Source organism: Cyclopterus lumpus, chromosome 13, assembly GCF_009769545.1.
Source record: "Cyclopterus lumpus isolate fCycLum1 chromosome 13, fCycLum1.pri, whole genome shotgun sequence".
Classification (NCBI taxonomy): domain Eukaryota; kingdom Metazoa; phylum Chordata; class Actinopteri; order Perciformes; family Cyclopteridae; genus Cyclopterus; species Cyclopterus lumpus.
In genome coordinates, this window is record NC_046978.1 from 1,456,166 (window position 1) to 1,528,254 (window position 72,089).

The 72,089-nt window shown below is 40.2% G+C and overlaps 1 protein-coding gene across 1 annotated transcript; it reads right to left on the minus strand.

The window, feature by feature from the left end:
- Nucleotides 1–3,824: 3,824 nt before the first annotated feature.
- pdgfd (platelet derived growth factor d) lies at nucleotides 3,825–49,365 on the minus strand. The gene is made up of 7 exons (XM_034548755.1): nucleotides 48,932–49,365; nucleotides 21,790–21,979; nucleotides 20,391–20,568; nucleotides 15,017–15,076; nucleotides 12,699–12,912; nucleotides 6,162–6,379; nucleotides 3,825–4,175 (listed from the first exon to the last, which is right to left on the minus strand). Exons 1-7 carry the CDS (start codon nucleotides 49,038–49,040, stop codon nucleotides 4,041–4,043), a joined length of 1,104 nt encoding a protein of 367 aa, XP_034404646.1. The 5' UTR covers nucleotides 49,041–49,365; the 3' UTR covers nucleotides 3,825–4,040.
- Nucleotides 49,366–72,089: the final 22,724 nt, after the last annotated feature.

Below are 72,089 nucleotides of genomic sequence, written 5' to 3' on the forward strand. Positions count from 1 at the left end.
TCTGCATGTACTGTATGTCTTTTGTTGTTGTTTAGCTGTGTCTGACTGATTTATATATTTCATTTACTCTGCATGCTTTTATGTTCTGTGCCTCTGACATGGATGTTTTTATTCTGTCCATGTTATCATTGTTCTCCCTTATTTTATTTGCTTTGTGTGTTTTGAATGTGTGAGCCTGTGTGTTGCATGTCTTGTTAGTACTTGACAATGTCGAAGAGTCTCCTGAATGAGGATACTCACTATTAATTGTTCGTGCACCCATTGAAAAGCGTGAATATTGTATAAACCTTGTATATGTAATCTTATGTTTTTAGGTTTGTTTTGTGACATCTGCCTCTCGGGACTACAAATTAAAAATAGCGTCTTGGCTAACTCTGGCACATTTACAGAAATGTTTTTATTAATGTGCAAGATATCCATGGTGCTCGTTAGATAGATCATAAACACTTTGGTGCTCCCTTAAATTTTCATGTGGAACCATCATCAGGTCAAAGTTTGACCTTTTACTTTGTTTTTTGACCAACTTCCTGCAACTGTGCTTTGTATTTAGTGCTACATATAGCATGATAAACTGAAATCCGGAACTTAGTTAACATTATACCCACTTAACATTGTATGCTTATTAGCATGCTGGCGGAGTAGAGCCTCCCATAGCATGACTACGGTTTCACACAACACATTCTGCAATCATACAACCGTGTTCAGTTGTCGTCTTGATGCTTGCGCGTCGTCAACATGGGACGTTTCTAATCTCCATGATCTGGCTAATATGATGTGAGTGCAACATAAAGCAGATGAATCACTACACACATCTCTGATTTGTCAACAGTAAAAAGTAAAGTGACAATTTAGCCTAATTGTTGGGTAATTTAACTTTTCAGATGTGGCTGGAAAGCTGGTGACTCAAAGAATCAGAGTAATTGGGAGACATTTGCCTGGCACACTTGTTTGTCCTCTCCTTAACATGCCACTGATCGTTTAGTTTTTTAAAGCACATCTCTGGTTTCCATGGTGACCTGTGTACGAGGACATATCTGACAGCAAAGCAATGCAACAACCTTATTGTTGCCTTCTGTACTTGTGTTCATACCCAGTTACTTCTGTCTCTCTTTCCAGTGTGAAGTATCCACCGAACGTTGACACATTTCCTTTTACGCTCTACACATGATGAAACAGGCAATCGCCTATATTATATAAAAACATCTGATCAAAGCAGTTTTTGTTGAGGAAAAAAGTCAAAACACTGGAGGCAGTAATGCTAGAGACACCTTATGTATCATGACCAACCAGCTGATATTTTATTCAAACAATAGAGAAACAAACAATAAATTATTTAAGTCAAGCATACAGCTTCATCATGAATATTTTTCTGAATACAGCAAAGCAGGTTTTTGCTTAAACTAACAACTTTTCTCTGAGTATGACAATACAATCCCCACAATCCTCAGAAGGGAAGCTGAAACTCTGGACCAAAGCAAATTGCATAAAAATCTGAAATGTGTCCAATATGTGGTTTTGACACTATTAGTTAATGTAAATAAACCAAAACAAAAATCGACTCAATTACACAACCAGGCTTAAATGTCTGAACTTGAAATACATGTGGCTTTGATGTAAAGAACTGGAAGAGAAAACAAGCCAGTTATGAGCAAAATCAGGAATGTCACTTTGGAGCACGCAACAATGGAATGTGCTGATAAGGCCAGCAAACTGGCAGACACAGGAAGCACACACACACACACACACACACACACACACACACTTTAAAATACATGAATTTGGAGCAGATTTCGTACAAGCTCTTGCTGGAGAAACTATACTTTTTTACAACAAAGCATCTTGTAAAATGACTCGTTATCTGGCTCCTCAGCTACTGAAATTATAACGGGGTAATTTACCTGCCAACTGTCTTCTGTGAAATTTGAACAAATCACCGAGCAGTGTATGAGCTTTGAGTTTATGCGTTTAAAAAATGCATCACACTTGAATTAATAGCAACTTTCACAAGAGAACAGAATAAAGATATTTTAAAGCAAAGTGAGGCTGCTCTCTAAGATGAGCTACAGCTAAAGACAACTGTGTGCGGTTGTGTGTATCTGGAGTAAATTACTTGCAATGTGAACACCACACACACCTCACACAGTGTTTTGTATCCCACCACCTGTGACATAAAAGCGCTGCCTGCACACAGCTAATCGTGTTTCACTGTCGCTGAGGAATCGTTATTCTTTTCTTATTCTTTTGAACAAAAGCAATGTGTTAAATCCCAGTTAAGTCCGGTCTGTGAGCGGGCCTGATCACGGGACACATGGGAGGGGATGATGGAGAGATGACAGATTTTTCTTTTACTTCTCAGAGCTGGGTCAAAAAAGATTTGGAAAAGATAAGCAGTTACTTTGAATTTTTGCTCTATTGCTTTGATACTCTCACTACCTAGGCACACACACACAAACACCCGCAGACACACACACGCTTGCACGCACAGTCACATGCCGACCATTCCCATGCTTGTATCCGCTGCCAGCTCTCACAGACTGTTGGTAACCCTCAACCCCTTAAACAAAAGGACCTCTTCCTGAGCTGTTACTGGCAGACACACACACACACACACACACACACGCACACACACACGCACACACACACACACGCACACACACACACGCACACGCACACGCACACACACGCACACGCACGCACACACACACACACACACACGCACACACGCACACACACACACACGCACACACACACACGCGTAAGTATCAGTTGTATTTTCAGCAGAGACCTAGAACATTACTCTAATTCCCACAGATCTTTTTTACACTGTGGCACCCTGCAGACGTGTAAAGCAGTGGGTCAGATTGTGATACATTTGAGCATCTTCGTGAGGAAAAAAGCAGCGTGACAAAAAAAAAACCCAGGGGAGCCAAATATATGAACACGCCGATTGGAACCGCTAAAGTGGCTTCAATCTTTTATGTTGTATCTTGAAAGTGGCTCCTATCTCATCTCTCATCCAGAAGTGCTGGTAATCTACAAATAGGCGGCTTAATTGTCCCTTTTCTGCCACCCGCCTGTTCTTTTAAAATCTCTCTCTCCTCTCCGTGTTGAGGGTCTGAGGATCACATTTGTATCCGTGTTAGCAGACTTCAAGTTAGCAGTTGGAATGCCAACCATGCTCAGAAAACTGGGCAGAACGCAGCTTCCCAATCTGACATCTCCTTTGATGTGTTAAGCGAGGGACTGATGAAGGGAGAGAAAGTGTGTGTGTGTGTGTGTGCTTTAGAAAGAGAGAGGCGGAGTCAGTGACAAAGAAAAAGAAGGAGCGGGAGGTTTATGGGATGGAAGGACAGACAGAAGCAGGACTATATTATATTATGTTAGTGTGCATTTCAGATCTGTTTGTGGTTAACTTAATTTCACGTCGAGATTTTGGTTTACACTTTGTCAAAACCCTCTTCCTCCTTCCTGCTGTCTCGCGCTCACTCATCTCAGCATGCTCCTGGCACAATAAGGGCCTTAAGTTCCTACAAACACTCTTTTTATAATATAAAGGAACGCAACTACATACACATGAGATAGGAATAAAATAACACAGGGGTTGGAGTCAATTCACTTTGAATTGGTATTTAAATCCTGAAATAAAAATGTATGCATATTTGATACAATATTAATGCAATTTTGTATTTTGATTTTTAGTGTGGTATGGAATTTTTTATTTGTTTTTTTGTCCAAAATATCTTCAGATTTTGGTTATTGGAGGAGAACACTTTGATTGAAACAGCAACAACTGTGTTAAATAGCAAACCATGTTTGGCTGGAAATATTTATGCGTTTACAAGTTTGGCCTGATGAAGGTTTACTTGCAAGAACGTGAGTCATATGTGTATAATGCAAGCAGCGGGTTTTTACAGTCCAATCGGTGCCTTCTTCTTTTCTGCGTGTGTCTGCGTTGCTGTAATTATATGGAGTCAATTGCAAAATAGATAAAAAGAAGAAATTGTCCAACAATTCCAGATGCATGTGCCAGTTTGGATGTGTCAACGGGGGGGCTGGGAGGGACACACACACTCGCACTTTTCATGGTGCGTGAGGAAGATCTCATCTATGACCCAGCGCACCCGCGGCCTCTGATGGCGCTGATACAGGCTGACATCTGGGGTGTACTTCAGCACCTAAAGGAGTCAGCAGGAAAGAAGAGAGATGGTGAGAAAATGCCTGGATTGTTGGTCGGTGTTGAAAATACTTTATCAACTCATTGCAGTTGATGGCTCTCAATAAATGCAATTTGACAGACTTGAGAAATGAGGAGAAAGTAATGAGAAGCTGATGTAAAAATACTGTACATTAGATAGAAAGCAAAGTTCCTAAGAATACAATGGTGTACTGTAAGACTATTGGGGCCCTGAGACAACAATTACAGGTCCACAGTTTATCTCGTAATCAAAGCCGACCACACTGGAATTCCTCTATTATCTGAACATTCATTCACTCTTATTTGTTTTCATGATAACTGGAGCTTGTTGCCAACTGATTCACTGTTGACTGTGCAAAAAACTAAACAGGATACAATATCGTAGATAACACACTGTATCAAACAACAGTACAGTGTACACATAGACTGATATCTACAATATGTCAAAAAGTTAGCATATTATGGTTTCATATACAACTTAGACTATTATTTATGTGTAGTCAAAAAAGAGATTACAAGGCCCAGTTTTCATTGAGTCTAAAAAAGTGGAATAAAAGGTATTGTATAGAATCGGTCAGTGTTTCACTCTAACTGACTGTGTTGCAGTTGCCAATTGTTTCGCATGTGATATTCAATGTGAAAATGGAGTAGAAGTACAACTGATGCAGTCAATTTGTTCTCCAAAACTCAGCAAAAGCAAGGCTGCCCATGATTTATGTCAGGGCTCTCAGGCACTGAAACAATACTGGGAGTAATAATGTGTTTATTTTGAAGTTAAGTTAGAGATGGAGGCAGTGACTGTATATAAAGACACAAACACGCCTATTTCATGCTTACACATACACAGAGCACAATTACAACCCAAATCCTACTTTTGTCACAATTTCTATTGTATGACTTTTAAACGGGGAGAGAGAGAGAGAGAGAGAGAGAGAGAGAGAGAGAGAGAGAGAGAGAGAGAGAGAGAGAGAGAGAGAGAGAGAGAGAGAGAGAGAGAGAGAGAGAGCCCTATGGACCATGTTTCAATAATGAAGCTATACAAGAACAAAGACATGGAGGGAAGAGAGAGAAAGGAATGAATGACAGGCTTAAAGAACAAGGATGGTGCATTGCAAAGGGATACATTTAAAATGAGAATTGGGGAGGATGATGGAAGCCCAGAGAGAGAGCGATGGAATGCTAACAATGCACCGAGACAGATATGGAGAGATTAGAGAGGGACAGACGAAGGCAGACATAGAAACAAATGGAGGAGAGGAACTGGGAGAAATTGTGAGGCTGATGATGCATTGTGTTGCTGCTTCATTGTTGATGCAGCGTCTGCTTCTGCACGCCCAATATCCTTTTCCTGCTTACTCACTCACTCACTTACTCACTTACTCACACCTCTTTCAGCCAAGCACCTAAAATGTCCTGGAAATGTGAGATGTCAGTCTCATGCTTAAATAAAGCCAAGTCTAAATTGAATGCCGTCAAGTTAACTGAAAGGCCAACGCATGCACAAGCATTCAGCATGCAGAGGTATTACATGTACATCATTTTGTTCACCTTCTTAAAAGCACTCACGCTTGTTGTTTTATTTATAACCCATCGAAATAAAATAAGTATAAAACTGAATATACTAAGATTGTTTTCATGGCAGAATAATCTACAAAAAGGTTAATTGTGATGGTGCAGGACAAGGGGGAAAAAGATCAGACCAAAAACACAATAATCATCGTTCAACCTAAACCTCCATTAATGAATATCTACAAATGATTTACATACTGACTGTCAATAGGAATGAGCCTTTTTAATTGTTAACTATACTTCGGCACAGTCGCAGGTCCTCTTCTACTGTGCTCACAGTGTTTATTGTTTAGACATCCTTTTTAAAATCACGTATAACCTTTTCTCAGTCATATACATACATGTGTTATTGAAGTGATGCTTTGATAGATGTGTGTCTTCATTTCATACGACCTACCTCGTGTAGTTTGAGTGTCTTCTTGGAGGCCTCACAGGTGCAGCCGTTGTTCCAGTTCTCGGTTCCGCAGCCACAGTTGCCTCCACATTTTTTAACTAGCAGACATCGAGGGAAGAAGACGGCGTTGGTGGCCTTCAGCTCCTCACGCAGGTTCACAGAGTAGTTGCGAGGCGTACAGCTGTACCGCTTGACGTCGTCATAGAGACGGTTCAGATCAACTGGAAAGTGAGTGAGAAAAAGACAGAAGATAACTCTTTGGTTACATTTTTGTTGGATGTGACTTTCCAATAGAGAAAAGCCTTCTCTGATGTCTTATTGCTCGTCTATTGCTTCATATCATCATTAATAGAAATGGGGGACAAGTTGGTGACAATGACAGAAGAATGAAACCGGGGCGAAGCAAAGGAGCTGTAATTCACACAACAAAATATGCTCAATATTGATTGAATGGTAGGAGTCGATAGGAGTACAATTCAACAACACTTGACTGTAGAGGAACAGATGGGAAGAATATATAAGCCGAGATGCAACAAGAGAGAACACAGGCCAGAAGAGGAAGCAAGGGCTATTATTAATTGATTGTAGATTGAATGCATCGACTGCAGTCTTTCTTCATGTCATCACTTTGGAAAAATTCACCTCACACATAAGACCTTTGTTCATTGGCCTCCTGCAATGGTTCAAAACTAATTTCAAAAGAACTAAAGGGATTATGGGACAAGCTGATGGGGTGGGGGATGAATTAAAGGGCCAAAACCAGGAGCTCCATAACCATAAGCCTGATACAAAAATGTGTGTGTATTTCTGTATGTTTCACAAGGATTAGCATTAGAGACCACTGATTGAATGACAGAAGTGCACATTGTTGCTCAGCACAAGGAGCACCAGAGGCAAAACTGTAGCAGGGGAGCATTTATTCTGATATACATTTATTTATGTGTAATGTACTTCAGGAGGGGAGCATCTCAAACATGTGTTTGAATGTGATTGAAGGAGACCAAGGATGTGTCTTTTATGGTGGAACACTTTTATTTCTCTTATTCAGGGTTGGTAGGGTTGAGTGAGATATTCTGATACAATTAATAATTACCTGTTGGAAAAAATGTATTCAGCAATCTCATCCAATTATCACAATACAAACGTGCTAACTTAAATTAATTAGTTTCTGTAATTTTTAGATAATACAAATACCAAAAATGCGGAAATTTCACTCTTACTTTCTTTGTAAAGCAGAAAAGTAGAACAACATTCTGCATTCCAGCTGTGAAAATACAGTCATCATCAGAGGACTTGAATCATTTGGCATATTAGTGGAGCAGCAGTAAGTACCCATAGAAATAAAATTGCCTTGTCTACATGCAAATTTAGCTGGAACTGACATTTTAAACTGTTGACTAATTACCTAGAAACTGTGTTTTCACGCTGGGAATCTTCTCAGCAACAGGAATAATCTTGATGAACCTTACACTGTGCAAAGCACCTGCTTTGTGGAAATTTAAAAATGTATTTTACGACTTGCTAATAAGACCCATTTTTACTGAACAAAATAACAAAATACAGTACCCCATTTAGATAACGCTGTTCAAAGTATAACATATTATTACTTAAGTCTGGTCAAATTCTGCAGGCAATCCAGAGTGGTTTGAAGGACAGACAAGACAGAAAATAAAATAATTAAAGAGTTGAGACAGAGAATTGGAAAGAAAGAAGAGCAACAATCAGCTGCCGATGGACTGCGTTCTCCACTGAGGTCATCAGCAGGATAATCATCCCCACACTGTCCATACCAAGCCTGGTGATTACACAAGGCCAATGTAGCAATGGTTTTGCTTTACTTTAACTTTACACTTAACAAAAGATGAAAACAAATTAAAATCCTTCCATATAATTTTCTTTTGTAGCAAAATGGGACTACAAACTGCATTTCTTACACAACCCTGTTGTACCAGGACAATAAATGAAAGAGGCTTAAAATTGTGATATTCAATCAAAAAAAACTTTATTCTACCACTCATTTAAAATGTAGCCGCAAAGACACCCTTTGCATGAACCAAATCCTTTAAAACACATTCAATTCTGTGCTTCTTTGTGCAACTCGGAAGCCATAATTGAGTGGGCTAAGACCAACAGTTACATGACAAAAATAAGCGAAAGGAGAGGATGTAACAAATTAATATTTGATATTGGTAACACTTGTGGGCACTTGGAAAAATGTTAAATATATAAATTATTAGTATTATTTTGTGTGTTTTATCTATTTTTCTCTGTACATTCATCATACTAGTTCAAAGTACTGTTGGATGATGTTATTTGTTTGGAAAAAAAAAACCAAAAACATGGAGATTGTACCATTAATGCCTCCCAATCTACTTCCTGTATACCACCAATTTCCATCAATAAATACATTTGTAAAAAAAATAAAAATAAAAATATATATATATATATAGATTCCATTGTTTTCTAAATTTTGTAAAATAAATTCTCTCTACTTTGATGCTGATTTCCTAGAGGTGCAGGACTTGTGTATTGCAGTGAAAAAACAAGGCCACAGTGAATACAATATGACAGGAGCATAACGCCCCAAAACTTCTCAGGGTTCAGTGGGTTAATGTTGCCCCGAAGGTTCAGAAGTGACTGCCCTGAGCTCCATGGGAGGCAAAAAACTCCCAAGTTCAACATGGACACAGTCTGACGCTTCACTACCTGAAGAAACCTCTTTCAGGGACGGTGACTGAACAACTTCTCAGCAGAAGCAACATGACAAGAAGCTTGCTCGTGGAATGTGACTGTCCAACAAAAAGTCTCATCCGCCTGCTCTGGGTCCCCACACAACTAAGGTCAAAGTGGCAGCATCGCCAGTTGCTTTTGTTCTGTAACCGTGGCGCCGCTGTCAGAATTAGTGTGTGACTCGTACGCTGACTGTACCCAAGTCCTGTACACCCTTTGCTCCCAAAGGAGAAGAGGACAGAGCAAGCGGTGTGGAGACCTTCCATAATTATCGAACTGAAAGAAAAAAGAATCATGGTTTTGGATACGAGGGACATTTCTGCAGTCAGTCCAGAGTGGGGTTGTTTTCTTTAATTATTGTTAAAGCACATGGATCCAAATAGAGGCTTGAAACAAATGCACTATTCAAATATATTTGCAGGGAAGATTAATAAAAGGTTCTTAGACCATTACTAGATTATTTCACTTCATAAAGTGCAATGGGCTTTTATGACCCAATGCAAGAATAAATAACTTTACATGATGGATGATTTACGGTGAACTACAGCTACAGTATTACTTGGTGAGATTGGCTTGCATTGGCTTGTGTTTGAGCGTTGCTGCAACAACAGAGGTCCGTTAGAGAGAAACTGCCTCGAAATAGCATGTCCTTCTTATTAGTATAACAATAAGAAATGTGCTTGGTGTGAATGAGTGAGATACACCAACATGCTGGGGTCAAGGGATTGATAATATATAAGCAATTGTGGACACAAAACATGTGGGAAGCCCAACAAACAACAATCATGTTTGCAGCACGTGTTTTATGTTGGGCCTTTTCACTTGCATGGCAAAAAAACAAAACAAGGTTAGATACAATAGCCATATAGAAAGTAAATGGTACTGTATGTCCATGCTTATGTGTGAGAGGTGTTGTGTTAGTGTCTGCATGTTGAAATCCCAGCATTCTGTTTAAGAGCCAGTTGCTGTGTGCACATCCGCTATGCAGACGGCTCAATGAAAGTTGGATTATGTCTGGCTTTGTGTGAGCATTACCAGGTTAAATGTGGACAACTGATTCAAACAGTGCATCTGTGTCACGTTCAAACAAAATCAGGGTCATTTATTGGTGTGTATTTTGGATAAGTGGAGACATAACAATTGGGTTGACACCAATGTGCACATTTGCATAAAGATAGTGATCATTTGCTACTATATTTGGAAAAAAAATGAAACTCTGCTGTAGAACTTGATTTGAAACTGATGAAATATCATATGTCATTTGACCACAATAATAACTGCCTTACCTAACTTATGATGTGACGTGGAAAAATGAATCTCATCATCTAGGACCAAACACATTCTGCTACACATTTACTTTTGTTGTGAAAGGTACAGGTGACAGACAACCAATCATATCTTCTTTTGGGATTGTACTGAAGAGCAGATTTTCAACAAGTGATGGCTACACAGTTAATGACAGACTTGCAAGGACATCAAGTGTCGTGACAGGTGTCTGACATTTGAAATCCTTGTTACACAAGGCGATGGTACAAAAGCACAGTGAGTTACCTGCTAATGTTTCAGTTATACCGTACGAGTGAAGATGGAGGCAAAGGTCACGTGGGAGTGTGTAGGCGTGTGCACTGTATGTGCTCGCAGGGTCGAGCTTGTGTCTCTTTAAAGGGAACGACTGTAATCTCAGAGAAGCGGGGAGACTGTCACTCACAAGAGCCACCGACATTGTGTGTTGTTTCTGTGCGTGTTTGTGACAATGATCGAATATATTCTGCCCTAAAAATCTATTATAATGTTTTTGTGAACATTATTTTTTACTATGTGTGTTAGTTACTTGGTCTTAAAAGTTTCCCAATTAATATTCCATTTTGACTTGCTGTCCTTCTTGGGATCAAAGGTGGGTGTGAGCTTCTAAGTATGTGTCTTAATGAAAACAAAGCTATGCTGCTGACTGTGGCAGTTTTCTGCTCCGCTGCACTGGTTACATTTCCAATTAGAGAGAGATACGCATGTACAGGGTATCAAAGACCTGCAGCACCTATGCACCTTCCTGTAGGGCTGTAACACACACACACACTCCCCATGTATGGAGCCTTCTAAGGCCAGCCCAACACACACATGCACTGATAAATAGACATGGATTTGCTGTCAAGCACAACTGTTTACTAGGGAACAGGAGAGCCCTGGGTAGAAAGACAGGGGGGGGTGCAGGAGAGAGATACCGAGGCACAGGTGAGAGAGACGGGTCGAGAGCACTCGGATCTGTAGACACAAACAGGCTCCCATGATCGCCTGACGTGTGTGTGTGTGTGTGTGTTTACACATATTCATGCCAATACATACACTATCTCTGTGCATTTTAAGGACACAATCTATTGCCTCAGTGACCCCAGGTCGTTGGTGCTGACTTAACGGTAAATAATTGCCTTGAACGCTGGTCTTGTGTCACATTAAATCTGTCACTGACTCACTTTTAGAGCCACTCGAGGGCCAAATGCTCATTTGATGATGCAACAGCTTAGTAAGGCTACAGTATGTTGTGGCATGATAATATGATGATCTGTTATATTAAAAGAAAGCTTTTCTAAGCCTATTTCTTTTCCTTTTCAGCTCAGGAAAGTAAAACACACAGATGTTTCTTCTACCGTTATTTAACCCTTCAGCCATAGTAAATTAAGTGGCGTACGAGATACACTCAACCACTGCATAGGAAACCCTTCATTCACACATGTTCACCATTGCAGTCATTACAGCCCTCACTAACAATTTCGTTAAATTACAGAGCCATAGACTGTCCACTGTAATGCTGTACCATTGAGTTTTATGTATGGCGTAATATGTAAGAATGGGCCACCTGCTGTGGGGGTCTTTCTTGGTCAGCAAAAGGCGGCATGCTCTCCCCTCCCCTCTATTACACCAGCTAGCAACGACTGCAGCAGTCTGCAGCGAAATAGTGTGAACGCAGCAGAGTGTTGAGGCTCACCATCTGCAGCACATTAAAATGAGATGACAACATCACCGTTCTCATCTTCCTGTATCAGCTTTACAACTGTGACTTAACATGTCACCTCCAGTCCGCTGGTCTCATTATACAAGTTGCTTGTATACTTCAACATAAATCTCAGATCTTTTGCCAATCTCACATTTTTATACATGTTAATAGTTCATATTTCTGTTAAATGTCCCTTTATACCTTTCTATCCATACAGCAAGACAACACAGTACAAAAGCTATAAGATATCTGTTTGATCCATATGATCCTACGCCAAGTGAAATATTAAAAACAAAGATTTTTTAATTAAGCCTGATATAAAATATACGTATGTATTTCAGGAAATATAGGGATCTCCACTAGAATTCTTTAAAGCCCCATTTAGCATTATTTTCTATATTATTCATTCAACAAACTCATTCTCAAGGGGCTTCAAGTACTTTGCAGCTCTACACAGATTTTTGACACTGACCATTTTTCCATTTACCCATTCAGGAGCCTAGTTTTTAGTTTTTGTCGTTTATATGCATTTCTTGCTACACCAAATTGTGGGACTACTTTGTACAATTGTGACTATTTAAATGCTGCAAAACTGGCGCTTCACTCTGTTATTTTTTTTTTAATAGTTTGATACCATCCAATGAATAACAATTACTGTCTCTTCTCTTCATTATTGGCAGCTTACTAAAAGGACGTGGAGACATGTACGTTTTGGGTTTAGTTGTCTGCTAAACTGAATTTGTTTAAGATGATGTACATATGTTTGTGGGACAGTTTCATGTATGGCTTATAAAACAGAGGGTTTTTTAAGTCCATCTTACCTTTATTATGTCTGCTTGCCAGATGATAGGCCCTGGATCTATAATGTATGTGTGTTTGAGTATAGATACTGTCCAGGTCCTGTTTCCAGGTGTCTGGGCTCAGGGATCTGAAAAGCTGTTCTACAGTGTCAAAGGCAGCTATGGTCCGGTCCAAATCCTCCAATGAGAAAGGAACCTCTGTGACTGCCGCTGGCATCCGCCCTCCTGCCCTGTCCTGCAAAGAGCAGATGATAAAGACAACGTTAGGATTTCTATTACTCATTTGAGCCTATTCTAATTTTGGCCATCGTACATTAAAACAGTATTATGTCCAGCACTTTAGGAAAACCGTGTGTAGCCATGTGCCAAAACCTTCTAGGATACGTGTGAATTAGTCTATTATTTCCTTCACCAATTATTATCTTGTGCAATATATGCCCTTTGAAATGGTTGCTGGAGAGCCAGGGGAAAAGTCACTGTGATGTTTTGCATTGTGTGGTAGGCAATCAGGTGGCGATGCAGAATTTAATTTATTTTTAATGAAATTGGGAAAACATAACCCTTCTTCTGCGACTAAGAAAACATTGGATTTCTTTGCAAGCACTGGAAAGGTATCCGAGGATTCATTGGAAGATGTGGAAGGACCAACAGATAACCGGCCACAGTCACTTTTGGTCATTCAACTCCTCCAACACTCGTGGTCATTAAGGAGATCCAAACCAAACTTCGACATGCTTTGCATGCTTGAAAAAATGTGCTTTACTTTAATCTAAATGTGTTTTCTTAACCTGCTATCAAGTCATCCTGAATGGGTAACCATTTCCTATTTATATATATATTATTGGTGCCATTCATTTTGCAATACTTTTGAATACTAATACAACACAGTCCTTCACCTTGTTTGTAGACGTCAACATGTGGTCTGAGATGCAGTTTAGAAACAGCGGCACATTGTTAAGAGACAATAAAGACAAACAAGAATGTTAAACAGGGAATTTCTTATGTTTTAAAACTTAATTAAGCTTATATGATGCATTTGCTTCTGAATGTGAGTTTCCTTTTATATGTTACTTTTTCACCACAATGGACATTTACAAAAGTAAAGGCATATTGCACAAGATGATTCCTAGTGAACTTCTGCTCCTTGCTGCAGGCTATTTATCTAGCTAGGAGGCAATTGCAATCAAACGCTTCTGAATATTACACCTGTGACATTGCCTGCCATACATACAGATCATAAGGCACACGGGTTGATGAGGACAACATGTCAGGGGACTTGGATTCATTAAAGCTAATAGAAGTAAACCTTAAGATATGTGAATATTCATTGTAAGAGCTTCAATACAAGGACTTCAGTGTGACTTATGAATGATCATTTTAGTATCAAAGCATGCTCTAAAAAACGTGGCTCATTTAATACAAAAGCTCCATTAGATTACTTTTATAATAACAATTTATTGTCATCTGATGGAATTTGTATTTACTTTCACTAAGAATTGAAGAGGAAATGAGAGGCTGAGATCTAAACAATGATCAGGATTATAATGAATGAATTACACTCTGTATTTTCTCAGTAACGTGAAACAGTTGTAAACATGAACTTAATGTAAAATGGCAATTTGAATATAAAGAGCGGCACATGCACGGTACATCCCATCTGCACTGGCAGTGACATATCCATACATAGGAAAAAAAACATACACCCACACAAATGTAACCCTTATCAATCCATGCATAAAAACTGCCATGCAGCCTAACGCACACAAATGATTCTGGTCACATATGTCACTGAACCCCACTGCTCGTCCACACCGACGCACACAAATTACACTGATGTACGTAATAAAAACATTAGTCTATGGAATCATGTCATTTCACATCTCAGGCAACATGCATATTACAGTACATACATGGATACATTTATTCTGTGTGTGGTGTGCGTGTGTATGCAACAGGGCCATATGTATGTATTTAATAGTCTAGCCATTGTTCCCTGTTGTGTTTAAGAAGACATGTGTGGGATGACAAGGTTGGAAGGGCAGGTAGGTTGTGGTTGTATGTGTGGAAATACCATATTTTCTGTGCTATAAACAGTATTGTCATGAAGTTATCAACATATTAATCTGGAACAAGGGAACTGATGTTGTTGTTTTTTACAATTGAATAACAAAATTTCTTTTTATGTTGTGCCAAACTATTAAATATACACATTTATGTATACCATTTATTGGTGAATGTGTGAGCTCTGTTTCTGCCACATCTATAAAGTGTTGTCAAGCGTGCCTGCTTATTTATTTTTTTAACAATTCATATAGTCTGTATGTGTGTGCATGACTTACCGACATGGGCATAGTGACAGCCTCCCAGTTGGTGTTGGATGCAGGCAGAGGAGAGTCATACTGCAGACATTACCAATCATCAGTTGATCAATTGTGGGCGAGAACCATACCAAAGAACAGAAAAGGAAAGATGATTATCAAATGAATACAAATTATGTCTGGTGTTATTCATTCTTTTCACTTAGTGGTAAAATCAGATGGACTATGACTGATTGAGGCCTTGAGGTAAAATATAACTGATGCAAATAGTTCCCAAAGCAACTGAACATGTGATTTAGGTAAGACCGAACAAATCATGGGAGTTTTTCAATTTCTCAAACATGACAGCCATATATTGTATATATATTTCTACACCTGCTCACAGTCACTGTAAGTGATGGTTGAGGTGAGGCAACTGCGGTAAAATGCGATATTCATGTGTCTCCCTGTCGAACTGTTGGACTGTCAGCGTGTCAGGGAAATCTGAATTTCCATAGAAGCTGGTCACAGCATGCTTTTCTGTGGAAGTATTAAGATTCTGGTCAAAGCACGTTAAGATGATTAAAACTCATCACACTGACATATTTGGCACTCATGCATACCTTCTTTGTCTTTTTCCTTTTCTTTCTTTCTCTCTCTCTCTCACACACACACATTACATTTACATTACATGTCATTTAGCTGACGCTTTTATCCAAAGCGACTTACAGTGCATTAAACCATGAGTCCAAACTCAGAACAACAAGAATCAAGCAAGTACAATTTCTTCAATAACGTTAAACTACAGAGTACTATCAGTAAGAGCCATTTAACACACACACACACACACACACACACACACACACACACACACACGCACACATAAGATCTCACTGGTAATCAAATCCCTCTCCTTGAAGAGTCTTAAATACCATCTCCAGTCAATATGGAACAATACATTTGTCTCAACCACACTTTAAAGACACTGTGTCCTCACTTTGGCTCTGAATGTGTCTAAGTGTGTGTGTAAGTGTGTGTCTGCTAATGTAATAAGTTGAGATCAAAGCTGGTCAGTATGTAAGCGTTTCTGTTGAACATTCTCTTGCATGTGGCCTTTATATAAATGTACTCATACAAACCAGCTAGGATTGAGGTCAGAAGGGTGTGTGTGTGTGTGTGTGTGTGTGCATGCGAGTAAATGCATGTTTACAGAATCCTCGACTCATTTCCTTTTAAGGTTGAGTGCCTCATCAAGCACATCTGGGCCACTTTATAGGGTTAGAACAAAGTTTAGGAGACAAGGAAGTAGAGGAAGGACTGATAGCCTCTGAGTTTACAGGCTGTGGTCACCTGACTACTACAGCACCAAATTAGAGTCTACCCTCTTACAATCTTATCTCATGCTTTCTTTTAAACGTTGTATTGTTGCTTGCCAACTGCAAATGCACCTACTTGTTGAAACTCAGTAGAAAGATTTTGGATGTTTTACACCGATACACTGAGGTCGCTTTTCCAACTGTAGTTTGGTTTACCAATTCTGGACAAAAAAATATTTTAGTTCCGATGTGTCTGATGTTCACACTGAACTATAACAATTAAATCAAGAGCAGTGTCTCATATTGACTGGCTGGCACTACCTTTGTGTCCTGCTTTTCGACAGTAAGTTGTTGGTGAATCTTTTTTTGAGAACAATTTATGAAGCAATATTTGTTATAGAGGCAAAAAGTAGTATTTCAGGCAATATCACCATATTCACTGGTGGTGTGGGAACACATTCTTATTGACAGTGGCAGTCTAGTGGAGGGGACACCAGGGAGCTACCCTTTTGAACCTCCATTTTGTACATTTGGACACTCGAGTGTCTGAGGATTAAGTGTGTGGTGGATGCGGATGAAGGCAAGAGCTTTTCCCTATCGACTTGTACTCCGCTTGACCGGTTATCTCGCTTAAAGCCAGAGGACATTCAAGTTAGCAGATACATCACACCGGCCACATTTATGCCGTCTCATCTTGGTCTGAGTCTGAGCTAATTTCTGAGCTAAGTTGATGCCAGGAAAATGCTCTTCAAGTGGTTCAATGTGATGCTCTTGGTCTTAATCTGCAGTACATTTATGTTTATATATTTCAGGGTCATTAAATTAGTAGAAATGTATGTCTTCTCGGTAGTTCGAGCAGCAGCTACAGAGGTGCTTGCTGTCTGCAAACGCACAGCTGGGTACTCAGGAGGACTTAAGAGATTGCTACTCAAAGAAGTTATTGCCATCAGGAGCATCTAAAATAGACTTGATACCAACATCAAAACACACTAATAATGAAAGATAATTTAGCAAATTATGATTTAACATGATGTTTGATTGGTGCTGTTTATTATTAAGCATTATCTTAGAGACACATGAAGCTGTGGTCATATTCAGTGTAATATCAGTCTGTATGGGAAGCACATGTGTTACTGACTTGGATCATATTTCCTGATCAATAGTCTTTTCCCGCTCCACCTGGTTTAGCAGCTTTTCTCAGGAATCCAAATCCAAAATCCAAAGATGTATGATATCAGACAGCAAAATCAATATAAAAAATAAACACAAAGAAAAATCGATCAAGTTCTGAAGTCCGCTGTGCTTCTGTTCACTATTAATATCCTGATGTGTGCACTGTTAGAGTGATTCTTTTAACCTTTCCAAAAACTAAATGAAATAGCTCCTAAAATGTTCTGTCTGTGCAATCAAAATCACTTATTACTTCATGTAAGTCTGCACTGCAGACGGAGAAACGCAGATGATGAAAACAAGATTTGAAAAGGATCAAAGAATAATGATTTTAGGGGGAAAACAGTGACATGAATAATGATTACAGCGTGTTAACAGCGTGTCTTTTATTTCTTTGGAGATGGGGAGCTGTTATATTCCTATATCAAACATAAATGTAAAATAGCTCCCAATCTCTGGAAACCTAACCAAACCTTTTCTTTTTTTTTTTTAAAGAGAGGATCCAAAATGGACCGAAGGAAAATGAGACCTGATCTGACATTTAGGCGACCTTATTAGATCCCATTTACACAATTAATTTCAAGTGTCACATCTCAAATACACATGCATTTTAATACACTCAGCCACATGATGTACTGTATTTTTCTCCATTTGCCAGTCAGCTACCTACTGTAACACTTGTGCAGAACACAAGCCTGAATAACCCTCACATGGACTACAAGCGAGGACATCATTTGTCTTCAACGTCTTCGAGGCTCCTTCTGACGCCGCTGCCGTCGGAGAACACCCTCACTGAAGGGGCACAACGCTCCTCTAATTAACAAGCAGCCAGCGAAAGGTCATAATGTCATTTTCCCTGCGTGTCCCAGTTCACACGCATGAAAAAACATATTTTTCTCTGGTGATCATTGGGACACACGTGACGGTGAGTCTGTTCGAGTATTAGATGAATGAGAGCAACACCGATTTGAAATAGTGGTAAAATTAAGTGTTGGTCTTTATTCAATCTCTTTTCCCTATATAATGTCATCTGATTTGCTGCCCCTCATGGTTTTTCCTTTTATCGAGTCAACCTCAGTCTACTCCATAGCTCACTACCTCACAAATGCCTCTCTTTCTCTCTGCCTCTCTCAGTTCTGGTTGTTTTAGCTATTAGCTGACATGTCGATACCATCTCAGACACCTGTTCTCTCCTTTCAATGCTGCTTCTCCTCATTCTCTCTCTCTGCCTCTCTCTTCCTCCCTTGCTCCCGCTGCCTCTTCTCCTCCTTCCTCTTATCTGTTCGACAGGTCTTGAGAGAACAAATTAGACCTGCTAAATTAAGCCACACACCGACACACACACTGCTCCCGTCTAGCTGAAGGGAATCTGTGAGTGTGTGAAAGATGGAGAGATATAAACACACTCAAACACGGGAGATATTTGAAAGATGGGGAATGAGGAATAACAATGGGTGAGTAGGGAGGGAAGACGGAGAGAAGCAGTCATCCTTTTAGTTTGTTGCCACCATGTTGGTTGAAGTTTCTCTCTTGTATTTTTGATTGAGGTCGTTAAGGGCTCATCTGGCTCAAACACACAGTCTATGACTGGGTTTCACTCACACTGTGTGCCATGTTTGCCGGTCGCCGTAGAAACCTAGGACACATTGATTTGTTTAAGGTCATCTGCATTTCTGGGATAGTCTTGATTTCATTTGCATTTCATATTGCAGAAATCAGTCACAATGAGTTATGGTTAGTTCTTAGCTCTTATTTGAGGTTTTGCACAGTAAATCATATTTACCTACATATAAAAAACTACTTTCCTTTTACTTTAAAACTACCTCCAACTCAACCGGCTATAGCTTACAGATTAATGCATGAATACTACTAATAATAATCCAATAATGTAATAAATTATATATCTTTTGACACTCCCCATTTACTGTAGTTTGAATGGCATTTTCCAAAAGCTACAGTGTTGTTTTAGGGATTGACTGGCACCGTTAAAAAAAGTTTTTTTTAAGTACTGACCCAAACCTGATTAGTTGGTCTTTTTTAATGGGATTTGTTGACAATAAGAAACACATAGAATAATGACAGCCTTATCCTACACATCTTTTTTTGCTGGGGATGTGTAGAGTTCTTTGTACAAATTGTGATGAGAGCCATGGTAACTAATTTCACAGCCGCTATAATGTCAACACGACTGTATAACAGTGAAGGGTGGTCTGTAAATACGGAATATTTCTCTCTCGCCTCTCTCTCTCTGACTTGCCCTTTACTCCATCTGTGCCAATATATTTTTTTTGCTTAGATAATAAGCGATGCCACCAGTTCACCCCTGCTTGTGATGCTGTGTCTTGTCTCCTCGCTCTCCTCTGCAGTCATAAAAGAGGAAGCCAGGGAACATTACAACAGCTGTTCTTTCCCCTCCCCTTTTCCTTCTGATTAGAGAACGGGAGAACATCTTCAAATCAGAGTCCCTCTCTTTCTTCTCGCCTCTCCCTGACAGACTGACAAAGCTAATCTCTTTATCCATTCGTTTGACAGCCTTTAAGAGAACACTTTCTCATCCTCACCCTCCCTCCTGCCCCTCTTTGCTGTCTCCCTCCACCTCTCCTCAACTGTCAAGTGGATGTGTGATAAAAGAACTGTTGGCTAATACCTCTTGGCATTTTACCAACGGTGTCACCAAATCCTCCCTCTCTCCCATCTTTATATCTCCCTCCTATCCTCCCATCTCTTTTTTTATTGTGGAGGTAAAATAATGAAAGAAGCATTTAATAACCCAGAGCATTGCAGTGGTACTCTATAAAAAATAATCAAAACTTGAAGCTGTGTCCTAAATAACAGCTCATGATTCATCACCACCGAGTGTGTGTGTGTGTGCGTGTGTGTGTGTGTGTTTATAGTGCGTCTGTTTGTCTGAGTAAAAGTGCACGTCTCACCATCAGTGAGTAGCAGACTTTGAATCCTGGCTTTGCAACAAAGTAATCGTCAGACTTGAAGGTGACTCTGAGCTTGTTGCTTTTGGAGTTGAGACTAGGCGGTGCCTTCTGCCCACACCAGCGACCCCAAATTATAGTGCTGGTCTCTGATTGGTCCTCCACTTCAACAAAGTCATACCTAGAGCGAGAGACATTGAGATGGAGATGGACACGTGGATGAACGTGTGGGAGGGAAGAGGAAAAGATGAAGGATGACAATTGTAGACAAAAAAAATAGTAAATGTCCATCTTTGCAGCTGAAAAGAAATTATGAATAGACTCACAAATGTAAGAAAAAACATTTTGGAAAAGCAGAAGGCAGATACAATGTAATCTTTTCTTTGTAGTTTTCATTCCTTTTGGTAAAAACAATATTGCACTCGCTGTGATTGCTGCCAGTCCCAGGTTAGCTTAGCTTAGCATAAAGAATTGGCAGGAGATTGTGTTACCTTTGGATGGAGACAGGTTAGCTGTTTCACGTTTTAATTATATGGTAAGTTAACTTAAGTTCCAGCTTCATATTGTACATATATAAGATATATAAGAAAGCTAATACACTTTAAACATGTTTTCAGATCTCAGCAACGTTGGTGAGTACAGTAATATTGTCAAAAACAATAAACAATTTGTGATAAACTAAGTTTCATTTAAGTCATCATGTACATTTAGCTATAATTTACATTAGTGATCTTTAGGGACCAAAACTGTGATTTATTATTGATTTATTTTATGATTTATTCTCAACGCACTGGGCCACCTTTCCAAATCTACTCTCCCCCTGCTGCTCCCCGTTGTCTTTTCATCAAAGTGCTCTCAAAGAGGGCTGAGTTGCATAGGGGGATTAAAACGTCTATTTTCTCGCCTCAACCCAAGGACAAACTTCTTATACTTTTTGCCCAGAAAGCAAACTTCAACTATCCGTCTCTGTCATCGTGATTAATTCCTCTAACCTTCTGACATTATTTTCTCTCCTATCTTTTCGATTAAAGCTTCTTGTTGGTGTCCTATTGTGCATATATTAACACACCATATTAAGATACAAGATAAGATATTCAACTTGAGACTTCAGCTCCATAATCTTTCACTCTACTCTCTGTCAATGAACATGGTCCTCTCCATCATGTGTTCACTCACACTCTGGTTCTTTAATCACTGTTGCTTTCATCTGACTTTTCTCCCTTTTATAGCCGCTTGTAACTTCTTCCTCTTTGTGCATCTTTACCTTGATCCTTCTTTCCTCCACTCACGCATGGTCCCTCTTTCCTTTCATCTGCTCCTCTACTCTGCTCTAATAATCTCTTCTGAATTCCATCACTTCTTCTACATCTGTTTTTTTTTCTTTCTGAATCTCATGTTTTACCTGCACAGTCCATTCTCGGCCTCCTCCAGGCCAAAGTGTCCGTCAAACTCCAAGTGAATGCGGCTCCCTGGTGGCGACAGCAGTTTCCATGACAACAGCAGATTGCGGGGGTAAGCGTTGGGGAAGCGTGGGCTGTGGATGGCTCCGCCCACTGACGTTACTGTGACGTTTTCCTCTTTGCGGTAAAAGTCTGTGGTGAGGCGATTGCTGTCTGTTAGTTACAACTAATCAGGTAGTTACTCCAGTTGTAAATAATCACAAGCAAAGCAGACAAATACATGCAAAATAATGACTTTTATAGAAGAGAGAAACAAAAGCCCAAACGCATACATGGACGAACAATACAAAACCAAAAGTGACATCAGTGTAATGATAACATGACCTTAGCAAAGGTACTTTAATTCTAGCACTTATAAAGCTTTTAGCTTAATGTATAAAGACTTAATGGAATAGTTTCTGGAAACACACTGATGCACTTTCTTGCCAAGTATTAAATTAGTGGATGATATAACACACATATCTGTGCCTTCAATATGAACTTGCAGCCAGCAGCCGGTAAGATTATCTTTGGAGACTGAAGATGGCTAACCTGGCTCTCTCTGAAGGTAAAGTAATCCACCTAAAAGTGCAGTTAGACGGACAAGACAAACAAGATGTAATGTGTTAATTAGCAAGCCTTCAAGGTGGTGGGCAGATATTTCAACCTTCAGACAGAGGGAATTTGTTTCCCTGTTTTTCCAGTCTTTATTCTTTATTTTGGGTTCATATTTACAGACATATATGTAAGGTTGTTATCCTTCTGTCCAACTCTTTGCAAGAAAGTGAATTTTGCTTATTTTCCAAAGTGATGAGCTATTCCTTGAACTGTGTGCTTTCCAGTGATGGTCTGTAGAGTTTTGTAGTGTGAAAAGAAAACAAAGTACAGAAGAAAAGAATAACCCATCTCACCTCTATCGAGATTCTATAGACTTTAAAAGAAGGCTCGATTGTGGATCTGCTGGACATTGTGTTTTTGAGGATGTTTATTGACATGTTTGTGAATCTGTCCTTGTTTCAAAGTGTCGGTCTGACCTTATCACACCAATTAGATTTCGTTATCGCTTACAAGAGGAACATTTGGCCTGATGGTGGTTCCAGAGAAAAGGTCAAGGCTTCAACAAACATATTGAGAAGCAATCTCTGACGGTTATGAATATCAACAGCAAATTTGAGAGTAAAACTGATCATGGCCCAACACGTTTAAGGAGAAATTAGGGATTCACCAAAACCATTACTAATAATTCTCTGATGACCAAGAATCACATCGTATTTTATGGCAGCCCTTGAGAACAACAAATAGACAAATCCAAAAAGAGAAAGAACAAGAAAACAATGTACCTGTCATGGGCTGTGCTTACTAACTTCATTGTTTTACTTATCTCCATTATGATGTTTTTTAAAGTAAGTATTGATTTTTAGTAGTATTTAAGAGTATAATAATTGCTCTTAGGTACTGATGAACATCATAATCATCATTAGTCATACTGATAATTAATCAGTTTCATATTGCACAATATACATTTTCATTAATTAGTCATTTTATTGCTGACTTTCTGAAAAGGTGAAATACACAGACACTCACACAGTCTAAGGTCAGGCTGTATGCTAAAGTGGGCTGACAGGGCTGTATTTTCTGAGCTGTGGGTGGTTTTTGAGGGAGAGAGCTGAATGCATAATCAAGCCACTGCAGCCTGCACCCCTGGGAGATGATGATGAAGCTGTGGCCCTTTACTCTACCTTTTCACTGCAAACCTCCCTTAATTCCTCCTCCTATTCTATGCCATCTTTCCCTCTCTCCCTTCTTCTTCTTCTTCTTCTTCTTCTTCTTCTTCTTCTTCTTCTTCTTCTTCTTCTTTGCTTCAGTCAGTAATTCTGTCTCATCGGTCATTCTTCGGAACATACACCCCCTGCTAATTCTGTGTGTGTGTGTGTATAGTTGGAGGAGCTCAGCCCGACAGAGAGAGCAGAGCAGATGCGCTCTGCAGCGTGATAATAAATTACATCAAAACATTAGAAAATACTAATGCAAGGCACTAGTAACACCGCGGCTTATCAATACTACTACTATCTTTTATTATTTAGTGCCGGGGCCCGTTCTCTTGGTGCAAGAATATCCATTCCCTGTGTAGATAACAATTACTTTTTTTTCAAAGCTAAGGAAAACATAACATTTCTTAGTTTCTAGTGATTATTCACTAATGCAAATAGTTATGCATATTATATTCAATATCTGCCAATAAATCCCCCTAAATGTTACACACTGTATTGAGACTCTTAGACCTGAATTCAACTGTGAAACTCCATACTGATGGATCTCCATGTTTCTACACTTTGTTACTATTTTTTTCATCGTACACGCCCAGTGAAAAATAATGCCCACAGGCAGTCATTGAAATCCCGTCTCATATTAATAAATTCTGACTTTGTGAACCAGCTCATAGTGCAGCTACAACCACTTTCCAAGCCTCTAATTTGCTTGGTACCACATCAAAAACTACACGCAGTAGTCGTTGGCAGTGTTTTTCCCTGGGGAATATCATGAACTTCTGCCTAGTTTTCCTCAGCAATACAAAGAACCTGGCAGTCAAGTAAACAACAACACCAATCAGTAGTGCCAGGATAAATCAGTTCAAAATGTGAACAAAAAAACAACAACAACAACAACAGAGAAACTCACCATATGGCCTTTTTACATTTTGCTTCTATTGTTAATTTGGGCTAGATGTCGAGCAATCATTAATTCAGCTTTGTTTCTTCTGAACTCTGTTGCCCTTCTCCACAATATTGTAGTGGAGAAGGGCAACATGTCCTTCAAGTGTCTGGAGATGTTAATAAGTGAGCTAATGAGTTTCTGTCTATCCACTATAAGGTCATATGATATCTTCTTGCTTGGGAAGGGGTTTTGATATAGATTCAAACTGACAACTGAACCACCTGAATGGGGGAAAGCCCGAGAGTTTAACTAACTTTCTGTAACTAGCTTTCATATATAGTCTGCTCTATGCATTTCTACAAAGATAAGTGTAACTGCAGCAGAGGAACAACAGTAACAGATTTATGTTTCTTTCGCTTGTTCGCACAAATATTGCATTTACCAGTGGACAGAGGAGCTGGACTAAAGGGCGAGACACACGGCTGTTCAGACAGTGTGTGTTGGAAGGCCTGCAATTTCGATTTTTAACAGTGGGATTTAGTGGCATCTAGCGGTGAGTTTGCAGATTGCAAACAACTTAAGAGCCCTCTGCCCAACCCTCCCATTCCACAGTAGGAGCCGGCTCAAATTGTGGCAGCGGCAGCTAGCTGTGGCACTTCCTGTTACAAGCTCAACAACAGCAACAGGAAGTGCCACAGCTAGCTGCCACAATTTGAGCTTGCTCTTTCTTCCTTTCGCTAAGGTGGTCTTCAGGTACCAGTGTTTGGCGGACTCAGTGAAGCTTTACCGATGTAGATAATAATGGTTTATTCTAAGGTAATGAAGCACAACAATTCTTAATTTCAGGTGATTAAATCAACATAATTATCAATATTATATTCCATTTCTCTACATCCTACACACTCCCCTTTAAAGGGAACATGTTCACCTTTTTATGTTAACGTACAATCAGTGCTAATATTAAATATAGTCGTGCTGTATGGACAGAGAAAGCTGATCTCTCCGGCTGCCGAGTCGTGCCAGCGGTGCCAACATGTACCAGGATGTGCAACTTTACTACTTCTGTCAAATATACAAAGTAAACTCACACAACGTTAGGGAAGGAAATATTCTTAGACCTGCTGAATTCAAGCTTCTCTCTTACACTGAAGTCTTGGCTTGATTGCCTCATCTTAAAACATTCTTAATTCAAACTGGACAGGAACAAAAAATAAAACTCACCAAACACCTCTTGGTTAGTTTTTCCAATTCAATTCACGACATCATGAAGTGTAGTTTTGTCAGAATAAATTCTATCTTGACGGCTCTGCAAACCGTGCCGGCTACCCCGCGAGCAACTGTCCGGCTGTAGCGGCTCGTTGGCGGCTCTCACTCCTCCAGAAACTTAATACAATGCCAACAATCGCCCGGCTGGTCTTTCCCAATCTATTTCTCGAGATCCCAAAGAAGATCTCCAGCACACCTCTGTCCCAGTGAGGACTAAAACTTTCATGCCTAGTCAGGCACACACGTCTCTCTCTCTCTTTCTCTCTCTCTCTCTCTGTGTTATCATCGGCTCCAGCATCCAACAAAAACGGCCCACGCTGACATTTATCACCGCAGAATGATTCAGTGTCTGTTGGCATCTGAAGGCAATTTGAGCAAAGGCTCCACCAGTTTGTGTTTGCTTCTGACAGCTCATGACCGGCCCCGTCCTCCCCGCTGCAGCCGCCGCGGCCTCAAGCAGCCTCTTCGGCTGAATATCCTAGCCAGTCAAAACACTGTAAAATCGACACTGTAAAATTCCTTCTCCATAACATCCTCTGCACTCATATTTTGGGATGCCATTTTCACTGCTGGAAATGTAACTTAAACAAAGATTTGGAGCAGTACAGCGCCTCGCTGCTACAGAAGCTGAAGTAGCACTTCTTCTGCAGAACAACAGATTCTGCTGCTGAGCGCCAGAGACACAGATAACATTGGTAACAACTGCAGGTGTTTTTCACACCATATGCCTAACTTGGATAGGTAGAGATGAGGTTGAAAATGGGCAACTTCTCCTACTTAACATATCAGTAGAGGAGGAGAAACTGAAGTGAGGTCAGCGAGCAAAAGATTAAAGTCAAAAGGAACTCACAGTGGGTGGTGTGAAAATGGTGGGCAAACGCTGCTTTGTTCAATACGTGCATAGTAACAACTGGTTATATAGCAGCAGTCCTAGGTCTTCTGTTTTCCATTTTTAAATGATGAATACAGATTAATGCTAAGTGCTGAGAGTTATTTCCTCTCACTCAGGCGTACATGCCAGTGGGCTGTTGGCTGTGGTCTGCGGGGCCTTCAAATACAACACAGGCGGCGTAGCAGACTGCCTTCGTCACTACTGACGTGGGTTTGTTGTGTCTGGGCCTCGAGTTCTTTCAGTGAACCGTGAACAGGATGCTCATCAGATTTAATTTAGTTTGATCTCTGTATGTTTGTCCATGTTTTTGCCAATTTAATTGTTTTGTCCCGGATACTGAAAACTTAATTTATCCAGCTGCGTAAGAGACACATCCAGCATTTGTTTGTCCTGTGGACATTTTGTGGCAATGTACAATCCTTCTGAAATGCTTTGGCTTTACATTACATTACATGTCATTTAGCTGACACTTTTATCCAAAGCGACTTACAATAAGTGCATTAAACCATGAGTACAAACAAGAATCAGGAAAGTAACGTTTCTTCAAGAAAGCCAAACTACAAAATGACATAAGTAAGTCCCAATCAAGTGCCACTGAAGTGCTAATCTGTTTTTATTCAAGGTATAGTCGGAAAAGATGTGTTTTTAGTTTCTGGCGGAAGATGTAGAGACTTTCTGCTGTTTAGTTGCTGATTGGTTCATGCATAGGGTTGCAAAGGGGCGGAAAGTTTCCGGTAAATTTGTGCCTAAGTTTTTTTGCAAAAGCATATAACAGGGAACTTAAATGTAGTTGAGAACAAGACTATGCACGCCTAGCTCAGCTGGACCCTGAATGCAGCTGGTTGGGAACATTGTCTGCCAGAAACATAAACGTAAACATAAAACGTTCTGTTGTGTTTGAACGTCTTTGTCATCAGTGTTGTCTGAACGTTTCAGCCCTTTGCCTGGCAAGTGTGAGAGCGCCGAGTTGCGTGGAGGCCAAGAGCGGTATTGCAGACAGATAGAGATTTAAATTATAGCTCGCAACATATTGAAAAAAATAACTGAACTAGTTAATTTTTTGGAGCGAACTGAACTAGTTCATGTAGAAAGTGAACTTTCCCAACACTGTTTGTCATTACCTAGCATATTGATTACTTGGTAAACTGAAGCCATGTTCATTTTAATACCAAGTTTATTTGTATACAGTAGACTAACTTTTTACAGCAGTGAGGAGGAAGTTGATGAGTTCCAGGAAGAAAGCATTTAGACCTGAAAGGATTCAGGGAAAAACACAAAAAAAATTGTGTTGGGGGGTGGTGATCATAGGGAATACACCTTTTTTATTCAACGTTCATGTTTTTGTTGTTGAATAAAGTTCTACTCACAAAATGTAAAAAAAGTAAAAAATGTCATTTTTAAAAGTTCTATTATAAATGTTTGCATGCATGTCTGCTTATGACAAGGTACATACAGTTAAATTACCCCAACATTTCCAGTTTATTCCTGTTTATTCCCGTTAATTCCCGTGGAAAGTTTCCAACTTTGAATATTCCTGGAATTTTGCAACCCTGTTCATGCAAATGTTACAAAGATGAGAAAAGACAATTCTGTTGAATATCCAGCCCAGAGAATGGACATTACTGGAAACTGGCAATTATATTATGTATGCCTGCTTTGCAAATAAGTGTAAGGATATGATTTGAGTAAAAGGGTGAAATGGAATCGGGGCCGAGCAAAATCCTGCACCCAACACATAGAGCATTAATATTGTCATTAACGTACAGTGCATGTCAACCACACTTATGGGTGAACTGTCAATCCCTGACTGGAAGAACAGTCACATATTTAATGTAGAAACATAAATCACATTTATTTGAATGTGTCCAAGGGCACGGGATGAATGAAATTATGAGAGAGCTGTTATTACTGAGCCTAACCATGCATGAAAAGACATGTTCTTCCAGTAAATCACCTCCAAATATGTAACCAAATAAAGTTTAATTGGTGTCTCTCACTTGCCCACTCTCTTCTTCAATCATGTAATTTCTCTTTAAGACAACTCCTGTGGTCAGTTACATTAACACACAACATTGTATTATCATTTAATTTAATTGCCATTGTTTTACTAAACAATAACTATCACTGCTACTCTGACGCCTGATGTGACATGGGAAACCCACAACAAAAAACATATGTTCTGTGTTTTAATTTGTAGCTGTCTTATTAAACAGTGGCAGCCATAATGGCCCTAATTTGGATAAAGAAAGTGTTTTTACAGGAGTGTTAAAGCTAATCTGCTTTAGTCGACAATCCTGCGGAAGAGGGAGTGAAGGATGACTAAACAGTCTCTTGTATCTTTTATGTGGATAAATACTACTGTTTCTAAATGTACTGCACCACATTTCCATCTTCGTCTATCTATGGATGTATCCATGGTTTTCTTTCATAAGCCTTTACAACATAACACCACAGCACATAAGGCAATCTAATGCTTACCTTTTAAAGCAACAACAACTTGAGAATCAGTCACATTAAAGGATGTATTTTACTGGACTTTTGTTCTAAACCAGTTGCATAACCCAAATCTCTTCTGAACTTGACAGGAAGTTAATGTTCTGCAATCTCAGGAAACCAGATGATGTCAGAAGGACCGATAATATCACCGGCACTCCCACCCCGAGATTTAAACACCACACACACAAACCTTCTGTAACTGGCAATTACGCTTTCAGTCTCCTGATCTGACACTTGTGACAATGATTGCTGTCTGATTGTGTGATCTCTGTGTGTGTGTGTGTGTGTGTATCTATTAAAGTGTCTCTTCGGGTGTGAGGTTGCAAGAAAAAGTTCTTGATTATTCGCATCGACGCACCGCTGCCAGGATGTATGTGGGTAAATTCTCACAAATTAAACTCGGCTCTCCCACCTCTAGTGCCAGCAGGGTGTGATGTTCTTCATTGCTCTGAGATCTATTTCTGATCCAAGTGCCAATCACACTCTAATCACCCAGCAACCAATGTGCACCAGAGACCAAAACCTATCTCAGTGGAGAAAAAGTACTGAAGTCATAAGAAAAGAACTGATAATGTAGACGAGATATTACATTTCATATTTCTGTCCCAAATAAAAGTGCCACACGTGCACATACTTGTATTGAACTTCATCCCTTTTTAATCTAAGTCTCTATTCTGTGTCGACCAAACAATAGTTTTCTTGAGTGACAGTTTGATATGTTATCACTGAGAGACACACTCCCACAGGACATTACCTATAACTAGGCAACCCCATTTCCTACATCTGTCATCCCGTCTAACATATCCTGTCTGACTTTCATCTACTCAAAATGAATTCTCCTAAGCCCCGACACAAACTAAAGGGACACACATAATACACTCACGCTCAGCTGTGAAGAACTCCCCTGGGACATGCAATGTTGCTGTTCTTGTTCTTGGTGGCATTCCCACTTTCTGTCTAAAAAGTAGCCGTTTTTAACTTTCAAGGGATGGGATTTGCTGTTCTTTGAGAATATTAAATTATTTTAAAAATAAGTAATTACACCCGTTTCATAAAATCCTCCAAAAATCGTTTCGTCATAGTTTGACATTTTGGGAAATATTCTGATTTTCTTTCTGCAGAAAGATAGATTAGACACCACTCTCATATCTGTCCATTCAATCTAATACTGCCAGCAGCTGGTTAGCCTAGCATCTTGAACAGTGCAAAGATAACACAACCTGCTAATCCACCAACCACTTATTAACACGTTATATCTGTCATTTGTTTGTGTAAAAAAAAAGAAAGAAAATGACAAAATAAATAAGTTGTTTTACAAGGGGCCAAATGCCAGACTATTTCTTGGCTGGTCACAGTAACTGTCTGGTGTCTCAGACTACGTTTATTTTCCAAAATGCTTTATTATGAAGGGAATGTTAAAGACATGTGTTGGGAAAAGTCTGACATATTAAGGACAACAATATTTAATAAACAGCCGGCATGCTGCATGGTAGTTTGTATGCAGCATTTGATTACTTCAACTTCATTTGTATTTTGAGACGGCATCTGGGTCAACCGCTGAGTCTAGTAAATAGGGATTGAATTTTTGTGAGGATGATTCTTGCCAATTTGGCTTTAGCAAAGATTAATCCAGTAATATGATACAGAAATATTTAATAATGAAAAAAAGAGAGTCACTTAAACAACTCCCCTTCTCTATTGCTGTCTATTGTGATTATCTATTATTATTATCAGTATTATTGCAGACCCATTTGCTGTCATACCTCGTTATCTGATGAATTGTTTATTCATCTGTGTGTGGCAACAGAATGTAAAACATTGCCGATTAGCAGCAAAACTGCTGCCTAACAACGTGAGCATGTGTGCCCTTGTGCGTGGGTGTGTTGTGGGTTTGTGTGTGCCCATTTTTTTCGCACAATTATATATGTCTGTGTTTGTGTGCGTCTGTTCATGCATTGGTTGTTGATGCAGGAAGCTGTCCTTCCCACCCATGAGAAATAACCAAAGCCTTTTCCATCTGGCTAAATGTTAGCTCACGTCCTGTGTGTGTGTGTGTGTGTGTGTGTGTGTGTGTGTGTGTGTGCTTGACCGTGCATGCGTGTGTGTGCGCGCATCATTATGCTGCTAATCAAAGCCTGTGCTGCCTCCACTGTTTTGCCACTCTCTCATGACAAATCAGCTTTAAATATACTCCCTTGTTGCTCAGTCACGCCCACTCAAGCACAGAGGCATGAAAAAGACACACACACACACACACACACACACACACACACACACACACACACACACACACACACACACACACACACCCTGGAGGTTAACACTGTATGCCGAGGGGTGTCAGCTTTGGTCAGCATCGGTTCTCTCCCCACATTTCTCCTCCCCTCTCTTCTTTGCTTCCTCTGTTCTCTCCATCCTGCAGCATCTTCTCTAACTCTCCTTCCCTCTCTTTTTGACCATGTCAGAAACACTGAGGCTCTAATATAAAAAAAATAAAAGAACCAAATGGACACCAGATGTACATTCTCACATTTTCAAGTATTTCACACCTCAGCGATCAAGTCCAACCCTCTCACTCCCTGTGGCGTGACCATCGATTTGACTTGAAAATGGTCTAAAAACATAGTGTGTCACTACATTATCTCTCTTCCTCCTCCTGTGTCTAATACATGACTCTTTTCTTTCAGATTAACATTTTGGTGCAGCCCCACCTTTGCTGCTAAAACCAATTAACTTCCATCACTTTCTTTTATGCACAGAGACTGCATGTTTTTTTGCAGTCAGTGTAAAAGTGTGGGGAATTGGGATTCTGAAGTGGAGCGATGGCATGGAGAAGAAGGCAGAATATAGAAGGGGTTAGACTAACTAACTGCAATTATGATCAAGAAGGAGAATACATGTTTAAAGAAAGGGTGTGTGGGAGTGTCCGTTGCATTAGGCAGGCCACAGAGGCACTGATGTGTGTTCCATACATGCAGAGGCAGCTGAAGTGCCTATATATATATATATATATATATATATATATATATATATATATAGGCACTTCACTTAAATTATGTTTGAAATGTGTTCAAAAAGCATAAACCATAAGAAATATACATATAAAAACCAAACAGCCATTCCATTTAGGTCTTTTCTTAAAATACTGAATGTGTGTCATTTTTACTGCCTAAAAAAACGTTTTAGATTATTTCTTTGGTGTTTTGGCTTAACAAGAAAAACATTTTTGTTGTTGTAATGTTTCTCTTCTGATAGAATCCTCTACCTTGTGGGTGGGAGGTTTTGGTTTGAATTTGATACGTGCAACATCTGTGTGAGCGGGCACGAATAACTGATGATCCCTGATCCCTAATATCACTTTAATTGTAACGGGAAGGGAGGCGGTTGTGCTCTTTAAAAATAAAAGGTGAAAAAATGTCTTCCAACAAATTCTCACACCAATCCATAAGTTTACAAAAAGAGCGCGGTGGACATCAACTTGACTACATGCAAGACTTCCGCATGCGAGTCACGAGACTAATGACACTAACGCTTAGTTTCAGTTTCACATGGGAAACGAACATCGGCGTCCTGGACAAAAGACCTTTGTTTGTTTGACCCCTCCACATCCCCCTCCATACAACCCCCCCGCCCCCTGTGTGGAGTCACGTAAACTACGTCAGTTGCTCTGGCCATGGGTTGGACATTGATGTGTTATACAGGGAGGTGATGTGCTCCAGTCGCACAGCAGAGCCTTCAGCCTTCAACCCAGAGGCCTGAATCTCAGAAGAAGTTTCCACTAATATGTAAAAAACTTAATGAAATGGAAAAATATGCACAATAGCGGCAGTGTCATCATAATTTAGATTTCCTTACATAAAAAGTGAGGACAATTCTTTAAAAATGTATTTATTCATAACCTTTTCTATCCACTTCCAATTATGGAACTTGTGTAATATGTTGAAGCTTGGCTTGAAACATCTGCTTAGAAATATATTGGTTTCCTGGCGGCATTAGCTTATGAAACTTTCTATTTTGATATTTCTATTTTATGATATTAGTTTACCATTTGACTCATAGTTCTTAGTTTATTCAAAAGAAAAACAATCAGGCAGGGATTTTCATATGAAATACTTATAAGGTATAAGGGACAAACCACATTGAATCTGTCTGCGGAAGGACAAAACAAAAGAAACTCTTGAGGTAGACAAACACTTACTTTATGAGTGTTTTACAGTGATTTTATTCTTCATAGTACACGTGCTTGTCCACCACTTTAATATCAAAACTGCTCCAACACATGAAAATCTGCTGGTTGTAGACCTTGAGATGCTCTAGAATCCAGCCTCCCATAATAGCATATGTCCAAAAAAACCATGTCATGAACAGTGAATACAAATTACAGGGTTCCACGATTTAAAAAGTTTAGACTGAGGCACTCTTTTGTGCAATCCTAAAAACAAATACGGAGCTTACGGGTCGTATTTATTGTCTTCTGTGATCGTAAACGATATGATAAATCTATGTATCCTTGTTTCTTCTCTCAATTTGTTGTCTTTGTTGATGTTGCAAATGGAGCTGGTGTGATGCGAGACACAGATCTGACTTGATCTGACAATAAAGTATAATCATCATCATCATCATCATCATCATCATCGTCAGTACATACTGTATTAGTTAGCCACCCATTTCTCCCTATTTCTCTCTTTGCTTTTGGATCTCTTGCCTACAATTCTTATTTTCAGTGTTAAAGTCAGCATGTGACAATGTGCGTGAGAAAGTGTGTGTGTGTGTGTGTGTGTGTGTGCTTTGTGGGTATGTGGGTGAGCATATACCTCTGTTTGAGGATTTAGAAGATTTTGTGTAAGTGCATTTGTGTGTGAGAGTGTGTGTGTTTCTTTGAAGCCGACACAAAGGCATGTTCTGTGACACGGACAGAAGAGGTTAGACAAACAGCCACAGACATGACCAAAACACTGCTTTCTGAGCTTACCTTAGTCTCAGACTGACCACACAACTCAGACTTAAAAAGGGAGAGGGGGAGCAGAAAGAAAAACAGACAGAGACAAACATGTGGAGAAGGCCAAAGGCAAGGTGAAGAAAGGTTAGGAATCCATCTTGGTTGCATTCATGCCAATAGAGCATATTGAATCGTAAATGAGGTGGGTGAGAGAGAAACAGGGGAAGTGACTGAGCGGGTTAGAGAAGGACAGAGAAGAGAGAAGAAGGGAGTGAAAGGGAAACGGGGAGAGAAAATAAATGCTGGCAAATAATAAACCAGGGAGTGCTGGACGTGGAAAGACATAGAGGGAGACATTGCTGCGGCTACTGTACTGTGAAAAGAACAAGGGAAGTCCACAAAGCCCCGAGATACCGGAACACATCAAACATCGCATGGGATACGCCAAAGAGCATGACTGAGTTCCACTCAGAAATAAGCAACGATAATAACTTCTTTGTGTGCATATGATGCAGTTATCTGCGTGTTTGTGTCTGGATGTCACTCGCTTTGCTGTGATGCGGGCCAATTTGGGCAAAAACATCAGTATTTAGCTTTTATTGTCTATTTCAAAGAGGAAAAACTAAGAAGAGAGGCATCATTGGGAAGCTGTGACTCACTTAACATTTTCTTGGGTACTGGGGCTTTTCCGCGGGTCCTTACATCTTCAGCAGCAAGTCTCAATGGTCCTTTTTGGCCTTTGATTAGCATTAGCATCCACTTAGCTTTTGTGAGTGCCTCTCAGGCATCTATGACTCAACACCTGTTTTGGGGACAAATTAGCCTAATGGCTATACAGAAGAGGGATGAACTGCACTCTGCCAACTAGGGCAGAAAATCTACATTTGAAAGGTTGAAAGGATAACGTCATGAAGTCATTTTTAAAAAACTCAAAGGATGTTACGTGATGTAAACAACTTGAGGATATATACAATTACTTTAATTTACTTATTATTCTGGAGACAAACAGTTTCCAAATGTTATTTTTCCTGGCCCTTAGAGATTACGTGCCCCTTCCTCCAAGCACACACTAACGATTGTCACACTTTTACAACCTGAATTGAAAGACTATACCAGTGTATCTGCACAATTAGGCCACATACCATGTTTTCCAAAGTGGTATTTTTCCGTGACGTACCTGGAGCGACTTTAATTAATGTTTTTTAACTGTAACAATCTACTACATTTTGTATGTGTTAGCCAATACTCAAACATCAAGCACATTTGGTATTCATACGAGGGTCTTTGTCGGTGTGTCCTCAAAGCAAAGTTGAAATTTGTGAGATTAGAAATGGGACACGGCTTTGGTCTTGTTTCTACAAGCTAATCTCTGTATCGCACTACGCTAACATCTCTACGTTCTCCATGTCTTGTGCCAGTCTACTTAGCATGCCTCCGTCCTCTGCTGTGATGTGCTCTTGTTTAACACTTTGGCTTAGCTCGCTGAATAATGCAGAGGAGACCAACAGCTGAGTCAGCACTGAGGACAGGTCAGTGGAGAATGGCTCAAGCAGCAGAGAGAGAGAGAGAGAGATGCTGATATGCATAGCAAAATTCCTAATTCAAAATCTGATGTTTAAATTGAATTGATACACACTTTTGTCGCCTAATTAATAATAACGAGAACATACTACAGGCATACATTCATGATCAAAGTCAGAAAAATCAAATTATCATTTAAATCTGATTACTCTGTATTTGTGTTCATGCATGTGTACATAATCAGTGTATAGCTGGAATTGTTTAGATTTTATTTTCCTCTATAATTTAAAAGTTCTTAATTAGATGAGAAGAAAACAGGAGTATACAAAAATAGGCTTTACCATGTGATTATTTCATACGGAGCAGAACACAATGGCAATATCGTGATATATATTGTTACGATAAGAAATGACCTCATCGTGGATGAAGATTTTGGTCATATCTCCCAGTCCTGTTCATGAAGATAACACACACAAAAAGCAGCAGCTCAGCCACATATAAGTCTAATTAATGTATACCTCACACGGCCTTGCACACACATGCTCATGTGCCACGCACATACTCTGCGACAGTGTCGCACAAACAGAGGGGGGAAGGAGGCGTCAAAAAAACCATCTGACAGAAAGCTCCATCTTGCTAAATGAGGAGGGTGGTAAAGGGAGGAGGACAAGAACAAATAGAGAAAGAGAAAGGAAGGGGTGGAAGGACTGATAGACAAGACAGAAGGAGGGATGGTTAGAGAGCAGAAAGCAGGTGGGTGTAGGACGCCGGCTCAAGTTGTAACGACAGATTGTGAGGAGGGTTTGAGGGAGGGTCAGTATGAGAGAAGCAGAGGATGAGGGATGAGAGTGGCTTGTCTCTGTGTAACCTCCTAAACTGTGATGGAGTGTATTTACCCGCACTTCATCAGCAATACCCTCCCTGTGTGTGTGTGTCTGTACAGTTTGTGTGGCTTGATGCAGAGTGGTGTTCGGCGTCTCTTCCACATTATCTCTTTGTGCGATGCTGGAACTGTACTAAAAAGTATAAGAATAATAAGAGAGACTGTGGCTCAGTGGATAGCAGGATCCTTCAATTAGAGGATCGGCCGTTCGATCCCCGGCTCTGCTAGTCGATGTGTCTTTGAGCAAGACACTTAACCCCGCATTGTCCCTTAGCTAAATGAAATGTAATGTAAAGAATGTGACTCAGCAGACATCTGAGGGTGAATTTCTTTTTGTTTGAGGCCGGCATAATGGCTGGGCCTTTGTAATACTTTTCACATATGAAGAACTGCCAGAGGAGTCTACAGATATTTCTGACTTCTGTCAAGAATAGCATCTTAAGAATAGCATCTTAAGAATAGCATCTTAGATGCCACATGGAATTTACAATTGTTGAGCTTCTACACGCACATTTAACACCTCTGTTTCTACATTACGGGCCAATGTGATAAAGTGTGCGTGTGTATGTGTGTGTGTGTGTGTGTGTGTGTGTGTGTGTGTGTGTGCGCTTGAGAGAAAGTATGAAAACCTGTGTGTGTGTGGGTGTGTGTGTATGTGTGTGTGTTTATCGGGCTTGTTAGAGTAGCAGTTGGCTCCTGCTGACAGTTACTGCAGTCTGAACAGCAGGGCTGACGAGGACAATCAATTAGCTCTGCGCACACACACACACACACACACACACACACACACACACACACACACAAAACAGTCCCAATATAATGGACATTTAACTGAACACAAATTGTGTTTCCTTTATCTCTCCCTGACTTTATGTTTCAACATAACTTTATGAACATTAATGTGTGAAATTGGCTGTTGCTGGGCTGTGTTGGCATGTTCATGTCCTTGAGTGTGTACGTGTGTGTTTTAGCTAAGCCCCAGCTGGGGGAGCACAAGTTTATCAAATATCAGCCTTGATTCCTCTCAGGGCTGCTTGGACACAAGATGTACGTTTGTGTGGGTTTACTCTGAGCGTTGTGTGTGTGATGCTCAGCAGATGCTGATGTTTTGATAGCCATCCTGCTTGCAGTCTGTCTGTCTCACATCAGCAGTGTGTGTGTGTGTGGGTAGTCAGAGTGCAAGGTTAATCAGTGGTCTGACTGTCAGTGTGTATCTGACCTTCTATCCACCACTGGGATCACTTATCCTGCTCTAGGCTCCCCATGAGCACACAGCACCACCCTCCTGCCATTTCTTTATCCTTCTCCTTTTTACATTCTTCCTTTCTTCTGCTCTTTTTTTTGCCTGTTAACTTTTCCGTCAGCCTCTCTCGCATTCTTCCCCCCTATTAAATCCCTCTAACAATGCCTCCTCCCTTTTTGCCTGCGCTCCTATCCGTGTCCCCGATCCCCACTCCTCCCTCTCTCCTGCAGTATTTGTATTCTCGACTCCTCTCTCTGCACTCCCTCACATGCTGCTGCTCAGATACCAAATTCAGAGAGTACAAATGTAGAAATGAAAACAGGAGCGGGGACGCTAATGACGACAAGAAGAGACGGAAGGAGAGGGAGAAAGACAGCGGGAGAAATGCTGAGATACACAAATGGAGAATCAGAGAGAGGAGGGAAACATGGGGAGAAACGCTGACAGTTGGAGAGGGAAAGATACAAGTTTGACAGAAGAGAGAAAAAAATGAATATTTTTCATTTGTGTCAGAGCCCCATTGTCAGAGTAACAAAGACATAGCTCTCACAGTGCACTAGAGGAATTCTCTTTTTCTCTCCAACACACACACACACACACACACACACATATATATATATATATATATATATATATATATATATATATATATATATATATATATATATACAAAACACACAAGAAGAATATGCAGTGTTTATCTCCTTCCTTCAGCAGGACCCATCTCCTGGGGTGAGAGCGGTTCCTGCTCTCATCTTCCTGCAGTGTCACTTCTGACATTTGTCATGTTTCTCACCCTCACTTAAGCCCTGGATGCAGAAACCCACTGGTGTCACACCATTTTCTTCAGGATCTGTATCTTGTACTGCAGGTACTGAACTCACTTGAAGCACTTGATTCCTAGGTGTGTTTTTCTTGAGAAAACATCTTAAACTGTACAATGCACTGTGCTGTTTCTCAGAGATTATATCCTTTTAGTGCTGGCCACCTAGACGTATGTGGCCTTTATTCTGACTAACCTGTTCTCTCCCATCCCTCTTCTTTGTCAGATTGGATTCTGAATAAGATATCAAGTAACTGCAATGTAAGCCCAGCCGCTTCATTATTAGATGCTCAGAGAAAATGCTTTGGGAGTGTGATGACGGAGTATAAAGACAGAAAATAACAGGAGGGATGTGAGACGAATGACTCAAACAAACACAGAACTTTCAACCATCACGTCCTAAACGTGTTAAAAACAGCTATCTGTGGCCGGTAGGCCAGGTGTTGTTTATTGTATTCACACAGTTTCACGTTCACTTTACAAACAGCTGAATGTGGCCCTCTATGTGTTTTATGTTTAATTTTCACTGTAGAAACATTTGAACCCACACCATGATGTTTTTATACTTACCGTATATGTTTAGCCGTCTATGTATCTATCTATTTCTTCGATTAATGAGTAAAGTGATAATTACTCTTCTCAAGTTCTCAGAGCCCAAAGGGATGTTGTCAAATAACTTGTTTTGAGTGACGTGATATTTACTTTGTCATAAAACAGAGAAAAGCAACAGCTGCTCACGTTTGAAAAGCTTTTGCTTCAATGACAAACGATGAATACATTTTTTTAAGTTTTTTATTCAAGCAATCAAAAAATAATTTCAGCACTATTTTGACTTCAATTCTATGACCCGCTTTACTTATCTTTGAAAACGTCCTCAGTGGGCAGAACACAAATACATGTCACATGCTGAAGCTCACAAAGCCACCTATAGTGGTGGGTCAAACAAACAAGCATGTTTAGTCCGTATTAGTTGGGAAATAGATACATTCTGAGGATGTTTACAAATCAGGAAATTAATAACTTTCCTTTTGTTGGTGCATGACACATCAATGCTTTGTGCCCCACCCCCCCTCCTCTCTACCTCCTTCTGTTTCATGGATTGGAGTTCCATTCATACATTGTCATATTCATGTAATGTGTTTATGTAACTTTGTAAATGCTGTTCATTCTGTACACATGACATCTATTGCTTCTGTCCATCCGGGGAGAGGGATCCTCCTCTGTTGCTCTCCTGAAGGTTTCTTCCCTTTTTTCCCTGTCAAAGGTTATTTTTGGGGAGTTTTTCCTGATCCGAGGTGAGGTCAAAGGTCAGGGATGTCGTATGTGTACAGATTGTAAAGCCCTCTGAGGCAAATTTGTAATTTGTGATATTGGGCTATACAAAATAAACTGAATTGAATTGAATTGAATTGAATGTACAAGCTCTGCCTGTAGCTTGATAAAAGATCAGCTGGCTTTCTGTTATTATCCAGCTGAAAATCCAAATAAGTGTCAAATCACTGCACTAGAGATCCAGTTAATTTCCCTCTCAAACCCCTCAGAGAGCCAGTTTCCATGCAACACCTTGCCTGAGGGGATGCCAATGTAATTAACAATGCAGCTGCATACAGTGGCATTGTTGTACAGCAGAGTTGCCCCTGTAAACATGAAGTGTTTGAGCTATTTTACTAGAAGCGATTCTGACAGCTTGTGTTGGTCCAACACTTTACTGACACTTAATGTTGCTATTACCTTTAGTTTGTCCCCTGAATGCATGTTAGTGATATGATATAGGAGTCTCTTTGTTGCACTCTATTTTGCGAGGCATATGTGTTATGTCTTTATTCACTATCACCCACAGTTGGACAGAAAGTCTCTTATACAGCTTATTAGTATTAGAATGTTTTACATGTCATTTTTTTCTTACGTCTATTACTGTGCAAAGCTTTTAAAGTAAAGTGCCAGGTGGAGAGTATTTGTGGTAACACAGACATCTGCTGCACAGCATCAGCACCATACATCCCTGGGGGGGCCACGGTGAGGAAACGTTCCCACCGGTTAATAAACTTGTGATAACAACATCGTTACAATTACACCAGACATATTGAAATGTTTGCAGAGCGTGATGCTTACTCTTCTCTTTCACATTAGATCTTTACATATTCCACTTACTCAAGTAGCCGAGGGTGGAGTATAGCCTACTTGTGAAGCTAATAAATTAATAACGTAGTCTGTAATCTAAACCAAGATGGTAAACTATTCATAGCTCACACATTGTCCACGATGGCGCATTACAGCCCTAGAAGAAGCCCTTGATACTGTGTACACACTGCATCATTGCTTGCGAGAGGGAACTTCACTCAGCATTTTCAAAACCTTGAATAAATCTAATGCTTAGCATTGGGTTCAATCAGAAATATTGCCAAATAGGCACTTTTGTTTTTCCTAATCCTCCACCATCGTCTTGTCTTTCAACTTTCCTCACGTTACGTGACAAGTGAACGGAAGAAGCTCAGGGAGGAGCTCACTATCCATCTAATCTACATTCTCTTGAATCTGCACACTTTCCCACTCGCCTTATTATCCCTTATTCCTATTCATCAGTGCGTCTCTCACTTTTGGGAGGTGCCTCCCTGCGTGTTCACAAACTCTCTCTCTCTCTTCACAAACTTTTCTCTCCCTCGACGCTCTTATTTTCGTTCTCACGTTCACTGCTTATTTAGCTCTCTCCCTCACACTCTTGTTTCTCCATTGTTCCATGCATTCTCTATTGCTCTGTTCACACCTCTACTCTGTCTCTTTTCATATCCATCACACTCACTTACTTTGCCTCAGTGTATTCCTCTTTCTTCTCCCCTTCCTGCCTCTTTCTTTCACCTGCTTGTCAGCTGTTTTTGTGGAACACACACATTGGCAGCCCACGCCATCTCTCTCCTCTCCGCCTTAGCTTCTAGCTCTTCGTTTTACCCTGATCAACCTCTCATCTCCACTCAATTATAATTTTCCACATTTGTATTCTCTCAATTTTTTCCCAGTTCTATTCATTAACTCCCTCTTCCTCCTTTCCATCTTTCTCTTCATGTTCTTCATTTCATCTTCTCTCCTTTTTCATCAACTTTCTCTCTTAATTGCTTCCTGCATCTCTCTTATCCCGTGTCCCTCCACCTCCTTCTTTCTCTCTGTCTCATGTTCCTGCTCTTCTGTTCTTCATTGTGCCAGTCAGATGGCTCAGCTACAAGTCTGACTACACTCTCCAATGACTAAACATCTGTCTCCCTCACCCTTTCTTTCCTGCTCTCTAATTCCCCTCAACTGTGTTCCCAACTCGGCTCAATTTCAGAAGAGCTTTATTGGCTTGTAAATTGAGTTAGAGTAGCATAAAGTAGACCAGACACCTCAGTGGAGGTAAATCATGTTGCAGAGAAGTATGCATTAACAGATAACAGAAGGATTTAAGTGGATACACAGTGATCACAAAGTAAGCAAACCCACTCAGTTACATCAGTGATATCTATCATATGAGCACTAGTTTGACATTTTGGGTAATGTGCTTATTTGCTTTCATGCCGAGAGTTAGATGAGAAAATCCACCCTCACCAAGAGTGGTTTTGATATTCTCATATACATCTCAGCACAAATAAGTGTAAAAGTGAAACAATTGCTTTAAGTGTGTTGAGACTTGCTCAAATGAGCCACCGTGAGCTCCTAGTGTGGTTGCAGTAAGACGGGGAAAGTGAGGAAAGTCAGTTATTGGCATATGTTGCATGGACTGGTGTTTATTGCAGCATTAGAAATGCTAAAATATATATTGTTTGATAGTTTATCAGCCACAGCCATAATTCAAACACTAGACGTTTTATAGGTTTGGGCAGGATCTTCTTGTTCATACCTTCCTAACATTTCACCGGGGTGTCCGGTATTGACAGTAATTGGTCAATTTGTTTGATAAAAAACAGAGCAAAACTTAAAAAGCAGCAAATAAAGTGCATTACTTACACAGAGCAAACTCGCCGAGTTTGCAATACACTAATGATAACGTTAATTCAACATAATCTCTGTACCACTTTAATAGAAAGATGAGCACCTTATTTTTGATCGTATCAAAACTAATCTCTTCATCCCCTGATATACCGTAAAACTTTGATACAGCCCAAGCCGAGCCACTACACCATATTTCACTACTTCTGTAGGATGTTGTGTTGGCGTGGTTTTGGTTATGAATTATTACATTCTGCTTAAGAGGTGAAAAAGCTTAATTATGTTTCCACTTCAGTGAGTGTGCATGAATGTAGCTGGACCCTGCCAATCTGGGGAGAAAGATACGTCTGTGGCCTTCATCAGTGGCGAAGGTACCGCATGTTGCTACAGCTGGCCGTGCCTTCGTTTTTTTCTTCATGATTAAAGTTTTGATCAGATACAGAGATCAGATAATCTGCTGATGTTTGGCACTGTACTCTGTCCACTCTCCCTCTCCAGAAAAACCTTATCTACCCCTGGCCCCTTCCACTCCTCTATCAGCCCTGCTTTCTTCAATTTATTCCTTTATACTCTGTCCATTTGGCTTGCCGTGGGTCTTTCTATCTCTCCTTTGAAGCTGACGGGGCAGAAAAGTGGAGGGACAGGTCTTCCAACTTGGCGTATCTCTCTCAACACACCTTTTTCCCTCTCCTCCTATCCGGTGCCCTCTAACTCTTCTAAGCTCCCTCCTAAACTTCCATGTCTTTCCTGCTGCCCTCTCCTCCTAAAATGTCATGGCAACTTAAAATCCGTTGCTGTCCAGAGTGATGAGAGTGAGGCAACAAAGTGCACAATCATAATATGTGTCTACTAATTCACTTACAGACCTTTTATATATTATATGCATGCATATGGCATTCCTTCTAACAAGTCCCACAGCCTTTCCAGTTGTAGTACAAAGAAAACAGTAAAAACGTCTCCATGCTATAAAACACATCCACGTACCAGGTGCTCCCATATAAGCAGGACATATCACATTCTCCACAGCAGGGGATGCATAAGGCATAAGGCATAAGGCACATAAACCTTTCACATCCCAGTTTCTACAGGGCATTCACCTAGCTCCACTCAATGTCCAAGGCATCGCTTCAGTCTCTGCTTCTCTGTCCAAGTGGTCACCACCCTATTCCCTCTCCTCCTCCCTGCAGGGGAGGAAAAGACTGTCTGCCAAATGTTTCGGGGTGGAACAACTTTAGCTCATACAATTTCTCACATGAAAAGTGTGTGTGTGTGTGTGCATGTCTGTGAGACGACAAGTGTGTAATGGGGGGGATTCCCTTGAAAGGGAGATCCTGTAATTGTGTTAATGTGTCGGCCTGGGTGGGCGGGCGGGGGAGTACTTCCATGTCGGTTGTCTTCGGAGTGACTCATGAATTCCAATAAACTCAGTAACACTCCGCCCTGCTGTCGCCCTCGTGACGGCAGATTATGAACCCTTTCGCCTCCTGTCTTAAATCAATCAAGATGTGGCAGGATGCAGTGACCAGGTTGATGGCCCTCCACTCATACCATACAAGTACATCTATATCCTGTAATCCTGAGAATAAGAAGAATACAGTCTTAGACTCTTAAAATGATACAAATTGGCTTTTCTTTAGATCAGTTGAGTAAATGGACCTTAACTTTGTACTGAATGACTGAATGCCTTTCTCTTTTGGTAACAAAACACTTTTTAGCTCCTCCTCCCTCCCCCCACCTTTTCTTTATCATTCGTACACATGACAATGTGTTATGATAGGTATGTTCACAATGAAATGAGGTGCAGGAGTGAGCATGACGTATTCATTGGGGGAGGGACCTCCCTTCAGAAAGACAAGTGAATTGATTATGTATTATAGATGTCACTATTTTGCACCGCATGACTTAATAATAAAAAGATGTAAATGCATGTGTATGAACTTCTTAAGAGGTATATATTTCTATAAAAATGATTAGATGTAGAAGCTTAATCAAACAGTTAGGAGACATATGATCAGACACTCTGATAGAGGACAGTTTAAGGGAAGTGAAAGTGAGGGAGGAACTGTAATCACATTTACACTTCTGCAGGCTGATGACATCATGTCCCTACTCTATCCCTTCAATAAGTTATTCTATTAAGATATCCTTGACTTTATTGTACAGCAGTCAAATCTATATGCTGTACAGTTGGATGCCAACAAGGCACTTAACCTCACTGCCAATGAACTGCTGCACAATAGAAATGTTCTGAACAAGTATTTCACTTAATACAGATTTTCCTTGGTGTTTTACCACCATTATGGCACAGCATTGCTCCAAGGCAATATACAAATGTGCATGAAGTAGTTGCACCGGAGTGAGATTGCATGTCAAGTACACTTCTCTGTTTCTAAAACACCCTTAAAACCTTAACTGCAGCACGTAAACAGACATTTGTCTCTTTTGCTGCACATTCTTTACTCAAGCATGTTTTGCAAATGTATACTTTGTAAGACATTAGTGCATGAGTATATGTTGTGTGTGTGTGTGTGTGTGTGTGTGTGTGTGTTTGCATGCGCGTGTGCGTGCGCTATCAGAGGCAAGGCCACCTCAAGTTCTCAGACACAGTCAAGGACCATGACATCACACTCACTAATACCACCAACGCCTCGCTCAGCTCAGCATAAGAACAAACACACTTTCATGAGCACAGCCACTCATACTGTATGTTATATTGCATAGTGAATATTACTATAGCACTTGTTGCTTTTTTAAATCTGTGTCTGCCCCCATTTTTTACAGCATGAATGATGATCTTTTATGTGTATCCTCAGTGGATGTTCAAATGTCTGTTGGTTTACAAAAGTTGAATACAAGTATTATCCTTGTGCAGTAGCTTTGTGTTGTGGAAGTGTGCTGGCGTGCATGTCTGTGATAGTGTTTGTCGCATTATATTTGCTCATGGAGCCAACAGGGTGAAAAAGCTTTTGATTAAAAAGAGCTGAAACAGATGGGGAAAGATGTGAAGATAAAGAGAGACATGACAAAGGGGGAGATTGAAAGAGGAGGGTCTGGAGAGATAGAGGGATATGTAGCGAGGCAGAGACTGATAAGGCAGCAATGAGAGAGGAAGGTAACAGATAAGAGAATACCTATTGGAGGAAGGAAGAAGAGGAATCAGAAAGATGCCAGGAGCCTTTATAACATATATTGTGGCTCTGTCCCTGAGTGGGAGTTATATTCTCCGTTTAGTGGCCATAATGACTGCATGATACAAACACTGTATGTCTGGAGGGCGTGTTTCCTCTGAAAGTTAACCATGCCACTGACTAAAAGCATGGTCATTCTCTACAAGCAACATCAACTACAACAACGTTCACACATGGGTAAAGTGTGTGGAAGTACACATTGTTGCATAACTTCAGTTAATCTTAAAGTCAACAGGATAAAAAAAGAAAAGAAAAGATAAGTGCACTTAAATCTCCAGAGTATTTCACTCATTCCCTTGCACTCACAAAGTTGCCCAACACTGAACTGCTGTGCCTCCAAACACCACTGTATCTGTAGTAGCCCATGTGTGCCATGGCATTAAACATTAAAGGGAAAGATGTGAAAATACAACATGGATAAAAAGGGAGTCTGAATAGAATATTGTACTTTTTCAAGTAGACTTAAAAATAAACGATGCAAGCATCCCTAAATTGGCTATGAGGTATTAATTATTAAATCCATCTACTGAAAGAAAATTAACCATTATATTGTCTAGAAATTACAACCATGACACAAATCATATGGTCATATTGTTGTTGATTTCTGGTGTCTTTTCAAAATGTGTGAATTTCCACTATACATCATGTACATTTGAAGATAGAATTTGTCTTACAATGCATCAAAGATTCACGTAACGTTACAATCCATTAACGCTCCTCTGAAACTAAAGCAGAGGCAAACATGTTCTACTGTCAGAGCATCCTTAAGAAAGACTCACTTTCCCTAGTAATAAATAAATAAGAGCAGATGACACTTAATATAAAAAAGTAAATACTACTGTATTTATGAGCCACAAGAACACAGTTAAACATGTGACAATGTGTGTTGCTTTAGCCGTGAATGAAATGATAGCACTTGTGTCTGAGTTCACAGTGTCCGTGTCTGAATACTGTATGCTTGTTACTGTCAGTGCCTGCACACATAGACACATTTCTCTGCCCACAAGTGCTGCACGCACACACACACACACACACACACACAAATGTGTGTAATAGTTTTTATCATATTTGAGTCATATGGTCTCGCCAGCATAGTAAGTTGTTGACGCAGAAATGCCAAATCGTGTTTCTGTGGGTTTCCTCTTCTATATACACTATAGCTCCGGGTCTTCAATGCTCACACTGACATGCTTCAATCGCAGCAGAAAAAGAACGAGCGAAACGGTGAACAAACACCGGAGAAAAAACCTAGAGGGGGAATTCCTCGAAGTAAGCTCAGACATTCTGACACACACACACACACACACACACACACACACACACACACACACACACACACACGCAAAAGTAAACACAGGGACACATTCACTCTCAACTGAAGATCTTCAGAGAGTGACAGTGTTCTTGAAGGTTCTGCATTCTCATCTCTCACACTCCTGTGATAGAACTCATTGTTTTACTGACTGCTTCAAGGGAACAACTCAGCTCTGAAATATTAACAGCCATATTTTACTTCACTGAGTGCCTTAAAACAATGATTTGATTTGTAACAGCAAGTGTAGACAGCAAAGGCATTTTGTGAATGGCCTATTGTGGGTTTGAATCACATACATGAGAAGCATGCCCCAAAGCAAGTGCTCAACTTTTCTCCTTAAAGGTACTACATTCCAAATTCAGACCATTAATATAGCATCAAACAACCATTTGCTATGTAAAGATAGAGTGGAATACTATTGCCATGAGCAGATAATGAAGTCAATTGAGCACTTTTAAAGAAGAAGATGAGGCAACATATCATTTTATCAGAATTTGAAGACAAGAACAATCTGCGGGAGCTACAACAACAAGTCAATCATAACAACTAAGGATTAAGTGTGCATTTTAATGTAGTCCTAGACTCTTTCCTAGTACCATAACATAATATCAACTACAGAGGACATTTTCTGTAGGACTGAGAATCGTATTAAATCTTATTGGAACAAGTAATATAAACTCCCATTTCTAGCGTAAAAGTATGTTGGAGCTTTATCACTTCCTTCTTCTGATCTTTTCTGCTTCATATCTTTTCTGCTTCATACCTTTTCCACGAGAGACACTTTTATCTGTTGGTATTCTGAACCTTGACCAAATAGAGTTAGTGCAGCTGTCATCTCAACAGTATCAACTTTTATTTGGTAACAAGCCGTTTCTTTGTCATCACTCGCTCTCTCCTGTCTGTCTCGCAGTACCGCTGCAGCACACCTGTTTGTTTTCTTTACACACTTGTGACTGGAAAAGACCCAGCAACTGTTTTCTAACTGGTTCCAATCCATCACTCAAACATCTCTGTGTATTGATTTATCAAACAGGGGTTTGGACTCAATGTTAAATATGCATGGATTCATCGTGAACAGTTAAATGCAATAAGAAACAAATGATCTGAACTTCAGAACGTTTCAGTGGTATTTGATAAAGAGCTACTTCTTCATGTGTGGACACTCAGTCATGACCTACCCCTCCATGTTATTCCTTTGTTAGTACCGGCCACAGGGGCACACGACCTAATACAGTGGTATTTTCATCTTTCCCTGCCAAAAGCAACCCTGCAGCTGTGTGTGTGTGTGTGTGTGTGTGTGTGTGTGTGTGTGTATAATCAAAGGCACAGTAGCTCCATGGCTTTATCCTCAGGGCTAAGTGAAAAGTAAGCATGGCGCACCTGCAGGAAGTTAGATAGGAAAGAGGCTAAAGAAATCTAAAGACTGCAGCTTCAGTGAAGGAGGGATGCACTGCAGCGATGAGTTAATTTACTCTTGACTAGCACACTGTTGTCTGGGACATGCACGCTCCTTATTTAAGTCTAAAACAGACTGTGCTTTTCCTCTTCTTTTGCACCCGCTGCACATCCTTTAACTTGACTCACTCAACAAGCCATGTCAGTCAACTGTCACACCTACAAACAACCCATCTCTATTCTAAATACCACTGAGGTCACCACAAGTCATTCAGTCATTGCAAGAAAAAGTCTTTCCTATTGGTCATATAAATATCTCAATATACTTTTCAAAAACAGTATTTCAGCTGAGAAATAAAGTAGATCCAATGATACACCAATGAATAAAAGCCACTTAATGAACATTAATGACAGGCTAATTAAATAAACTTTGTTTTACAAGATGGTCACTATCACCAAGCTTTGCAGAGACACATTTTCAGCAGTGAAGACACGCTCAACACAAAGAAAGAGAGCTATAATAAAGACTCACCGTCTCTCCTGATGTTGCCCCTCAGCACTTTGGCGGTGGAGACCTCAGCCGTCGATAAAGTCCACAACAAGAACATCGTCCACATGTGGAAAACCACGGTTGAACTCATGGTGAGTAATAAGAAACTCGTACAAACTTTAAAGAACTTGTCCTCAGTGGCTTCCACTTGAAATAGCCCGCGACCAACAAGGACACAACTTAACTTTCCACTCGGCAACTCCAACGCGCTTTTATAAGATCCCCTCTCCCACAACACCAGAGACACACGTTGCCTTCGGTGTCTGGCGCCTGGCGCTCACGATGTCCCGTCTCCTGCCCAAAATGCCCCAAATTCCAAGTATTTGTCCTCGTCTGAAAGTTACGCGCACGCAGCCAACCCGAGAGCAACAGTCCGGAACACTCCGGCTCAGGTGGAGGGATACAGCTGCGTTCACGGCCACACGCGCGTCTTATCACCGCCGAGCAAATCAATGATGCCCGCTCACTGGGAAATAGCCCGCATAGTTTACTGGCTTCTGGCAGACGCGCCGGGGCTATGGACGTCGGCTCGCGCGCGTGTGTGTGCGTGCGTGTACGTGTGTGTGCGTGTGTGTATGTGTGCGTGTGTGCGTGTGTGTGCGTGTGTGTGTGTGTGCGTGTGTGTGTGTGTGCGTGTGTGTGTGTGTGCGTGTGTGTGTGTGTGTGTGTAACTGAGCGAGATGCTTGGGCGGGAGGTCAGAGAGGAGGAGGAAAAAACACTATAGTGGAGAAACTTTACTCTATCTATCTATCTATCTATCTATCTATCTATCTATCTATCTATCTATCTATCTATCCATCTATCTATCTATCTATCGTCTCGATAAGCCTCTGGAGTTAGATCTTCCTTGGTAGGCGAAGGAAAGAAGGCCATTAATACATGCCATTAATTGGGCAGGCTTTGTGTCATGGGGGCATCAAAGTACGTACAACATTTATTTTGGTATTATCTCGACTGTCATTTTCTTTTCATGGAATGAAATGCTTTAAAGATAAAAAAAATATAGCCTTTATATTAACAAGGAATTACAGTAAATGACACCATCCGTCCATCTGTTCCCTCACTTTGCTGTAATATGTTCTTCAGATCACTATTTGTTTGAAATAAGCTTCCATAACTCATCTAACATAACACAGATGACATGATTGCACTTGTTGAGGATTGTAATATAAAATCCGGCTAATGGATTGCCAGGAATTGTTCAATAGGCAGCTTGGTGTGTATAAGCCAAAGGTGGAGCATTCCAGACAGACATTACACTTGCGGTAATATCAGCGAGTACATTTCAGAATGATTCGTCCACCGCTGTAAAATGTCAAGGTGCTACATGCTGTATTGGCAGCAACACAAAGCAGTGCCCTCAACACTTCCACGTGCACCCTCATAGGTAAGGTTTATTCATCACTCCCCTTACATTTTCTTTAACACTCACACTTAACGCCCCATTCAGCATCAGCTCTCATTTTAAGAGTTATTTAGACTTTATTGGATGAACTTGCCAACTTGAGGTTTTTGATGACTCAGCACAATGCCTTCCCATTACCCAGCAATTGGCTAATGAGTAATGCAGCACCTTTAAAACTTAGAACCACTTAGGGAATGATATAAGTTATTAATAGAGAGGGGAAATTAATTAAAATGAAATGCTATTAGACCACCCTGCTGAGCTTCAAAGGCATAATGCACCCAGGGAGTGAATTTCTAAGTAGACATAAAGATTGCTGGTGGGCACACAGATGTAACGTACGCCTCACTTTCTCCGATGCACACACACACACACACACACACACACACACACACACACACACACACACACACATGAATCTTCTTCCCATTGCAACTGCAACTGGCCAAGGCTGCTATAATACCTATCTGGTATCTGGTCAATCCAGTGCAGGTTGAATTCTTCTGCGGACTTCATCAAGGCGCGGGTAGATCATTTGCTGGGGGGGAGCTGGAGTCGGCCGGGCGCCGACGAGACATAATAATAATAACTTTATTTATATAGCACCTTTAAAAACAGGGTTTACAAAGTGCTCTACATAGAAGCAAGGCAAAAAACATTTCAGAAATACAGGAGGCAAAGGAGACCCTGCCATATAGGCAATGAACACAATAATGGAATAGAAAAATACAAAAAACTAAATAAAGCAGAACAGACAAATTAAAATAGGGGAACCAAAGAACTGCATAAAAGGACGACATCACTTAAAAGCAGTTCTATAAAAATGGGTTTTAAGAAGTGATTTAAAAGAAGTTACTGATTGTGCAAGCCTTATTCCCTCAGGTAGGTCGTTCCAAAGTCGAGGGGCTCTGATGGCAAAAGCACGGTCACCCTTTGATTTAAGCTTTGAAGGGCCTTGAAGGGCCCCACCGGAGGATCTAAGGCTGCGAGCTGGCTCATATGGGGCTAACATTTCAACGATGTAGCTTGGGGTCAGACCCAGGCATGCTTTAAAAGTAATCAGCAAAATCTTAAAATCAATTCTAAAACGAACAGGGAGCCAGTGGAGAGAGGCCAGGACTGGAGTCATGTGATGCCGTCTGTTAGAACCAGTCAGGAACCAAGCTGCTGCATTGTGGACTAGTTGGAGGCGAGAGATGGATTTTTGATTCATGCCGGAAAGGAGGGAGTTGCAGTAGTCGAGTCGGGAGAAAAGGAGTGCAAGAATGACTTTTTCCAGGTCTGAGCAAGACGGTATGGGTTTTGAGACAAGGGGAGCTGGAGTCGGCCGGGGCGGCGACGGGATGCGGGAAGCAGAGGACGAGAACGGGGCTCTGGGGGACGTGTGTGTGTGTGTGTGTGTGTGTGTGTGTGTGTGTGTGTGTGTGTGTGTGTGTGTGTGTGTGTGTGTCTGTGTGTGTGTGTGAATAACAGCCCTTCTCAGGTAGTGAGTTTGAGGCCAGTGTCTGATCCATCAATATTATGAAGACTTTGGCAAAAAGAGGGTGAAGAGATGGAAAAGGGTTTAGAAAAGAGGAGGATGAGATGAATAGTCAGAAAATGGATGGAAAGAAAAGGAAGGATGTAAAAAGAAGTAAGAGACAGATACATTTTGGAATGAAACACATGCAACACATGCAACAAAATGAGGGCTGACGGTTCTTTTTGGGGAAAGAGACGACAGAGGCGGAAGAGAAATGGAAATTAAGGACTTGATTTAGAGAGAGAAATACATCTTAATGTATTGCTTTTTATGCCACATGTGTAATCATTTCTAATTGATCTGTCTCTGAGTCACTTGTATTCATGCATGCCTGTGTGGGCTTATGCGTGCATGTAAGTTTGCACAAATTCTTCAACCTTAGTTTTGTTTTGCAGAGAAATGACTCACGTGTGCAGTGTAGGTGTAGAATTTTTTTTTTTTTAAAGCAACTTCAAAAAGTTCAAATTAACAATCACGTCTTGCCTTTTAAAATGTAGAAATATCCTCTCCTTAAAATCTGTCTGCAGACACTTGACATCAGATGTGCTCCACCACTAATAGCCCAAACATCACAAGTCAAAGGTGAAGAGCGCAAAGATCTTCTCTCTTTTTTTATAATTCTCTGCATATTTCTTGTTTTGTCTTCCTCGCCCCATCCCCTGCTTTCCTCTTCATCCTTCCATCCTTTGGCTTAATGTCAGATGAAGCGGGATTAGCTTTGGGAGAGAGATACGTGACCGGTGTGTGCGTGTGTGTGTGCGTGTGTGTGTGTGTGTGTGTGTGTTTTGGCTTGTATGTGTGCATTTCAAGCACGGTAGAGCCATTCCACTGTTAATAAACACATACAAGTTCAGCTTGTAGAAGTGTATGTGTGTTGCCTGACAGATGTATGGAAGAAGTCGTTTATGTTGCACGGAGTAAAGTAAATAACATTTATTTTTACGACTAACACTTGAAATATTGAAGGCACTTGCAAATGACAAGGTAGTACAACATATACACCATACTTAGATGTTTGATTTCTACCTCTTAACCTAAGATTTCATTAAGATAAAGATTCATAAACTGCAAACTGTAGTTTGGGTAACACTCAAACAAATTGTTTCCTTTTCTGAACAAGTTATTGTTTGTGTGAGTGCTTTCGTGTACGTTCTACACTTTGGCATATGTAGATGCCTAACAATACAAATGTATAAGATTTGAAAAGGTAAACAATATACTGTAGTACTATTTCTCAATGATTTATTTAATTCTTTATACATTTTGGTTGCCAAAAAAAAAGCAACACATTACCTCCATCTATTGTTTAATTTCCTGTATGTCTTCAGTGTGTCTGTTCAGGTCAGAGTGGCAGATTCCACCAGGTTCCCACAGCACCCTGCATGTCTTGGTTACCCTCTGGGATTCTCTTAATGAGCGTAACATCTGTGTGTGTATGAACACGCAACTCAAGTGTGTGTGCCTACCTGTTTATGTGTGTCGCAATATGAGCAATTGGGCGTGCAGTTCTCGTAAGGCTGGTTTCTTGTGCTGTGCTTGAATTGTGTGAATGCGTAGGAGGAGAGAGAGGTGAGTGCACGTATGTGTGTGTGTATATTTAGGTAAGTGTGTTTGTGTGTGTGTGTGTGTGTCATTGTGCGTGTGTGTGTGTTCTAACATGCTCCGTTCAGCTGTGTGCTCCACTCCCAGGTTTCAGTAATTAGAGATTCTGTAACCCCAGCCTGAGTTATGACATCCTGCAGTCAGGAGGGATGTGACCCTGTGGCCATCCATGTGTGACGCATATATTGTGAACACACACATTAAACACACGTGACATTCACACAAAATTCTGGCAACAATAGGTGTGATGCAATATTTATGGGATTAACTTATTTCCACCATTAATGAACATACTAAATACAGGTTGGCCTTTGTAATCAACGCCTATGATACTTCATGAAGTGTAGGCTACTCTCTAAAGAGCGATACACATTCACAAGCACACTTTGGGGTTCGGGGTTCAGTGTCTTGCCTCAGGAGCTTTTCAACCACCATCCGTCCGATAAGTAGCATCTGCTTTACCTCCTGAGATGTTCAATTCAAGTTCATAAATACTTTGTGATAGTTTTGTATGAAGCAAAGGGTATTCATGGTTTAAAAGTTTATATCCATCTCTCCCTAATGCACAGCCCTGTTGAGCTTGTTAGTACATACAGACATTATTTCTAGTTTTCAGGATTCTTCAGGAGGGTAAAAAGAAAAGAAAGAAATCCAAATTATTTAAAATAAAGTGGTACATTTACGAGAAGAAAAATTGGATATTCTCTGAGAGTTAAAGCTCATACATTTGTGAGAAGATGCTATCTGCTGTCTGAATGTTAAGCCTAAAGCAGTGTTCTTATGAAAAGGATAGCTGAGCAAAGTCAAGATTTGGAAGAACACTTATATATACTTGTATTATTTCTTGTTCTTTCTCCGTTATTTTTATTAACATAACCACGGCGACTCATATTACACTGTTTAAGGGTGGTGTCTGTGGTGGGATGAGGTGACTCCAATGTTACAAAGTGAAGCAATGTTGTTCCTTGAGAAAGAAAATGCACCTTCATAGACTTGGACACACTGAGACATGCATACATATATGAAAGTACCTACATACAGATACAATTTCCAAAACAGACAAGTGCGCGGGACAAACACAGACTCGAGCAACATGAATATAGAACACAACAGTGGTGGATGGACTACAAGCAGGCCTAGTACACATTATGAATGTACTCAATGCATAACGACACAAACGCACACACATAGAAAACATCCAAGCACTGAACACACAAACGGATGACATACATGAATCCGATTGAAGGACGAGGTCACTCACCCTCTCATTCATTCTCTCATTGTCTCACACGCACACACACACACACACACACACACAGACACATACACAAAGTGATGAACAAAACATGGTTTAGTGCGCCACTTCTGTTAACGAACAGAAGACTAAGCACACAACACAGTTCCCCCCCGACAGAGCTGATAAGACTTGCCTAATTGCCTGAGCTCCTTATTATCAAGCACACAGTAGTCATAAAATGCTAAATTAAACCCTTCATGGTCATTAAAGGAACAGAAAAAAATAAAAACCTTTATTTAGTGCCTACAGTTTGCTCACCAGGATGTAGAAAGAATTATGTTGCATGAATATGTTATTTCCTTAAACTTAAATGTTGCGTAAATCTAATATACTGTGATAAGATCATCTTTTTTAATCCTCACATCATATTTTGTCTGTGGGGGGGGGGGGCAGGGGAAATATATGACAAGTATGTACACAAAAATTCATTTGTACATCGTTCTAAAAAGTGAAGGAGTGAAATCAGAACTAGAAGGGCACTCCAAGAGCACACAGCTCCGTCATGACCAAATGCCAGATCCCAGATCAGCTCTAAGTTAAACTGCTCTTCCTCGGCCCGTGCTAAACACTTCCACCAAGTTTCATAACACAAGGGGCCAGTAGTTTCTCTGCTATCCTGCTGCCAGACAGACTACCAAACCAAACCAGAAACATTATAGTGTGTAACATTAACATGTATGTTGCCTTTTGCACTGATTCATGGGGCACCAGAAGGTTTGGCACTGACAATATTCTTTTAGCACGCTGAAAGAACGCGTGCATATCTCACTCTGATAAATTGTAAAGATAAATAAGTGGCTGAGAAGTTTTATTACTTAATCTGTTAAATCTATCTGCCAACTTTATTTACACATGTTCTGTTTCTATGTATTTCTGTGTTTCTTTTTGTTGTTGCATATTGCTGTTTCTAAATCACGGCTGCTTAATAGGCAAGCGTATGAATGTTTGATGATTCCTGCCCTGTCTGTGTGTGAGTGTGTGTGTATGAATAACCTCGTCCTAGTGAGTTTGGTAGTGAGAAATAGGCATAACAAATGTCAAGTAGTCTCTAATGGACCATTAATCCCTGTGCTTCACTGGTGGTCTGCAGAGAATAATGCTTGCTCACACACTCACACACACACACACACACACACACTCTTTTCTCTAGGCCTCATTATCGATAAAGCTGTGTAAAGTTATGTGTACTGTAAATGCATCAAAGGACTCAGAAGAGTGGGATCCCCTGATACATTTCCATTTCCAGCCAAGCCTGAAGGGCATCCATTCAATTTAATGTGAGCATGTCGCTTTTGATGCAGATGTGCCACTGGCTGTCGTGAACGTATTTTGTTTAATTTAATTCTCAAACGGTTTGAAATATTCTCAAGGAAGGGAATATACTCCGCTGTCATCCATCACATTTATGATAGAGTGAACTGTGAATAAAATGTTAATACCACTTCCAGCATTGCCATATTCCCTTCACCTATTAAATCAGTTTTACAGTAAGGAAAGCAGTCTCAGTCAACTGCAGTACGTGCGACATCCGTCCAGAGGGCACAGAATGTGCCGCAAGTGCTTTATTTCCCATAATGACGGACACACTTTATGTGGGATTCATTGACTAACGTACCAACCTAGCTAATTAAATTAATTGTGATTTACCGGCATAAAAGACAACATATACACAAAATAAATCACTTAGTTTGTAAAAAAAAACAATACTATTACAGTACAAGCCCTCAGATTACAACTAATGAAACACATGATATGTAGAGTAGCTTTGTATAATTATTAGCACACATTTATCTCAAGTGGTTGAATTGCTGAACCTAAAGCAAAGTATGCATTTGAAAAGTGACTACACTGCACCATCCATGTCCTCTAATTATTCTGGAAAATAATTCTTAAATCCTGTATTGCTCTGTTGGGGCTTAGTGGAAAGAGGTCAGTGACCTTATTTTGCATTTAGTTTCACATGTATTTAAACTTTATTTATCCAGGGAAAGTCTTCTCCAACATAAACTTTGTATATTCACAAAAGAGAGCTACTGTTGACCACTGAGCAGCTCCATTGTGCCAATTGGGGGTTAAAGGCCTTGTTTCTGTCAGTGCAATTGTTTTGCCAATTCAAGGGATCAAACCAATGATCCTCTTCACAAAGGCCTTCTTTTCTCCCATTTAGGTCACTGCTACTCGAAGAGATAACAAAAAAACCCGTCACCATGGCATCACAAGAAAGGGCTTTAGATTCTGATTATGGTTGTCTAGCTTCTCTCGGGGTGTGAAATACTCTTTATGAGAGCAGTTTCAGTCAATGCTTACTGCACTCAGTCCTGAGGTGCTTGTCACCACCAGTAAAACGGATCATACAAGTAATACAAATGCAAAAGCCTTTCTGTATACATAAAACATTTTGGAAACAAAAATTAATGAATGAACTGTAAAAAGAAAAAGGTAATTAACTGAACATTTAGAGTAATATGAGTGACTTTGTTTCCTTGGCCCACAATGCTGCTGAATAATAGAAAATATTGATATTATTTATTTGTCCCACCCCAAAGACAGACAAACTAAGCAACAACTGCTAGTGTTCATATTCCAATCATTTATCAGCTATACGATTGGCACACAATACATACATAGTGTAAATAAAGATGGTGACATCCTTCTTGCAAGCAGCCAGCCTCAGCTAAAAGAGATGTATCGCTTGCCAGTCCAGATGCTGGTGTCAGGCTGTTACTGCCATTTCAGTCACTGCACCTTCAGGCACTCTGAATGAAACCACCCACTGGCATTCACTTAGTGTGTATAACATTTTACAGTATATTTCCTCATTCTTACAGTCAAGGCCGAGGGGTAAATCATTTTTTCCCCGCAAATTCTCCCACTGAGGGGAATGAGTAATCATATCTGGGTGGTTTTCTTTGTGAGGAGGCAACATGGAGAAGATGGGCATGTGTTGGAGAGAGAGAAAGCGTGATGCAAACAAATGAATTGCAAACTCAAGAGTATGAGCATCAAGTATATCTGCATTCAGCCAAAGCAACGCTGCTGAGTCAGCTGGGATGATCAAACACCCTTGTCTTGTATTGTTGTGCATGCACAGATTATCTCTTTTGTCTTTTCATCTCTTGCTGTCTCCAATCAACCCTTTCTCCGTCTTTCCCTCTGCCCTTTCTATTATCCCTTTTATCCCTGTTTTATGGATGCAAAGCTTAGTATAGACAATAAGACAGCAAACCTTCAGAATTCTGATGTATGTACTGCAGGGAAAACATTTTCTGCAGCAACTCCAGAGGCCTTACGCACATATTTTGTGTGGATCCAATCAGAATCCAAGTACTTCCATCATCTATTTTCATCTGGTTGTTCTAACTTATTTCTGGACATGGAAGGATATTAAAATGTAAGATGGAAAGCCTTGACGTCAGTCTTTTTTTTTCTAAAACAAAACGTGTCTCATCATTGATTGATGATGCATTTAAAGTCTTTTCAGCCAAACAAAATGGCACATTTGGTCTGTCCACCACTTTGTTTCAGGCCGAAATATCTAACACCAACTGTTGGATAGATTCCCATGAAATGTTGCACACACGATCATGGTCACCAGAGGATTTACTCAAATTGATCTACTGACTTTTCCTCTAGCACCACCAGCAGGTTGATATTTTTGGTTCAGAATTAAGTACCGTTACAATAAATGCATGGATTACTGTGACATTTTCAACAATCACTGAGTGTCCCTAAAGGTTGAATCCCATTGTAGAAGTTTAATGTAGGAGTCACTCACTGATTCGTATTGTTTCTTTCAGTGTAGTTTGAGTCGTTGAGGCGGTAATGCAGTTCATTCACTTTTTCCAGTTTTTTCTTCTGCATCTTCAGCAAGTAAACATATCACTGTCCATACAGTAGTCATGTCAGTATAGGTACGGTTAATATCTAAGCAGTCACTTATTTGCGACAGTTATGACATCATAATTGTTTCTTGCTTTTGAGGAGGAAATAAGTGATTGTGAATCACAGCTTTGCTGAAAGCTAAACTCACCAGTAAGGGGAGCTACCGATGTGGTCAATGACAATAATGATTCTGCAGAGTCAGTTCACTTCTGTGATAGTGCACATGCTGAACTCCTCTATACTTACTTTGGTGAACCCCTGTCTTTTCCAGCAAGACAAATTATGATATTGTCCAACAGATGATTTATAACCAAATAACTGCAAAATAAAGTGACATTCTAATGGTCTTCAGCTGCAGTTTGACTGATTTATGCAGAATCAATGGTCGGGAAGGAAGCTTGCTCGAGTCTGTGCGTGCACTTCCTGACCACTAGCCTATCCTAACCCGAACCATGTGTCCCTCCGCACCATCAATTCTAGCATCAACCTCTGACTTTAGTGATAATTAGCTGATGTTAGCATGCTAACACGCTAAACTAAGATTGTGAACCTGGCACAGAGTTTCTTGTATGACTATAGTCTCATAGTTTTGTTATAACTTCTGTCACCTTGTCTTAAAACCAGCACTTACTTCTTTCTCTTTAATCATGTTCAACACATCTAACATTATCATTTCATCTCTACACCTTCCCTCCATTTCTTCTTCCCTCCTTCATCAATCCGTGTTTACTCCTCTTTACCTTTTTGTCCTCTTTACACCTAGCACTGCACTTCTCTCTCTCTCTCTCTCTCTCTTACACACACACAAAATCCTTTACCTCCTTCTCCCTCTCCTCCCATTGTTACGCACCATCATCAATGCCTTTCATCCCCTGTCCCTCCATCCCTCTGTGCTCTGCCACCTCCCTCTTTCCTCTGTCCTCTAATCATCTCTCGATTTTTAATTTCCCCGGCAGACAGCTCCAGTGCTGGTCCATTTAGTCACAGGCTTTTAATTAGGGGAAAGCAGATTAGGAAGGCCACTCTCTACCCTGCTAATGGTATACAGTACATGCACACTAAATATTCTCCAACACACACACTGCCCCCCATGCAAAAGCACAGGCTTGCAATGGCCACATTAATTATTCTGAAATGCCAATTCCTGGTTTTGGATTTGGTCTTGTTTTAAGTGAACACATTTCTGAACATATGCTGGACCCTGACATAAGTAAATCAGTGCATGAGAAAAGTGAATGTATTGTTTTGAAATATTAACAAACTCCCCTCACACACACTTTGTCAAACAAACAGTCCTGAAGGGAACGCACTGTGACTATTCTTATGGGAAACATTGAGCATTGTCGAGTAATTCATATCTGGTGTTATATTAGGTGTTTGTACTTGGCTTATACATATAATGCCAGCTGATTCATTTATGCAGATAGATATTTATATCATAGTAAGCATAGATGTTTATACAGAGTCTTAGCTATTTCTATAACAGCTGGTCGGACCCATCAGTGCTCCCCTGATGCAGATGTTGAGTCATTTCAAGGGCTTTAGAGGATTTATTACAACGTCTAACTGATCTAGTTTAAGCAGTTTGATGACTTATTGAGCAGCAATATGCAAGATTGACAAGAGGAAAAACAACAACAGTTATTCCTATTATAGTATCATCTTCAAGTGAAGACTTAAAGTAATCCTACTTAATCAGGTAAAAGGAAGAGTGAAAAGAAGAAATTATGACTCATTAAAAGTCCTCTTTAATTGGTGTGTGGGATGTCATTAAGCCCCACATTTAAATGAAACTGAACTCTAGTTTAAGTGTGAACAGAATGTGTCATGTGCTATAAATGTAAAGCTCATGATACCGTTTCCTCAGACCTTCAAATGTTCAATGTGCCATGGAGCAAAATAAATATGCATAGTTTAATAAAGCAGATATGACGGGTCAAATCCACATTCCCACTATGCAGTTAGCAAAACTCAAAATACATTTAATCCAACTCGTACCAAAGAAGATTATATCATAGCAGACAAGAAAGTTAACTCACTCTCCAATTTTATTCTGTATTCCTGGTCCAGCTACTGCAGATTAGGGATAAAACCTTGTTTAGATTAGAAGAAATGTGCGCTGCTTCTTCCCAGCACCTGACAGAGTGTAAACATATAGCTCTCCGGGGAGGAAATGTTTGTGCATAACTGTGTGTGCATGTGTGTGAGCGATCCTTTTAAAATCCCGAGGTGGTCATCAAACTCTTGTTATCTTCTACGTTTCTTGCAGAGTGCATGTGTCTTAGTGTTTGCATGGGCCAAAATAGAATGCCTTCAGCATATGAAGTGCTTTCTGTATATGTAGTCAGTGCACATGTACTCACATTAAATGAATGCACATTATTCGCGTGTTTTATTTCTCCTAATGGTGGTGTGAATAAACATTAACGTGTCCTTTCCTGCCCAGCAGGCAGCTACTGCGGTAGCAACATCAACAGCTGTTCTTTCTGCTATGTAGGACAACAAAGCCGACTTGATCGTGACGTGCACTTTGAGGGAAAGTTTTAGTTCTCCGTTCAATTTGAATCATATTGTCACTTTCCATTGTGTGAGACCATTACACACTTATTTTTTAAAGTAGAAATTGTTCTGCAAAGCTATGTAACATGCTCTCAGTTTGACTTTATCGTACTTTACCCTCCCCTCCTTATCGTGACTTACCAGTTGTTCCTAAAACTTACTTTACTTACACCTTACTTTTGTTTATTTGAGTTGAACTTTTCTCATTTCAATCTGTTTGTTGTCTACTAACCTTTCCTTCTGTTCCCTGAAAACACCCACACACCTCCAAATGCTAAACTAGTGCAGAGACTGTGATTCACACTGTGTGAGTGGCTGGTATTATAACAATGCAGATTTTTTTTTAACAATCAGTTTTCTATTTTGCTCAATAAATGTGATGCCAATATTAACACACATTTTTATCTCATCTTTTATCATGAGGCAGGACATGATTAATTGCCCTTTCCTTGATGTAAACCCGAATTATCATCCTTAAACGTCACTTGGGGAAATAATCAGAAGAGAAAACATGATTGCTTTATAAAAATATTTAAACCAACCAAAATGGAGAAAATTGTGTCATTTACTGACAAGATTTTATTGATCGTAGTCTTTGAAAATGCTAAATTTGAAATTCATGGCATCAATATAGCATCAAACCACTATTTGCTTTGTTCGGATATATAAGAGTAATGTCTACCTGAGCAGGGAATTAAGTCTCTCTCTCTGTGTGTTGTAGTCCGAGCTTCTCTGTGCTTTGTTGTCAAGCCGGCCACATGTGCATGGTAGTGCATGTGAGTCCCAGTCATGGATCTATAAAGAGAACTAACTAGATATAATGTTGAGGAATCACATCGTTCATTCCTATACAAATTGCGGCGTATGGATAAAAAAGTTAAATTCTGAGTACAGAATACAGATGAAACTACCCTGATTTTCACACTATCTCTGACTATTTTCTGCATTATAGGGCCCATAAAGCAAGCACACTGGCATTTCCTTTAACCCCGCCTCCCAATCCTTGGTCCAGCCTTGTTATCGGGCTCATTCACAAGAACGGAGGAAGGAAAATAACTCTGGATTCAGCTATTACTACATTTTACAATGTTTATGTAACAGGTTTCCCTGTTACCCGGTGAGTCTCGGACTTGTACAGAGGCAGCGCACAGCTTGAGGTCGTTTCAAAAGGCTTTATTTGCTGACAAACACACATACAGGCTCGGTCCCGTTCCTCGCTCTTCCTCCTGCTCTTTATTGAGGAGAGACAGATTAACCCCAGCTGAGGCTGATTAACCCTCAGCCCCAGCTGAAACTGATTAGACATCATCCCGGCACTGTTCCCTGAACCACACCCCCGCTCCACCCACTCTACACCTGAGTCTAACCACACTCCACTGCCACAGTTTAGGACCTAATTATTTGAAATATTAACTTTTAAATTCCACCGTTTGGCCACTGTGTACAATTTGTTTCACAGCCAGGAGCTTTTTCCTGGTGGCTTGGTCCAAGTGTGTGTGTGCGCCCCACTGGCTAGCTAATCGGCTGATAACACCGTTGTTGTGAAAGCGTAGCGCCCACCCTTCTGTTACCCCTGAGGTTAACGCTGTTAGCTCTGTGTCAGCACTGTCGCTGTTAATGTGTAAATTCACCTATCTGCTCCCCCTCTTTTCCTTCCACTTTCTCTGGTCATTGCCAACTCATTAAGTGGTCCCAGAGTAAGCTGGTTGTGCCTTAATTTGAGTCGGAGAAAAGGCGTCTTTCTGGCTTCTGGCTTGCAGAGTGTAGGCCTATGCATGTATTTCTGTTTGTGTGCATGTATGCACATCTGGAGGCACTTGTTTGTTGTTTGTGTGTATGAATCTTGGGTATGTGTGTGCACGCCAGCCAATAAAAGAGCATCTACTATGACGGGGGTAGATCAACCCTGTTTACACACACACACACACACACACACACACACACACACACTCAGACCCAGATATTAATTCCAGCTGCACTAGTTCTATTCAAACTAAAGTAATTCTCTTTAGGGCTGTTCTTTTCTTGCATCTTTCTTACCGCCTTGAAGCCAGGCAACGTGTATCATTGAGGAGCAGGCTGCCCTGTTTATTTGTGTGTGTACTTTTCTACATATTAAAATGTAGTGTTCCTTTGATGAGTGCTGTGAGGTATTGAGTTCTTATATAAGTCAACTGTTATTTAGTTAAGTCTTGTATGAGATAGAAATTCTAAAAGTTTAGAGAGAATGGCAAGGAAATTAATCAATAATCACATCCAAATGACTTCCACTGCTTCCATAGTATTGGGCACAATTTGTAGAAAGCATGTATGTTAAGATTTCTTAAACACACATATACAAATGTCTCTCTCATAAACTCACATATTTTGCTTAGAGGTGGTAGCTCTCAAAGACAAAATACATCTTGTAAATTTGGTTTGTGAGATTTAAAAGATTGATGCCATTTATGCTCCCATTCGGAGAAGATAATTACATTTTGTTTTGGGTTTTCCTGGTTAAATTATATTAAATCCAATTTAATTAAATCTATGGATTATTTAGGATAATAGGAAGACTGGTTGTGGAAATCTCCAGAAGAGCTAGATGACTGATGGCCGACTCTGGATAGCAGGTCTGACATTTCAATTACAGGGTTGGCAGTTCAATCCCCGCCCTAGTCAATTGAGCAAGACACTTAACCCTGAATTGCTCCCTGTAGCTGTGTATAAATGTAAGTCGCTTTGGATAAAAGCATCAGCTAAATGTAATGTGAAAGAGCTGCCATTGTTTTTCTATTTCGAAATGCTTCAGCAGAGACCAGTGACAGTGGTGGCAAGTGGTGCGTTCATCCAGTCATCTGTAGAGAGGTTTCAATTTAATGTCTCAGTGATTAAGAGAGTTGTCAAGTATCTATTGTACAGCTTTTAAATGACATCGGTCTTAAATTCATCCATGACCATGCCATACACACACGCTCCTTCTTCTCTGCACCATTCACTGGCTAATCTATCCTATAGATACAATACACATTTTATTCACATACTGTATGTGTGTGCACACACACACACACACACACACACACACACACACACACACACACAAAGCGTGAGCAGATAGCTCGCTGTGGGTTGGTGAACCAGGTGAAGTGAAGGATACTCGCGTTGACGTGTACATGCAATAAAAAAGGTGCGACTAAAAATCCAATACTTAATCAATACATCTGTGCAACGAGAACGTGATGAAACCGAAACCTTATTCAATTGACAAATATAAATGTTAGATGTTAAATGTTAGTGGGGCACACACATGCCTACCTACATGTGCCATGGTGTCTGTGAATGTTTGTCTTCTTGCCTTCAATTCCTCAGGAAGGTCAGCGCTAGCTTTGGAATGAGAAAACACTTAAGGATTTCTTTTCAGCTTTATCCGACTGAGACGTAAGTCATAGCACACATTCTCATGCAGTTACACAAGAGTGCAGACCTATGGAGGAAAGCTGTGGGCAGTCTGTGGACCAAGTCTCTCTTTGTCGAATCTTGTTGGGTGAATCCCTGTTTGTCAGTTTGTGTGTGTGTGTGTGTGTCTTTGTGAAAGACAGGGAATGTTCTGGTATTGCGTGTCTGCAGGCTCTGCTTTTAACTGTGAGTGTCCCTACAGGCCTCTGTCCTGCACTCATGTGTTCATCTATACTGCATGTTTATGTGCACCAGTCACATCATTATAAGACACCCCTGTGGACCAATACTGTACCTGTCAATCAATCACACACACAGCTTTACTGCAGTTGCAGTGTTTCCTTACCACCTGTATTGAATTGCAAGTGGCAGAGCTCTGCTGCTGATGTGGCTAATGCTAATTAAACTGCTGTATTAGATATAACACAGTACACACCGTTGGGCCGGCCACTCATTTTACAAGCTTTATAGGCCACATTAAGATGTAGCAAGAGGACGGGCATATCGCTGTGATGTACATGTGTTTTTAGATATACAGTATGTAATACTACACATATCAGTGTGGCAGGGAGGAGTTTAAGAAAGTAAGAATTTTTACTTACTTCTATTTGACTCAAAACCGTTTTCATTCTTTTAAATTACAGAAATATTTTTGAGAGAATGTGTGAAAGTGGACAGCCTACACTGACCATATTTTCACATGTTAAAATATATAAAATGTAAAAAAATAAGATTTAGATACAACAATTATTATTATTAGAATTACAGGAAAACATATTTTTGTATTGTAAAAACTAGACAACCAATGGTACATTTATCAATGATCTACCTCATTTCAGTTTCAGTTGTTTGAATGCATAATGTGTGTGTTGTGCAGTAATTGTGTATTTTTTGACAGATTATTACAATATATGATGTTTTCTTTGATTTATTAATGAAAGTATCTATGTGTTTGAGCAGGTTCATGCTGGTTGAGGAGCAACACACTCCAGTGGTGTGTATGCAGCATACAAAGCCGATTACCTCTGCTTATGTGTATCTGTATATGTGTGTGTTAATTAGTGTTTATAGTGTTGCTCCCTAGCTAGTAAAACTAGACCAGCTGTAAAACAACCTAATTGCCCTCACAGCCCCGTGAGATAGAGAGGGACAGAAGGTAACAGGGGATGGGATGGAGGAGAGAGGAATGGAGGAGAGAATGGATAAAACTAGGGCAATTAGCTAATAGAGAGATGTCTGTTTTAGATGGAATGGAGGAAGACTGAAAGCCATTCTGAATGACATTAAAACACAAAACATTCATTAAAACAACAACAAGAAAGAATATGAGATCAAATGAAGGCAAGCTTTGATTAGACTCTTATAACATTAATACATTTGTTCTGTTTTTTTAATTGAAGACTACATCGGATCGACAGGTTTCAAATGAGTTGTTCTGCATACCCTCACAGGTGTTTTTACTTATTTTGACTAATTAGACTGATTAAATCAGTTTTATGTTCTGTGCATCTACGCTGGGAATTGGTAAGGTCAACAAACTCCATGTACTAAAAAAAGACTGCAGGTAATATATACGCTCTACCAGGTTAAAGTAAAGCAAAGTACATGTGCACACATACGTCATGGTACGAATCGTCTCTCATCTTGGATGTGTGTGTGTGTGTGTGTGTGTGTGTGTGTGTGCGTGCGTGTACGTGTGTGTGTATGTGTGTGTGTGTGTGTATGTGTGTGTGTGTGTGTGTGTACCCAGGCCTTGGAGGTTCCCCTTGTCATGCATTCTGAAATTTGCCCTACGGCCGTTCCACTGAGCAGCTGCTCTCTCCTCAAAGGCTCTCTCTTATCTTCTGCTCCCATTACTCTCAAGACCTCGCTCTCTGCTTCTGTCTGTGTCTCTTTTCTCTCTTCATATCTTTGGGTGTCATCCTTGGATTATGCTCATGCACTTCCATCTATTCCGTAAAAGATTATACATGGATTTGCACCTGGCTACACCTCACAGATCTCATTATACCGTGAGGATTATATTGTTATTTATCTATTCCCACAGTAAAATCAACCAGTGTGAGGGCATTTTCCTTTTCGTCATCAATTTCCAACTAATGTATATTTTAGAACAACTGATTATTCGTAACTCTTCAGTCTCTCTGCACCAGAGGTGTGAGTTCAAGTTTCGTGACCAAGACACAAGTCAGATTCAAGTCACAAATCTGGTGCCTTTGACACCAAATTTTAAAAACAAGAATGACAATTTGATTGAGGCATCAGTGACTTAAACTTTAACATTTGGCCTTGAAATAACTGGAAGAAACTAATTAATGTTTAAAATGTCATGTTGCTGCTATTCCAAATGCCAATGCATCAACTCCTATTGCCAACACATGTGCTAACTAATGGCCAGTAAAAGCTTGAATCTAATCCAGTTGTTAGTAGCTTATCAATATTGCTTACATAGTCAAATGACGCAATTTCCCAAGAGATGGCGCACATTTAAGCTTCTGCGTGAAATGAAAAGAGTTTCAATCTGAGTACAAAATGCACACTAATCCCAAGGCTTTATGAATCAACTTGTACAGAGACAAAACAGGAGAAAGATAATCAGGGACCAGTCAGAGGCTGAGCTGCCACACAAACACACACACACACACACACACACACACACACACACACACACACACACACACACATCCACTAAATGCAGCTGTTGCTAATTAGCTTACATATCTTACTTCGACCTCACACAGTCCAATAGTAAAATGTGCACAAATCAAAAGGCAAAGGTTTGCTCTGCTTTCTGCCCGAACACACTTTTAATCTTTGCATTATTTTTTATCATATACTGTATATTGCTTACATTTGACTATGTTCTCAATTTGACATTTCTTATTGGTTGAACTTTTATTTTATAGTTTGAAAATGATCCATCCTTTCAAGCAGAGCTTACTTTAGTTCTCAATGCCTCCATATGTTCCTTGTAATTTCCTACCTCCTCCACCTCACCTTTCAATTATAGAGGGAATGGAAGTGAAACATGACAATGAGGCATTTTTCTATTTCTGTTGGCCGAAAAGGAGCGGGCTATTGAATACTGGATGAGAGCAGAGAATTAAGAGGGCGAGCAGGCGAGCTGATGGCTGCCATGTGACTCACTTTTCTCTCCTGTGTGGTACACAACACAATTGCTATATTGCTCATGTGGTACATGTCCCTCCAGTTTTCATTATATCTTGCATAACTTTTAGTTTCTCACCATCGCTATCGCCTCTTAAATCTCTTTTACCTGTCCGTCTCTCCCTCAAATCTCCCTCTCTCTGTGTTTCTGACAAACTCTTTTCCCATCTACACCCATGCCCCTCCCCCTCCATGGGCTCTTTAGATTTTTAATGAGCCTATATTTATCCTCGCTGGATGGGAGGCATGTTTCTGAAGCATTTTACCCTCAACAGCATTTCTCCTGTCACCTTGGACATTTTCCCCCATCTGCCATATTCAGCCTATGCTCTAGTGTTTCATCCTTATCTTGTACCACTCTCTCTATTCGTCTATCTTTGCTTTCAAGAGTCTTATTATACATATTAGATACATTAGTGGAGGAAATGAGGGCCAAATATACTTGTATCCAAATAACAACCAGTTTTTTCCATTATACATCTCTCTTGCTTCGTGGATTATCTGATAGCATAAAGTGCCAGCATTCATATTTTAAACATCCAGCAGATATGTGCGAGCCTAAAAAGAAAAGCAGTACTCTATAGTGAGTAGAGATATTCTTCTTCTATATCTTACCATCTGAAACGTTCTTGATCAAGACTTTTAGGTGGTGGTTCATTAGTTCTCTGCAGAAAACTGTATCCCAAATGTTGCAGCCTACATTAAGGAACAATTCCAGGACCAACTGGTAATGTCTTTGTTCCCAAAGATATCATACCCTATATTGTAGTAAATGGCTTTCTGGGTCGCATTAGCTGACCCGGCCGTGGCATATTCACAGAATACAAGCTCCATAACAAATCACAATAGAGCTTCTCAGGGCCAGATGTGTGTGATAACCAGTATGGTTTCCAAACTTAACTCCAGATTCTGTAATTCTCCTCTGCCACATCTGATCTGTCAAACATGTTTTAGCCTCAGTTTTCCGTTAACATCTCCATTGACATTGTTTGCATATCATGGCCTAAATATCATACAAACTGGTGATTTGTTTTTTCTTTGGTATTTTCATACGATCAATAACGTTGAAAAGTTCAGGTGAAATAGTGGAGAGCTGAAATTGATTAAATATTGCCACTCAGTTTTTGGATTTTTCCACACTTTCATCATCAACACAAATCCTTTACAGACAGCTGGAGACTGGTATACACTTTACTTATTAATAAAAAAAAAATGTAGTGCAAATTTTTCCCAACATGACCCAATTGTGGGCTGCACGGTGGTGTAGTGGCTAGCACTGTCGCCTCACAGCAAGAGGGCCGTGGGTTCGATTCCCGGTCGGAGCGGTCCTTCTGTGTGGAGTTTGCATGTTCTCCCCGTGGCAGCGTGGGTTCTCTCCGGGCTCTCCGGCTTCCTCCCACAGTCCAAAGACATGCTGCAGGTTAATTGATCTCTAAATTGCCCATAGGTGTGAATGTGAGAGTGAATGGTTGTATGTCCCTACATGTGCCCTCGATGGACTGGCGGCCTGTCCAGGGTGTCCCCTGCCTTCGCCCTATGTCAGCTGGGATAGGCTCCAGCGCCCCCGCGACCCTAATGAGGATAAGCGGTATTGAAAATGGATGGATGGATGGATGACCCAATTGTTCGATTCATTGTGAATTTCACTGTGCACTGGATCTTGTGATGGCAGCGATTAGGCACAATTAAAGTGGAAGGCAACTCTAGATTTTTTTTAATCATAATCCACTTTAGGTTTCTAGGAATTGACCTGCAGTGCTGCTGAAGTGTAAGTAAGACAAATATATTATTTAAAATAACAAATATATTATTTAAAATAATGGGATGTAAGTGTAGCGTGGTGTCTGATTTAAATGGAGCTTTTAATACAATTGAAGGCAGGAGAAGCTTTTTTATTATCCTTTATATATATATTTTCTTTTATTCCAGACTCATGAGTCCATAAAGCAATAAACACAAATACTTCGATAGATATTATATTACATGATCTGAAAGTATTACAGATGGTGTTAATACATGAAAGGTAATGTTATGATACCCAACCCGTGTATTTTTCCCAATTACAATGTGTATGTTCAGTACTGGAAAGATATTTTCATGATTATTATGCTATAATCTAAGGACACTGTGCTTTAAAAAATAAGACCCTCTGGACTTCTATAACACAGCCTGCGTTGACCCATGACAAAAGGTCACGACCCCCTCATGGAAATTGTTGCCACTTACGGTAGGCCGGTTCCTCTGGCACACGCACACAGACAGACAAATGAGTGATGGGTGGAAGCTGAAGTAAAATACAATAGCAGGAAGCACACACACACACACACACACACACACACACACACACACACACACACACACACACACACACACACACACTAATGAAACTGTGTAAACAGAACTGTGAATGCATCAATGCTCAAGAGAGAACAAACATGCTGAGATAGGAACATACCCAAACACAGACGCACACACAGGGCTTTTCTCAGCTGTTAAGACTGTCATCCAATGTTGGTTGGTGGGGCATCAGTGTGCCATTAAACTTTAAAGAGGGCTTGCTTCTTCTCTTATCACCTTTCTGTCAGGAAACACCTTTACCTTTGGATACTGACCATCTTCTTTCAAGTCCACAGCTCTTATTCTTCACTCTTCGCTCCTCTTGCTGTTTTACTCCCCACGTTTCACCTTGAATCCATCTTTCTTTACTTTCTGTGATGTCCCTTTCTGTCATAATTCTTTTCAACGCACTTGACAAATAAACATTATTGACATAGGCCACACTGGTATTTGTGATGGAGGACGTTGGCAGGTGATCAGGAAACAGGAAACTCCAGGAAATTCCTCGGGCCATGGGAGAGAGCAGCCGCAGGAATGTGCAAGCACAACAAACAAATTCAGACGAAATAATGAAATAATGAATATGCTGATTCAAATCCAAGGTTTTTTATTTAGACCTCATGATCATTGTTTTATTTGAAATCCAGTGCAACAGAGTAGGTGGAAAACGATGTTTTCTGTTTCTACATACTGTTATTTCTTCTTAAAGACTGTGTTGCAAAGTGCAAAACAATATGGAACTAGCCCTGGCTAAAACTAATGTATAGAAATGTCTCTCGTTATGTTCCTTCCATAAGCATATGAATGATGTTCTTAACTTAGTATTTGCATTGCCTTTTCAATGCAAACTGAATCAGAGGCAGAAGCACATTCGCTTGTAGCACCAGGTAATTAATCAAATTGAAAATGTTTCACAGTGAAAGTTGATAGTTTTTCCAAGTTGTACGCCACCATACAGAGACAAAAGGCAGGCAATAAAAGAAACTTTTTTAAATCGGTCTGTCTGAGCACGATGTTGCTTCTTGTTTTCACAGCAGTTGCATCAAGCCTACACGTTTCGGGACTGCATCTTACACGGTTGTGACACTATTGCGAGGACATAATCTGTTCACAGACAGACAGACATATAAATGCCTGGCAAATAACTCAGACCGGTAGTACCTGGCAAAGGAGGTGTCTCCAGGACCACATTTTGCCATGATGTGTCACACACAGACTCTCAAGGTGAAAACAAATTTTTTTTCGCTGTCACAGCAGGTAAAAACACAAGCTAAGAATTCACTCTACCTTACATCTACATTCAGCGGGCTTGGTTTCCTGGTTTATAGAGAGAACACAATACTCTGACTTTAAAAATAAAGCTACTCTAGTTAGGCTCACGCTGCTTTGCTGACGTAGAATAAACATATTCTGATGACACTGCAATCATGTTCTAGCGTCACAATTCATATTGTTATTTTTGTATCACAAAATATTGTAATACAATATGTATTTAGACCCCATAATTTAACAGGACTTAAACGACAAAGATAACAGAGTTGTTCCCTCGCTGGTTTCCCACTGCAAATACTGCCGGTTTAGAGAGGAATGTCAACCCAAGTCAGAGGCACTGCTGTTTAACCTCCGGTAATTTTTATCCCCCTTTCCTTAAGCCATTGAACCCATTCGTTCATGTATTTATTGCTCTCAAACCCATCTGGTTCATTGTCTCATAATTGTAATATATATGATATATAGACACCTTTAGATTTCAGCCAGTACGCCACATATCAACTCATTTGACATTCCATAACCTTCATTTGAATGGCAATGCCCTGATCTTTGGTTAAATGCTTTCCGGCAGTACTGTGATCAAAAAGATCAAATTACCACACTCAAAGGTGTCACGGGAACCGTGCTGCAGTTACGGACGGGAGTTAGAATGATGTGTCG

Excerpts from the sequence above, each read along its gene's own strand:
- pdgfd (XM_034548755.1), bottom strand. The coding sequence starts at position 49,040 with ATGAGTTCAACCGTGGTTTTCCACATGTGGACGATGTTCTTGTTGTGG. Across the intron at positions 20,569-21,789 it reads GCCGAGAATGGACTGTGCAG|GTATGACTTTGTTGAAGTGG; the intron begins GTAAAACATGAG and ends CTCTCGCTCTAG. Across the intron at positions 12,913-15,016 it reads CTGTCACTATGCCCATGTCG|GACAGGGCAGGAGGGCGGAT; the intron begins GTAAGTCATGCA and ends TGCTCTTTGCAG.